Source organism: Mus caroli, unplaced genomic scaffold, assembly GCF_978045245.1.
Source record: "Mus caroli unplaced genomic scaffold, Mus_caroli_1 scaffold_31, whole genome shotgun sequence".
Lineage (NCBI taxonomy): Eukaryota > Metazoa > Chordata > Mammalia > Rodentia > Muridae > Mus > Mus caroli.
This window is the reverse complement of record NW_028227286.1, coordinates 200,001-255,000: the sequence shown is the minus strand read 5'-3', so window position 1 is coordinate 255,000 and position 55,000 is coordinate 200,001. Positions and strand designations below refer to the sequence as shown.

The 55,000-nt window shown below is 36.4% G+C and overlaps 1 protein-coding gene across 1 annotated transcript; it reads left to right on the top strand.

Moving 5' to 3' along the window:
* The first annotated feature begins 16,338 nt into the window (after nt 1-16,338).
* LOC146999979 (synaptonemal complex protein 3-like) lies at nt 16,339-38,415 on the top strand. Its single transcript, XM_085834382.1, has 5 exons — nt 16,339-16,387; nt 17,883-18,017; nt 26,870-26,939; nt 27,483-27,517; nt 38,294-38,415. The coding sequence occupies exons 2-5, from the start codon at nt 17,909-17,911 to the stop codon at nt 38,413-38,415; spliced, it is 336 nt and encodes a 111-aa protein (XP_085690508.1). The 5' UTR covers nt 16,339-16,387; nt 17,883-17,908.
* The last annotated feature ends 16,585 nt before the right edge of the window (nt 38,416-55,000 follow it).

Sequence of the window (55,000 nt, the reverse complement as noted above, 5' to 3'; positions counted from 1 at the left end):
GATTCAGTTTTGTTCTTAAGGAGAATGGAAGAGGATTTCTGCTCCATGAAAATGGTCCATACATTCACTAATTTGATGCCTACCTGTCTATTTGTGTGTGCTTTGTACTTTTGTCTGCTGTGTGTCATGCTCTGTGTTCTTGATTATTAACTCTAGGGTCCTCACAATACCTTCAAAATGAAACTCTTCTCAGTATGAAAAACTTTCATACTTGTCCTCTGTTTACAATATGAGTCTTTAAAAAATAAGTTTCTAAGTCCTTTGTACAAACAATAAGATCAACATTTCTGTGAAGACACTTTTAATTGAAAATACATCTTTTCATTCAATACATTCTGATTACAGTGCCCCCAAATCCTTCTACATCCTCTCCATTTCTTCTCTCACCCAAATTCACAGCTTTTTCTTTCTCCCTTTAGTAAAATACAAGCAGGCATCTAAATAATAATGATACTAGTAATGATAATAATAACAACAATAATGATGATTAAGATACAATAATAAAAAAAAAGAACCAGAATAGAAGAAAGCAAACAGAATAAAACTAGCCAAAGAAAAAGCACAAGAAATACACATGTAGACACAGAGATATACATGTTCACAAACACTCTGAAATCCCATAAAAAGATAAAACTGGAAACCATAATATATAAACAAGTGGCCCTTAATGTTTTCTTTAAAGAACCCTGCCAATACTTTATTACATAAAGAACTCCAAGATTGTCATTAAGTTTGATTTGCATTTGCCAGGTAATGCTGAACTAGAGGCTTAGATTTAAGCATGGTTTGCATACCCAGTGATACCCTATCACTGGATATGCAAAAAATGGGAAAAAAAATGGAAGAACATTTTTTTCCTTTCCAAGCTACAGACTGGAAATAATTTCTGAATTAAAGGTAGGGGCATTTATCCCCTTCCCTCTCATTGCTTGGACTCTTTCTGTCGGAGACCTTGCAGGCACTGTGCATGCAGATGCTGCTATAGTCTCTTTGAGTTCAATGCACCTGTGCTTAGAAGGCCTTGGGGTGAGAGTTTTAACCACATCCATCTATGAAAGTAACAGGATGATAAGAAATATCAATGGTTCATTGAAACTTTGGTTGTTTCATTTTCTATTCTCATGCTGGCTTGCAGCATGACCACCTTCATAGTCTCTGTGAGTTTTGACATGATGAATGAACAGGTAATCTTCAGAGAACATATAGAAGTAAAGCTCAAGGAATGTATGAGATGGATCACTGTGTAAGGTTACTTGCCACTCAAGGGTGAGTGCCTGAACTTCATCTCTGAAACATAGACATGGTAGAAAAAGAGGATTGGTTTTTCCATATTTTCCTGAAATCTCAACATATATGCTGTGGTGTGTGCACAGTTACATACATATGTACACACTCAAACAGGTGTACACACAATGAGAATACATTAAAATGTATAAAATAATATAAAAACAAGCAGACCTCCAACCGGAAGTTTCAGAGCGACTATAGATATAGGAATTAGAGCATGTTTCTTTCCCACAAACCTCCATGCAGACGGGAGGTTTTACACCAACTTTCCCACAAGTAAGACTTGCCTTGAAGCACTTGCTTGTGATTCCTTAAGAGTTCGTTTTTCTCGCCACATCTGCAGAAGACTCTGTATTTTCTGCGTGCCCTAGGTGCTGGAGAATCAGGAAAATGCACATGCAACATAGACTTCCCACAACTGCTGAAGGCAGGACCTCCTTTCTTTCTTTTACTGAAGAAGTATCTTTTCCATTTTCTGAATAACAGACAGTAGTAGTTTCCTTGCTAATGAACATGGCTCTGGTTTAGTTAAATAGATTTATTAGTTTCAAATCAGATAATACCATACAAGTTCATTTCCAGAAGGGTTAAGTGGAATAGAATTTGTGTTGTTTATTGCTAACTTAGATGCCAATTTATAACCACAGAGCACTTTGAGGTGAGTGGAAAATATTTTAAAATTATAAAATACATAGTATTCCATACCAAATTTTTTGTCAAATTGACTTTTTATGTAAGATCAACCAAAAAATAACAGACAACTATCAAACAGACAATATGGAAAAAAATTGAAATAAATTGCTAATTTAGAAATGGTAAAAGATAAACAAGCTTTTATGCAATCTGCTTAATAGTATAAGTAAGAGAAACATCAGTTTTCTTGACACACTCAGAATTTAAGAGGGCGAAAACATCCATGTGATAATGCACTTATATATAAACAAAATTAAGCAAGATCCTCATAATTAAATTATGGGTGAGTACACAATGCCTGACTCAAATTCTGTCATGGCTAAATTCCTGTCACTGCTGGCTTATCAGTCTCACTGTATTATTATTATTATTATTATTATTATTATTATTATTATTATTATTATTATTGTTGTTATTGTTATTGTTTGTTATTGTTATTGTTTTTGTTATTGTTGTTGTTATTGTTGTTGTTGTTGTTCTAGTTCCTCTTCTTGTTTTTCTTGCTCTTGCTCTTCTTTTCTTCTTCTTCTTCCTTCTTCTTCTTCCTCTTCTTCTTCCTCTTCTTCTTCTTCTTCTTCTTCTTCTTCTTCTTCTTCTTCTTCTTCTTCTTCTTCTTCCTCTTCTTCCTCTTCTTCCTCCTCTTCTTCTTCTTCTTCTTCTTCTTCTTCTTCTTCTTCTTCTTCTTCTTCTTCTTCTTCTTCCTCTTCTTCTTCCTCTTCTTCTTCCTTTTCTTCCTCTTCCTCTTCCTCTTCCTCTTCCTCTTCTTCTTCTTCTTCTTCTTTTCTTCTTCTTCTTCTTCTTCTTCTTCTTCTTCTTCTTCTTCTTCTTCTTCTTCTTCTTCTTCTTCTTCTTCTTCTTCTTCTTCTTCTTCTTCTTCCCCTTCCCCTTCCCCTTCCCCTTCCCCTTCCCCTTCCCCTTCCCTTCCCCTTCCCCTTCTCCTTCTCCTTCTCCTTCTTCTTCTTCATCTTCATCTTTTTCTTTTTTTATTAAATAATTTAAACTTAAAATTTATTAAATTTCAGTAGATGACATTCAAGAAATGTATAAAACTTTTCATATTCCACAGGGACAAATGTCTCTCCTCTAAAGCACCAGCTCTTTTTTTTTCCATTTTTTTCATCATTTTATTTATTACCATCCACAGAAACTGTGACTAGGTACTGTTTTTTTTACTTTATTCCTCACGATGAAGGAACAGCTGAAATTAAGAAACTGATGATCTAAAGGGCTTACCAAGATACCTCTCTGGGCAATACTGTTATGAAAAAGTTTAATTTAATTAAAGAGCACTGTTTCAACCAGGCTTGGAAGATGTAGAAACTTTAATTAGATTAAAGAGAAAAATGTAAAGGTGTCCTTGAAATATAATTATGAGTGTATGGATACCGAGGGTAAAATTTTTGTTAAGATTTGTTCACCTAGCCTGCGTTCCACTGTGTTCTATTTCCATAGCAAATGGGATGCAATTCTGCCAGGCCTTTTCTATCATCAATAGGAGAGGATGAGTAGTCTTACTGCAACTACAATTGCCAAGACTGGGTGTTACTATGGGAGATCTACTCTTTTCTGAAGAGAAAACGAGGAAGAGTGGATTGGGGTAGCAGGAGGGGAGGAGATAACAGGGAGCAGAGAAGAGAAGGAAAACTAGGTTTGGGATGTTAATTGGATAATTAATTTAAAAAATTCAGCTCCAGAACAGATTTTTTTTTCTGCTGTTAGAGAAAACTCATCTCACACAATTATTAATAAAGGAGCTTATTATTCTCTGAGTTCCTGGAGTGAATTCACAATAGTGTGTGTGTGTGTGTGTGTGTGTGTGTGTTTGTGTGTCTCTGTGTGTCTATGTTTCTGTGTGTCTGTGTGTCTGTGTGTGTGTGTCTGTGTATGTGATTTTGTGTGTGTCTGTGAGTCTGTGTGTGTGAACCTACCCTTTCACTTAAAGTATCTAGCACAATATAATTCATCTTTCATGAACTCACAAGCCTGGATTCACTTCCCTGACTCCATGGCAATCTTTTGAACAATCCTCCTGGCCAAGCAGTTACTATTTTATCATAAACCTGGGATTCGATCTACCCTATTTCTAATGGGGATCATAAGTATAAGCTACATGTGTTTCTCTACCAGACTACTTGTGGATGAGCCCTTCTAGTGTCTGATGCATAACATGTTGGAGAGGGTACATAAGCTCACATGCATTGCCCTTATCAGTAAATTAAATGCTAAAACTTTTCTATAGACAAACCTACTATTCTCCTATAGAATGAAGAAATCACAAAGTGGATATCCCATTAGTAACAGGAGTGGTATGTACCTGTTTAAAATTTTTCATTGTTTGTATTAAAGGTCAAAATTTTCAAAGTAACTTTACTGCTTTCTTGTTTTTCCACACAGATGGATAACTAGTGTTGACAGAACTGCAAGTGGACTTCAAATGCTTACATGTTTCTTACGTTTGTGTTGGCTTTCAGATCTTCTTGTGTTCCTCAAGCTTCCTTGAAAATAATCAATGTCACAGGAAAAACTCTGGTTAACAACTACAGTGGTAACACTCAAGGAAGACAATGTCTTCTCATTTTGTACATAAAGTTACCCAATTCTTTGTTTTGGTCTTCTATGGCAATCAAAATTATAGCCACTGAAACTATGCAATAAATACTAATTCTTTCTGAATTCAAGGGCCCTTCTGAGAAAGAGTGTAGAATGATACCTTACACCAGAAGATAGGGTCTTAGAAAAGCATAGATATGGACACAGATTTCAAACAAAAACATAACACCAGAGGATAGGGTCTTAGAAAAGAATAGCTATGGACACAGATGTCAAACAAAAACATAACTATGGACACAGATATCAAACAAAAACCCATTTCTTTTATTCCTAACACAAACAAAAATTGTGTAGATAACACTGAAAATGAAAGACAGTGGGAAGCAGCATAGATTTTCTATCATATCATTTTTATGATATGAAGTATTACTCTTCCAAATTTTTTAGACTTTTAACTTTCTTTACATTCTGTCCCTGCAATATGCTAATTTTCCTTAGTCTGGGAATTCTGTCTGAGTTTTCTGACTATGTATGTTCATAGTGAGAAGGGTCCATCATCTGTTAAATGTATTCTCACACAGGTTACATGTATAGGGACTGTCAGCAATGTGGGTCAGCTGGTGTTTATTGAGGTGTCATTTCTGAAGGAATAGTCTCCCACATTCAATACTGTTAAAAGGCTTCTTTCCTGTATGGAATCATTGGTGTTTTACTAAGTTTGTATTACGACTAAAGGTTTTCTGGCAGTAGGAACACTGATGTATTTTTATTTATTGGTGAGTCAGGTAATGCATTTTAAAATCTGTATTGTGTTCTTCTGCATGTGTGTATGTGTGTGTGTGTGTGTGTGTGTGTGTGTGTGTGTGTGTGTTTAATATGTGTGCACGGCCCAAGGAGAACAGAAGATCTGGAGATACAAGTGGTTTTTATGTCTTTGTTTTTCGTCTGTTTGTTTGGTTTCCTTTGTTTTTTTCTAGACGAGGCTTGTTTGTTTACCCCTGGTTGTCCCAAAACTCACTCTGTAAGCCAGGGTGGCCTCAAACTCAGAAATCTCCCTGCCTCTGCCCTCAACAATTCCTGGGATTGAAGGCATGTGTAACCACTGCCTAGCATCAGGTAGTTTTATTTTATTTATTTTTAACTATATTTGGGGCTATAAAAAGAACAGGAAATTTAACATGTACTGTTGACCATTGAGCCGTCTCTCCCATCACAATGCAAAAAATAACAAGGATGAATCAGGTAGAAAAATTATGTATAATGGATATGAGGGCTTATAAATAATTGTATAAGAGTTCTATAATCACAACAAAAAGTAAAACATCTTAGTCTAGACATATATATACAAGATGCCAAGAAACTTTCAACAAAACACACAAGAAATTCAATGAAGGAAGGCTAGAAATTTCAATAAATGATGAGGCGCCAATTGGAAACGGGGATGAATGTTCTTGGTTTTGAACTTGACTACATCTAGAATTAACTAAAACCCAACTGACTGCGCAAGACTGTAAAGGAATTTCTTCTTTATAATTTGAAATGGTAAGATCCACTTTGAATCTGTATTTTTCAAATGGGAAAAGTTACCTTCAACCTGGCACACAGCTATATAAAAGTTCTGCAGCCTATATAAAAGACATGGAAAAAGAAAATTATTTTGTTGTTGTTGTTGTTGTTTTTGGTTATTTTTTTTTCTGTTTTTTTTTTTTTTTTTTTTTTTTTTTTGCCTGTTTGCCCTCATTGGCAAGTCCATTTCTTCCCTGTTATTACAGGCCATTTTTCAGAATTACAGAAGACACTGAACATGACCTGAGACATCCAGCCTCATTGACTGAACAACTATTAGATTTTTTGAACATCATTTGGTAGAAAGCAATTGTTGATTCACATCATGTAACTTTAAAGTATATTTAAAGTATATGTAAAGTATATTATATAACAAAATATTACAAATGGTAGAAAATATTACATACCTCTAAAATGCTCAGCATCCTTAATCATCTGAGAAATGCAAATCAAAACAAGCCTGAGATTCCATATCACACCAGTCAGAATGGCTAAGATTAAAAATTTAGGTGACAGCAGATGCTGGCAAGGATGTGGAAAATCTGGAAAGAACTCATATGCAACTCAACAGAGGAATGGATGCAAACAATGTGCTACATTTACACAATGGAGTACTCAGCGATTAAAAAGAATGAATTTACGAAATTCCTAGGTAAATGGTTGGACCTGGAGGGCATCATCCTGAGTCAGGTAACCCAATCGCAAAAGAACTCACACAACATGTACTCACTGATAAGTGGATATTAGCCCAGAAACTTAGTATACCCCAGATATAAGAGACAATTTGTAAAACACATGAAACTGAAGAAGAACGAACACCAAAGTGTGGACACTTTTTCCCTTCTTAGAATTGGGAACAATCACCCATGGAAGGAGTTACAGAGACAAGGTTTGGAGCTGAGACAAAAGGATGGACCATCTAAAGAGTGCCATATCCAGAGATCCATCCCATAATTAGCCTCCAAACGATGACACGATTCCATACACTAGCAAGTGTTTGCTGAAAGGACCCTGATATAGCTGTCACTTGTAACACTAGGCCGAGGCCTAGCAAACACATAAGTGGATGCTTACAGTCAAAAATTAAATGGATCACAGGGCCCCCAGAGGAGGAGCTAGAGAAAGTATCCAAGTTGCTAAAGAGATCTGCAACCATGTAGGTGCAACAACATTATCAACTAACCAGTACCCCGGAGTTCTTACTCTAGCAGCATATGTATGAAAAGATGACCTAGAAGGCCATCACTGGAAAGAGAGGCCCATTGAACAAACAAACTTTATATGTCCTAGTACAGGGGATGCCAGGGCCAAAGAGTGGGAATGGGAGGCTAGGGGAGTGGCGCGGAGGGCATGGGGGACTTTTGAAATAGCACTGGAATTGGAATTGAGGAAAATATGTAATATAAAAAAAAAAGAAAACAAAACTGCCAGTTGAGGTTGAGCATCTATTTAATATTATCTCAAGAGAACTCTACAGAGGAAAATTAAAAATAAATAAATAAATAAATAAATAAATAAATAAATAAATAAGTAATATATAATATATACATCATAGTTTTATAAAACCATACATATATATACATACTATATATATATATATATATATATATATATATATATATATTTAATTTTTATATTTTATAATCAAACTCAGGGGTTAAATCAACCAAGTGGAAACAAGAAGAACAATTCAAAGAATCAACCAATCGAGGAGCTTGTTCTTTGAGAAAATAAACAAGATAGATAAACCCTTAGCCAGACTCACTAGGGGGCATAGGGAAATTATTCTAATTAACAAAATCAGATATGAAAAGGGAAACATAACAACAGACCCTGAAGAAACCCAAAACACCATCAGATCCTTCTACAAAAGGCTATAGTCAACAAAACTGGAGAACCTGGATGAAATGGACAAGTTTCTAGACATATACCAGGTACCAAAGTTAAGTCAAGATCAGGTTAATGATCTAAACAGTCCCATATCCCCTAAAGAAATAAGAAGCAATCATTAATAGTCTCTCAACCAAAAAAAGCCCAGGACCAGATGGGTTTAGTGCAGAGTTCTATCAAACCTTCAAAGAAGATCTAATCCCAGTTCTTCACAAACTATTCCACAAAATTGAATCAGAATGTACTCTACCCAACTCTTTCTATGAAGCCACAATTACTCTGATACCTAAACCACAAAAAGACCCAGCAAAGATAGAGAACTTCAGACCAATTTCCCTTATGAATATTGATGCAAAAATCCTCAATAAAGTTCTCGCTAACCAAATTGAAGAACACATCAAAACAATCATCCATCCTGACCAAGTAGGTTTCATCCCAGGGATGCAAGGATGGTTCAATATACGAAAATCCATCTATGTAATCCATTATATAAACAAATTCAAAGACAAAAACCACATGATCATCCCGTTAGATACTGAAAAAGCATTTGATAAAATCTAACACCCATTCATGATAAAAGTCTTGGAAAGATCAGGAATTCAAGGCCCATACCTAACCATGGTAAAAGCAATATACAGCAAACCAGTAGCCAACATCAAAGTAAATGGTGAGAACCTCGAAGAAATCCCACTAAAATCAGGGATTAGACAAGGCTGCCCACTCTCTCCCTACCTATTCAACATTGTACTTGAAGTCCTAACCAGAGCAATTAGACAACAAAAGGAGATCAAGGGGATACAAATTGGAAAAGAAGAAGTCAAAATATCGCTTTTTGCAGATGATATGATAGTATACATAAGTGACCCTAAAAATTCCACCAGAGAACTCCTAAATCTGATAAATAACTTCGGTGAAGTAGCTGGATATAAAATTAACTCAAGCAAGTCAATGGCCTTTCTGTACACAAAGGATAAACAGGCAGAGAAGGAAATTAGGGAAACAACACCTTTCTCAATAGTCACAAACAATATAAAATACCTTGGCGTGACTCTAACTAAGAAAGTGAAAGATATGTATGACAAGAACTTCAAGTCCCTGAAGAAAGAAATTAAAGAAGATCTCAGAAGATGGAAAGACCTCCCATGCACATGGATTGGCAGGATCAACATTGTAAAAATGGCTATCTTACCAAAAGCAATCTACAGATCCAATGCAATTCCCATCAAAATTCCAACTCAATTGTGCAACGAATTAGAAAGGGCAATCTGCAAATTCATCTGGAACAACAAAAAACCTAGGATAGCAAAAACTCTTCTCAAGGATAAAAGAACCTCTTGTGGAATCACCTTGCCTGACCTAAACATGTACTACAGAGCAATTGTGATAAAAAAAAAAAAAAAAACTGCATGTTACTGGTATAACGACAGACAAGTAGACCAATGGAATAGAATTGAAGACCCTGAGATCAACCCACATACCTATGGTCACTTGATCTTTGACAAGGGAGCAAAAACCATCCAGTGGAAAAAAGACATCATTTTCAAAAAATGGTACTGGCACAACTGGCGGTTATCATGTAGAAGAATGCGAATTGATCCATTCCTATCTCTTTGTACTAAGGTCAAATATAAGTGGATTAAGGAACTTCACATAAAACCAGAGACACTGAAACTTATAGAGGAGAAAGTAGGGAAAAGCCTAGAAGATATGGGTACAGGGGAAAAAATTCCTGAATAGAAGAGGAAAGGCTTGTGATGTAAGATCGAGAATTGATAAATGGGACCTCATAAAGTTGCAAAGCTTCTGCAAGGCAAAAGACACCGTCAATAAGACAAAAAGACCACCAACAGATTGGGAAAGGATCTTTACCTATCCTAAATCAGATAGGGGACTAATATCCAATATATATAAAGAACTCAAGAAGGTGGACTGCAGAAAATCAAATAACCCCGTTAAAAAATGGGGCTCAGAACTGAACAAAGAATTCTCACCTGAGGAATGACGAATGGCAGAGAAGCACCTGAAAAAATGTTCAACATCCTTAATCATCAGGGAAATGCAACTCAAAACAACTCTGAGATTCCACCTCACACCAGTCAGAATGGCTAAGATCAAAAATTCAGGTGACAGCAGATGCTGGCGAGGATGTGGAGAAAGAGGAACACTCCTTCATTGTTGGTGGGATTGCAAGCTGTTACAACTACTCTGGAAATCAGTTTGGCGGTTCCTCAGAAAATTGAACATAATACTAACAGAGGATCCAGCAATACCTCTCCTGGGCATATATCCAGAAAATGTTCCAACCGGTAAGAAGGACACATGCTCCACTATGTTCATAGAATCCTTATTTATAATAGCCAGAAGCTGGAAAGAACCCAGATGCCCCTCAACAGAAGAATGGATACAGAAAATATGGTACATTTACACAATGGAGTACTACTCAGCTATTAAAAGGAATGAATTTATGAAATTCCTAGGCAAATGGATAGATCTGGATGGCATCATCCTGAGTGAGGTAACATATTCACAAAGGAACTACACAATATGTACTCACTGATAAGTGGATATTAGCCCAAAAACGAAGGATAACCAAGATATAAGATACAATTTGTTAAACGCATGAAACTCAAGAAGAACGAAGACCAAAGTGTGGAATCTGTGCCCCTTTTTGGAATTGGGAACAAAACACCCATAGAAAGAATTACAGAGATAAAGTTTGGAGCTGTGAAGAAAGGATGGACCATCTAAAGGCTGCTATATCCAGGGATCCATCCCATAATCAACTTCCAAACGCTGACCCCATTGCATACACTAGCAAGATTTTGCTGAAAGGACCCAGATATAGCTGTCTCTTGTGAGACAATGCCGGGGCCTAGCAAACACAGAAGTGGATGCTCACAGTCAGTTATTGGATGGATCACAGGGCCCCCAATGGAGGAGCTAGAGAAAGTACCCAAGGAGGTAAAGGGAACTGCAACCCCATAGGTGGAACATTATTATGAACTAACCAGTACCCCAGAGCTCTTGACTCTAGCTGCATTTGTATCAAAAGATGGCCTAGTCGGCCATCACTGGAAAGAGAGGCCCATTGGACTTGCCAACTTTATATGCCCCAGTACAGGGGAATGCCAGGGCCAAGGGGTGGGGGTGTGTGGTTGTGGGCCTGGTGGTGGAGTGTATTGGGGACTTTTTGGATAGGATTGGAAATGTAATTGAGGAAAATAACTAATAAAAATAAATAAATAAATAAATAAATAAATAAATAAATAAATAAATAAATAAATAATATATAATATATACATATACATCATAGTTTTATAAAATCATGCATTATATATATATAAAATTTTTATTATTTTTTTTATTTACTTAATTATTTTTGCTGTACGTTTTGTTTTCCTAGAGAGCCATGACACATAATAGGTAAAAGAATCAGCCTCAATCTCATCTTCATACTGTTTGTAAATTAATTCACAAGGGCATGAATTTAAATGTAAGAACAAAATAAAAGATTTAGGAAAACTGGAAGATATCTATGACTAAGTGAATTAAGAGTTCTAGATTTCATGGAAGAAATATTCATTCTAAAAGGAATAATTGATCCTCATTAAAACTAAGAACTTTTATGCTGAGCTGGATCATGGTGGTGGTGGTGGTTGTGGTGGTGGTGGTGGTGGTGGTGGTGGTGGTGGTGGTGGTGGTGGTGGTAGTACATGTTTTAAACTCAGAACTTGAGAGGCAAAGGCAGGTGAATTTGTAGTCATGCCTGTGTACAGAGTTATCTTGAAGATGGCCAGGGTTATGCAGAGAAAATATATCTAGAAAAACAAACAACCCACCCCCAAAAAAATAACATAGAAAAGAAATATTTTTCTGTAGCAGTTCCTGATTCAACAGTGAAGAAGCAATCTAAATCAATTATAACCCAAAAGGTAATTTCTCCCAAGGTGTATTTTTCATGAGCACAGTCCAGGTTACACAATGCATACACAAAGGAAAAAAGTTAATTTTACCTACAGATGTGGTTAGCTTGTAGATGTTCAGCATTACAGCACTGTATAGTGCCTCCCTGGATGGGTTAAGTATAGCCCATTCTTCCTCAGATAAATGCATTTGTATATCTTCAAATGTTAACAAGTCCTAAAGAAGAGAAAGGACTTGAATTTCGTACTGAAGCAGAAGCAGTTCTAGTACCTGCCTGTGAATCATGTCATAGGCTGCATGCAGAAGAAATTATCAGTAAAGGATTTAGGTGGAAAAATTGAGATGACCAGAGGTAGGCAAGTGGACAAGTTAATTGGTTGCAAAATACCCAGATTCCACTCTGATCCTGCCAAGTATAGTCCCATGGAGATCAGTAAGGTCAAATGTACCCGATAACATTTAGTGTCTTAGCAGCAGGGAAAAACTAAATGAGACTGCCTGAAAAAGGAAAATGTAAAAATAAAAGAAAAAAATAACAAAACGCAATCTGACTTTCTCCAGCCCCTCTAAGGTCCAGTAGCTTTCATGGCTACTTAACACCACCAAACCACTAGGAAAAACTAGTGTTGGGCACATTGTTGTGTTGCCATAAAGCTGCCCTGATCATTTGCTTTCTTGGGTGTTATCCTTCATGAAGTGATATCTCTCTTTTCCTTCTCTGTAAAATATAAAAGACTGAACTTAAAAGCACTATCTGAAGTGATACATGAGTCCCAACCTCTCTATATAAGATCCGGTTACCATGAGTCAGCCAAAATAAACTCCGCCTGACATTCTTAGGTTGGATTATGAAAGAGGTGGTTGTTGTTGTCACTTAGTTCCCACATCACTAGCAGCACCTAGAACATCGCACTAGGGTACACAGGCCAGTGGAAGTCCTCCTCTCTCAACTCATGGATGTATTTTCATAAAAGAATACGAGTCCCAGCATCTATTCTGCCTCTAGAGAACATAAATGCTAGCCCACGATCCTATACTGATAAAAACTCTCAATCACCATAGACAGAGAAAATAATATATTCCATGACAAAACCAATTTTACACATAACGTTTTCATAATCCAGCCCTACAAAGAATAAAAGATGGAAAACACCCACTCAAGGAGTGAAACTACCCCCTAGAAGAAGCAAGAAAGTAATCTTTCAACAAATCCACACAAACGTACTTCCATCTCTAACAAGAAAATTAATATGAAGTAATCGTATACCTTAATATCTGTTAATATGAAAATTAATATTACCAACATAACCTAATTAATTGAAATTCAAAAATGTGAGTATTTAGAAATTAGCCGTGTGTCATTCTGTTGTCCCTAATTTGGAAAATGGGATTAATAGGTCCAATGTTGTACAATCCATATAGTCTTTCTGCTTTTTTGTACATAACACGGTCTTGCTGTGTGCCACATAATGGTCTTGAAATTATGTTTCTCCTATCTCAGCCTCTCTATTTGTAGGATTGTTTATTTGTTGTTTTTACACTATACTATGGTTTTCAAAACAGCTTATAAATTTCAAAACTGTTTATAAACCAAAATTAATGTAGACAATTAATTTGGGAGGTGGCTTATAAGAGAAAAACAAAGAGTGAGACTGAATGTTTTGCTTGATATTTATTATTATTGTATCAATTCTGAAGAAGAGGACTTCATAAGTTACTACTATTCTGAGATGAATGCTTTTGAAAAAAAATCACATCCAATGAAACTGAATCCTACCCTCAACTAACTTCTGTGTCACCCTCCAAGCAGAACCATTGTTCATTGAAACAGTTGATGAATGACTTAAGGGATAGACCATCTTAATACACACACCATTCCTTAAGTGAATGTACGCTGTAACATGTATTCTGAGAATGACAACAATCACTCAAGTCAAATAGCTTTGACCATAGCAGGAAATTACTATCCAAAATCATGCCTACAATTCATTCCTTGGTGCAGCAGAAATGTGAACTCTTATCTTAGCTACTATGGAGGTAAAATTCTTTGGTGATGTGAGGGAAATTCAAGTAGATCCTTATTACAATGAAATCCAGTGTTCATAAACTGTTCTTATTTTGTTTGAATCACAGTAAGCCACGATTTTTTTTTAATTTCATTATTTGTTAGATATTTTCTTCATTTACATTCCAATATTCCCCTACACCCTTCCCCGTCCTTGCTCCCCAGCCCACCTACTCCCAACTCCTGTCCCTGGCAGTACTCTGTACTGAGGCATATAACCTTCTCAAAACCAAGGGCCACTCCACCCACAGATGGCCTACCAGGCTATCCCCTGCTACATATTCAACTACAGACACAAGCTCTGGAGGTACTGGTTAGTTCATAATTTGTTCCTTATTTACGGTTTCAAATCCCCTCAGCTCCTTGGGAACTTTCTCTAGCTCCTCCATTGGAGGCCATGTGTTCCACTCAATAGGTGACTGTGAGCATCTACTTCTGTATTTGCCAGTCATTGGACTAGCTTCAGAGTCCTGTTAGCATAATCTGTATGTCAAGATTTTTAAGGTCTACTAAAAACAAAACAAAAAAACAAACAAAAAAACAAAAAAAAAATACTATTTATGTTCATTAAAAAAACTAATAGTGATATATTATTTTAAAATATCATACAGTTAATATATTTGGAGTTATTTAAAATTTATATTGAGAAAAATGTATTTTCAGTATTGCTGCAGACAAACATCTACATAAGACTATTCAATTGATTGTTGTGTTATATCAAAAAAAATTAATAGTCATTTTATTGTTACAATATTTTATAAATATTAAGGAACATGATAAAAAATGAAAGGTTTAATAGGTTTTGAGTGGGCATCAGCTAGAGGAGTTGTGGTACAAAAGAAAAATAAGAATGTAAGTCTGTTTACCTAAAATATTCTTTTAGATGTTAACAAATTCAGACAAATTGAAATTATGTATATTTTCTTATCATAATGCATTAAAACTTAAATCAAAACTATTTCTAGAACTTGTGGGATTGCTCAGCAGTTAGGAGCACTGGCTAATCTTTTACAGTTCCTGAGTTAAATTCTCAGCAAAAACATGGTGGCTTACTACCATTTATAAAGTGATCTGATGCCCCTTCTGTCATGTAGGTGACCACATAAACAGAGCACTCACACATTTTAATAATGATAGACTTAAAAACTTTAAAATGTTTCTATTATTGTTTATTATTATTATTATTATTATTATTATTATTATTATTATTATGCCTAACTTCTTCCTTCCATTTCTTTCCACCAAACCAGCCCATATATCCCTCTTTCGTCTTTTTTAAAGTTATAGCCTTTTTGAAAAACTAATATACAAGTAGGAAAACATTGAAAGTAAATGGACAGAATGCCCTAGGATGCATGAAATGCACACTAGTCTAGTTGAAAAAAAGAAAAGAAAAACTAGCTCTTAAGAGCAACTGTTGGTTCGGCAGTAGTGGTTCATGCCTGCATTTTGGAGGCAGAAGCCAAATATTTCTGAATTCAAGGCCAGCCTGTTGTAAGTTCCAGGAAAATCAGGGCTACAGAGAGAAACCCGGTTTAGAAAAATAATAATAATAATAAAAAAAACAAAAAAACAAAAACAAACAAACAAACAAAAAAGCACCTGTTCTATGCAGAGGACGGGGCACAAAACACCCACATAGTGGCTCACAGTTTGTGCACAGTCACGTTTTCAGAGAATCAGTGCTCTCTTCCAGCCTCTGTATGCAACAGAAGCATAGTGAGAAAGAGGGACTGCACAGTCAAGCACATAAGTGAAAGAGAGGGCCTGCAAGGCCTAATGTATGAGTGAGAGAGAGGGCCTGAGAGGCTAAGCACATAGGTGAGAGAGAGGGCCTGCATTGCCTAGCACACTCTTCTAATACAGCTCAATACTAGGAAGGTGGAGACAGGAGGGTACCAGAGGATGTAGGGATTCTGGATGCTCCTTTCTGAACTCTTAGGACAGCATAGAATCTTCTGGTTTGCATATGTACATGCAGAAGTCCACAACATTAAATGCTTACGCACATAAATAAATAAAATCCAAAAATGCTTACAAGAGCCTCTACAGTTGAAATTAACTAGGGTCATTTGCAGTGTTTCATATGTTACACATTTGTTCAAGTTTTTCAAGTTTGTAAGGGCTTATCAACCTATAAACAGGAAATCATTTGTCTTAAAGCCAGTAGCTTATTCCCACCTCCTGAAAACTCCCTTCAAAATGATGGTACCTGGTACTCAATGTACGCATGCGCAGGGTATATTCAGCCAATCAGCGCAGGCCTTGGGTGAGACCTTTTTTGTCCATTTGGCATCACAAAGGGTCCTTAGAGACCTCCATCCTGGCCTGGCTCCTGACAACGTTTTTTTTCCATTGAGGCTCTGATCACGGAAGGGTGCGGTTGGAAGGTGTTCATCTCTTAGATGATCTGTAAGTGATAGTTGGCTCTGATCATGGTTGTTGGACAGTTAATCGAGGTGTTACGGGGTGGGGCATCTCAGGCCCAGGTGGCCATTATGTGAGGAAAAGGCTCCTCATAGTCATTTCCTCTGGGATCTGAGGGTGAATGGAAAGTGGAGGACCGTATTCATGGAAGAGAATTGAACAGGTCAGGGGCATAGAGGATTGGGAACCCTTTGAAGAGAAAAGCTTGGGGCCTTGGGATAGGATCAGAGAGCCAGCTGCAGGACTAGGGGTCGGGGGCCAGGGAGCCATGGGTGAGAAGCCTTGGCGCTTGTCCTGTGTGCTGTTCAGGATCCATTAGAAACACACTGAGGATTCCTCCCTCCTCGTTGTCTTGTCTACGGTGTGTTCCTTTGATATACACTTTATGGACATTGCAGACAGTAGAGTTGTATAAGAAGAATGAATGAAAAGAAGAAGAGGAGATATTGCAAGAGATTCATAAGTCAACTGGGATGGATTCTGACCACGGATCCTTCCATCTCAATTGCCCATTTATTGGGATTAAAGACTTGCACTACCATGTTCAGCTTTTTCTCTCAATTTTATTTCTGTAGGATGGGATCTATCTTTGTAGTTCCGGCTGCCCTGTCTTGGGCTAGCCTCGAACTTACAATCTTCAGATGTTTGAAATCCTCGGCTTCCCCAAATCCCCATTTTCTCCAATAAAAGGCCTTTATGTGTGGGTGGTCTGGTGAGTGTTTCTTGTAGACTAAGCGTTGGGTCTTTTTGATATGAACATACAGTTACCATGTTCGTTATCTTTCTGGATAGAACTATGAGTTTACTTTACACTGAGATAAACTGATAAACAGAATTGCTTATGTTTCGTTTAAAAAGAATGTATGGGAGATACGACCAAAATTCAGATGCCTCAAAGATTACAGGCGAACAAATTTTGCTCATCGTTTTCTGGAAGGAGGGGAGGAATCACATATTGAAGTGTGGCCAGGTTATGTCTTTTTTAAACTGAGAAATGGCAGATTGTTAACTTTGGTTCTGAAGGAGGTTTTTTTTTTTTTTTTTTTTAAATAAGTTAAAGAAGTTTTTGAAACAAGTTGTGAGGGAAAGGGACATGATAAATAGGATACATGGAGAAAATGTCCCTGGGAAGTATATATATATGTGTGTGTGTGTGTGTGTGTGTGTGTGTGTGTGTGTGTGTGCGTGTGTGCGTGTGTGTATGGGTATATGTGTGTATGTATGTGTGTGTGTATGTGTATATTTGTGTATATATACACACACACATATATATGCATCACCATATTGAATATGTATACAGAACTCTCTGATAAAGACAAACGATTAAAAATACTATATGTTAAAAAACAAAAGAAATGACCTTTCATTGAGCTAAGATAATTATTTGATTTTTTGTCATTTTAATTATTTAAATGATACCTTTTATTCAGATAACTAAGTTCTTTTTTTTCCTTTTAATTTTTATTTTTTTTAAACTAAGAGGACTATTAAGTTCTTAAGAGAAGAATGGCGCTTAAGAAAATGATGGTGATACCAAAGGAAGGTTACTTATTACTTTTGGACTGTGATGATGAAGAAGATGACATAAGTGTTTCAGAGGAGTCTCTTACTAAAGGTATAGCATATCCCGTGTTGGGCATTAATTGTGTCCTGCATTTCATTACTCCTTTACCTAGTCTCCTAAAATGGAAGAAATCTTTGTTAAGAGTTTTCATAGACTTCATTTCTAATTTTACCTATATTTATCTATTTTTATACATGGGTTTTAGCAGCACATATACCTACTCTTGAAACTATAGTCACAATATGTTGAGAAACAATAACTTGCTATGATTTTGCCCCAGGAAAAAACCTGAACATAGTTCCTATAATATGTTTGCCATACATGAATTTATTTCATAATACCTGCAAATAAATTATTTCATTTCTTTTTCTATTATATACTTACTTTATTTACATTTCACATGTTATCCCCTTTTCTACTTTCCCTTCCAAAAATCCCCTGTCCTCTCCCCTCTCCCCCTGCTCCCCAACACACCCACTCCCAATTCCTAGCCCAGGCATTTCCCAATACTGGGGCATAGGACCTTTATAGGAACAAGTGGCTCTCCTCCCATTGATGACCAACTAGTCCATCCTCTGCTACATATGCAGCTGGGTCCATATGCCCCATTATTTCTTTTCTTTGATTGGTGGTTTAGTCCCAGAGAATTGTGGGGGTACTTGTTAGTTTATGTTTTTTTTCCTCCTAAATTCCTGCAAACTCCTTAAGCTCCTTGGGTACTTTCTCTAGCTCCATATTTGGGGATCCTGTGCTCAGTCCAATGGATGTCAGTGAACATCCACTTCTTTATTTGTCAGGCACTGGCAGTTCCTCTCAGGAGACAACTATATCAGTCTCCTGTCCCCAAGCTCTTGGTGCATCTTCAATAATATCTGGGTTTGGTGGCTGTTTATGGGATGGATCCCCAAGTGAGGCAGGGTATGGATTCGTTCAGTCTAAGCTCCAAACTTTGTCTCTGTAACTCCTCCCATGGGTATTTTGTTCCCCATTCTAAGAAGGAACAACATAATCACACTTTGGTCTTTTTTCTTGAGTTTCATGGGTTTTGCAAATTTTACCTTGGTCATTCTGGGATTCAGGGATAATATCCATTTATCAATGATTGCATATTATGTGTATTCTTTTGTGATTGGGTTATCTCACTTAGGAAGATATCATCCAGATCCATCCATTTGTCTAAGAATTTCATTAAATCATTGCTTTTAATAGCTGTGTAGTAATTCATTATAGAAAAAGTACCATATTTTCTATATTGATTCTTCTAAAGAGAGTCACCTGATTTCTTTTCAGATTCTTGTTATTATACATAAGGCTGCTATAAACATAGTGAAGCATGTGTCCTTATTACAAAATGGAACATCTTTTGGGTATATGCCCAGGAGGACTATTGCTGGATCTTCTAGTAGAATTATGTCCAATTTTCTGAGGAACCACCAGACTGATTTCCAAACTGGTTGTAACAGCTTGCAAATCCACCAGCAATGGAGTGTTCATATTTCAACTCATTCTCGCCAGCATCTGCTGTTATCTGAATTTTACATCTTAGCCATTCTGACAGGTGTGAGGTGGAATCTCTGGGTTATTTTGACTTAAATTTCCCTGATGATTAAGGATGTTGAATATTTTTTAGGTGCTTCTAAATCATTCGGTATTCCTTAGTTGGGAATTATTTGTTTAGCTCTGTCCCAATTTTTAAAAATAGAGAAAATTGATTTTCTGGAGTCCAGATTTTTGATCTCTTTATATGTATTAGATATTAGACCCCTATCTTATTTAGAATTGGTAAAGATTTTTTTTCCCAATCTGTTGGATGCAGTTTTGTCCTATTGATAGTGTCCTTAACCTTACAGAAGCTTAGCAATTTTATGAGGTTCCATTTTTCCATGTTTAATCTTGCAGCACAAGCCATTGCTGCTCTTTTTTTTTTTCTTTTCATCAAGAATTTTCCCACTTTTCCCATGTTCCATGTTCTTCCCCACTTTCTTCTCTATAAGTTTCAGTGTCTCTGGTTTTATGTACAGTTCCTTAATCCACTTAGACTTGAGCATTGTACAAGGGATGAGAATAGATCAATATGCCTTCTTCTACATGCTAACTGCCGATTGAGCCAGCACCACTGTTTGAAAATGCTGTCTTCATTCCACTGGATTGTTTTAGCTCCTTTGTCAAAGATCAAGTGTCCATATGTGTGTGGGTTTATTTCTCTGTCTTCAGTTCTATTTCATTTATCTACTTGTCTATCACTATACCTGTACCATGCCATTTTTATCACAATTGCTCTGTAGTACAGCTTGAGTTCACGCATGGTTATTCCACAAAAGGTTCTTTTATTGTTGGGGATAGTTTTCCTATCTTAGGGTTGTTTTTTGTCTTGTTTTGTTTTTGTTTTTGTTTGTTTGTTTTTTTTTGTTTGTTTGTGAATTTCAGGTGAATTTGCAAATTGCCCTTTCTAACTCAGTGAAGAATTAAGTTGCTATTTTGATGGGGATTTCATTGAATCTATAGATTCCTATTGGTAGGACAGCCATTTTTACTCTATTAATCCTTCCAATCCATGTGCATGGGATATCTTTCCATTTTCTGAGATCCTTTTTGATTTCTTTCTTCAGAGATTTGAAGTTTTTACCATATGTATTTTTCTCTTCATAAGTTAGATTCACACCAAGGTATTTTATATTATTTGTGACTATTGTGAAGGGTGTTTTTTTGTTTGTTTGTTTGTTTGTTTGTTGTTTAGTTTGTTTTTCATCCTGCTTTTCCTTTGTGTAGAAAAAGGCCATTGACTTTTTTGCATTAATTTTATATTCAACTACAGCACTGAAGTTGTGTATCAGGTTTAGGATTTCTCTGGCAAATTTTTGGGTCACTGATACATGCTATCATATCATCTGGTAATAGTGATATTTTGACTTCTTCCTATCCAATTTTTATTCATTTGTTCTCCTTTTGTTGTCTAATTACTCTGGATAGGTCTTCAACTACTATATTGAATAGGTAGGGAGAAAGTGGGCAGACTTGTCTAGTCCCTGATATAGTGGGATTGTTTCAAGTTTCTCACCATTTAGTTTAATGCTGGCTACTGGTTTGCTGTCCATTGTTTTTTTTTTTATGTTTAGATATGGGCCTTGCATTCCTGATCTTTCTTGGATTTTCATTATAAATGGGTATGCATTTTGTCAAATACTTTCTTAGCATCTAATGAGTTGAGCATGTTGTTTTTGTCTTTGAGTTTATTTCTATAGTGGATTAATTTGATGGATTTCCATATATTAAACCATCCCAGGGATGAAGCCTACTTGACCATGATGGATGATCGTTTTGATGTATTCTTTGATTTGGTTTGCAAGGATTTTATTGAGTATTTTTGCTTTGATATTCATACGGGAAAATGGTCTGAAGTTTCCTTTCTTCATTGGGTCTTTGTATCATTTGAATATAATTGTAATCTTGCTTCATATAATAAACTCAATAGTATTCCTTCTCTTTTGATTTTGCATAATAGTTTGAAGAATATTGGTATTAGTTCTCCATGTGTAAGACCCCCGAAACTGGACCTCCACTGAAGCCCATTCAAGTCCTGGAATGAGGTGTCCAGCACCCCAATGACTCAAGAGAAAACTATACCTGATGCAAACAGAAAGAGGTTTTATTATCAGCTAGCTGAGGACAAACTCCTTCCACCGTGCAGGGCAGGGGATTTTGACCCTGAGCTGTGACAGAAGGGGGCTTTTAACAGCTGGCTGAGGAATTGGGATGAAAGTTCAGAGGAGTTGGGAACAGATGGGAGGAGTTGGGAGAAGAGTTGGGAGGAGTTGGAAAGAGTTGGGAGGAATGTTGTTCTCTGCCCGGATGTCTTTCGTAAAGTTACAGTTATCACATCTCTGGCTGTAAGGCTCAGAAACAAAAAGGCTTTTTGCAGGCTATAATAACAAAGAGCTTCTTTCTGACTGCATTTGTAGAGATCAGGGACAACAAGCTTGGGGAATATCCAGGGGCTTTACCTTCCAGGGAGAACCACTCTAAGTTGGAGTCTCACATTCCCCACTACTTCTTCTACATAGTTCTAGTCTTAAAACTAGGAAAAATAACCGCTAGCCCAGCTGCCAAACAAAGCCAACATGAGGTCACAGCTCTAGGATTTGTAACCTTGAGAGCCTCAAAATGCACTTGAATGAGACAAAAGTTTCTCTTGCCATGGTACAAGGGAGGGAGGAGGTTCCTGTGCACTGCCTGGTGAATGTGAGCAGCACTGGGCCAGTGAGCCATGGTGGGCTGGGTGCAGGAGCCTAGCACATGCTGGAGTAGCGGTGGTGGGGCTTGCCAAAAGCAGCAGGTAGGTGTTTTTTTGTTTGTTTGTTTGTTTGTTTTTTGGTTTGTTTGTTTGTTTTTTGTTTTTTTTGTTTTTGTTTTATTTTTCAGCAATTCCAAGGCATTTTTCTGACCAGTTCTAGGGTCTTTAAGCGAGCTAGCAGGGGTTCAGAAAAAGGAACATCAGGGTCAAACATTCCCCTTGCTTCTGTTAAGGAAGGTGGTCCCCAACTGAGGAGTTGGAAGGGTGTAAGTTTAAATTTTCCTGTGGTGTTCCATACTCACAATAAGGTGAAGTGAAGGAGAGCTTCATAATCTTTTTCTGCATGTCTCTAAAGCCGATTTAGTCAAGGTTTCTTTTAATTCTCTATTCATCTGCTCTACCTGTTCTGATGTCGGGGGTCTATAGGGACAATGTAACTTCCAATCGATCCCCAATTTTCTGACTAACCCTTGGCTTACCTGGGCAAAGAAGGAGGGGCACTTGATTGATGAAAGTACCTTAGGGATGCCAAATGATGGAGATATTTCCTCTAATATCTTCTTTGCCACAACATTGTCGGTCTCCTTCTTAGTGGGGAAGGCTTCGACCAAGCCTAAAAAGGTGTCTATAAAAAGTAATAGATATTTATTACTGTACTTGGCGAAATTAACTTCAGTGAAATCTACTTCTCAGAATGTACCAGGCCGTCACCTCTTAACCCCCCTCTGGGGAGCATTATTCTGGTGCCTGACATTGGTGAGGGCACAGGCTTGGCATTCATTAACAAACTCCTAGGCAACATCTGGCAATCTAGTAACATAGTAGTTTGAGCTCTTAACAATTTCTTTAGCTTCTTAGTTTCCAAGTGGGGGAGCCTGTGTAGATTGGCTACATATTGTATCACTTCTCTGGTGGGCAGGATCCAGTGACCATCTTGGGTCTTAGCCACTCTTTGGGTAGTATATACACATATCTCAGGTATTTTTTTCTGTTCTTGATCTTCTAGCCTGTAGTCCAAGCCTGCGTCTTTGAGTTTTTAATTGTTTTTAAGTCCTTTTTTTTGTTTTTTTTTTTTGTTTGTTTGTTTGTTTTTGGTGAGTGGTGGAAAGCTAGGACTCAGGAGTCCAGCTTGTTCTTCTGAACCCAAGGCTTCAACCAGGATGGGGTCAGGGGAGGCTTCCTGCACAGAAATTTCCGAGATGTCAATGTAGGGTGCTTGTTCTGGTTGAGACCCTAGTCTCTTCTGTGCAACAACATCTTTAACTGCAGAAATCACAATCAGTTCAATAGTGCCCTCTGTTGGCCAACTAACACCAAAAGCCGGCCATTTCGTTGAGAAGAAAGTTCTCCAAAATCTCTTTCTGACATCTACAAACAGAATGTGAATCCTAGTAGTAATTTCAGTTCAATTCTCAAGAGTCAGTCCAAGAGGAGTGCTAATAGTCTGTCCCATCATCAGAGTCACATACAGGGAGACAAACACTATATATATATATATATATATATAAACAGAAACAGACAGCTTCCACATGCTCACTTGGCACCCAGTAACAGAAACAGACAGCCAAGTGAGCACACTCTCATTTGGCACCTCGAATGGAGATCTCCATGCATCCCTGGAGCTCCCTCAGACCTTCTGGGACGTCTCCCAGTGCAGCAAGCTGTTACGACTAACATGTCTGTCAGTATCCCTGCCCTCCATCCAGAACAGGGAGGTCGTTGCTCTCAGGAGTGCAGACAACTGCAAACCATAATGCTGAATTCAAACACAGCCGACAGACAAAGACATAGCAAAGACAGGATCCTACCTCCAAGTGGGGTCTCTGAGAACTGGGGTAGGCCTCCTGGTGTATGAGAACGCACATGTAAGACTCCCGAAGTTGGGCTTCCACTCATGTGCCGGAATGAGCTGGACTGCAAACTCGAGAGATAATCACACCTGATGCAAACGACAAGACCTTTTATTATCAGCTAGCTGAGGATGAAGTCCTTCTACCGTACAGGGTGGGGATTTCAAATCTGAGTGGTGACAGTGGGGGACTTTTAACAGCTAGCTAAGAAATTGGGAAGAGTTGGGAGGATAGCTAGGAGGAGGTGGGTAGAGTTGGGATGAGTTGGGAGGAGTTGGGAGGAACTGGGTGCAGTTGGGAGGAGATGGGAAGAGTTGGGAGGAATGTTCTTCTCTGCCCAGATGTCTTTGTTAAAATTACAATTATCACATCTCTGGCTGTAAGGCCCAGAAACAAAAACGGCTTTTTGCAGGCTATAGTGAACAAAGAGCTTCTTTCTAGCTGTATGTTTAGAGATTAGGGAAAACAAGCTTGGGGAATGTCCAGGGGCTTTACCTTCCAGGGAGAAACGCTCTAAGTCGGGGTCTCATGAAGATCTGATAGAAATCTGATGGGTTCATCAGATCCTGGGCTTTTTTTGGTTGGGAGACTATTAATGACTGCTTCTATTTCTTTAGGTGTTATGGGAGTAATTACAGGATTTATCTGATACTGATTTCAATTTCGTACCTATTATCTGTCTAGATAAGTGTGCATTTTTTCCTTATTTCCTTATTTTCATTTTTTTTAATATATGCTTGTTTAATAAGATCTGATCTGGATTTCCTAAGTTTCTGTTGTTAGGGCTCCCTTTTCAATTCTGGTTTTGTAAATTTGGTTACTGTCCCTTTGCACTGTAGTTAGTCTGGCTAATATTTTATCTATCTTCTTGATTTTCTCAAAGAATCAGCTCCTAATTTGTTTGATTTTGTGTGTGTGTGTGTGTGTGTGTGTGTGTGTGTGTGTGTGTGTGTGTGTGTGTAGAATTCCTTTGTTTCCATTTGGTTGATTTCAACCCTGAGATTGATTATTTCCTGCCTTCTACTCCTCTTGAGTGAATTTACTTCCTTTTGTTTCAGAATGTTTAGGTGTGTTGTCAACCTACTCCTGTATCCTCTGTCCAATTTTAATTTGGAGGCATTCATAGCTATGAGTTTCCTTCTTAGAACTGCTTTCATTGTGTCCCATAATTTTTGGTATGTTGCAGATTCATTTTCATTAAACTCTAAAAAGTCTTAAATTTATTTCTATTTCCTCTTTGCCCAAGTTATCACTCACTATATTGTTGTTCACCTACTATGTTTATGTGTGTTTTCAATTATTTATAACATTATTGAAAATCAACCTTAGTCCTTGGTGATCAGGTAGGATGCATGGGATTATTACAACATTTTTATATCTGTTAAGGCATGTTTTGGGACTGATTATATGGAGAAGGCATCATGAGGTGCTGAGAAGAATGGGCATCATTTTGTTTTAGGGTAAAATGTTCTATAGATATCAACTAATCTATTTGTTTCATAACTTCTCTTAGGTTCGCTGAGTCCCTTTTTAATTTTTGATTCCAGTATCTGTCTATTAATGAGGGAGGGGAGTTCCGCTATTATTGTCTTGGGTACAATGTGTGATTTGAGCTCTACTAAAGTTTCTTATAGAAATGTGAATGCCATTGCATTTGGTGTATAAATGTTCAGAATTGGGAATTTATCTTGGTAAATTTTAATTTTGATGAATATGAAGTGTCCCTCCTTGTCTTTTTTGATAACTTTGGGTTGAAAGTCAAATTTATTTGATATTAGAATTGCTACTCAAGCTTGTTTCTTTGGACCATTAGCTTGGAAAATTGTTTTCCAGCCTTTTACTCTGAAGTAATATCTGTCTTTTTCCCTGAGGTTTGTTTCTGGTATGATGGGTCTTGCTTACACATCCAGTCTGTTAGTCTATGTCTTTTTATTGGTGAATTGACCCTCTCATATTAAGAGATACTAAGGAAAAGTCTTTGCTGCTTCCTGATATTTTGGTGGAATTTTTTCATGTAGCTATCTTCTTTTATGTTTGCTTCAAGTTAAATATCTTGCTTTTTCGAGAGTGTAATTTCCCTCCTTATATTGGAGTTTTCCCTTTATTATCCCTTGGAGGATTGGGTTTGTTCAAAAATATTGTGTAAATATTGTTTTTTCATGGAATACCTTCTTTTCTCAACCTAAGATATTTTTTACTGTGTATTATAGCCTTGGCTGGCATTTCTGTATGATATATGCCCAGGATCTTATGGCTTTCATAGTCTCTGAGGTTAAGTTAGGTATAGTTCTGATAAGTCTTCCTTTATAAGTTTCTTGAATTTTCCCATATTGCTTTTAATATTCTTTCTTTCTGTTCTTTTTCCTTTTTTTTTTTTTTTTTTTTTTGCATTTGATATTTGGATTATTATATGATGGCAGGAATTTCTCTTCTGGTCTAAACTATTTGGAGTTTTGTATGCTTCTTGTATATTCACGGGAAACACTTTTTTTAGGTTAGGGAAATTTTCTTCTATAATTTTGATGAATATACTCACTGTCCCTATAGTTTGGAAAAATTACTTTTGATCGATACCTATTATCCTTAAGTTTCGTCATCTCTTTGTGTCCTGGATTTCATCGATGTAATTATTTCCTTTCTAAAATCTCTTTCAAAAACTCACATGGGCAGTTTCTTGAGAGAAATTCAAATCGTTAGTACTTTATTAACTATTACTTATATAGCATCTATTCAAATGTTTCTATTTTCTCTTGTCAATACAGTAAAGAAGAGCCCAACATTTGACAAAGATGAGAATATATCGACTCACGTAAAAAAGGATGGAGATATGGGGTAAATTTTTCAATAGAGTATTTCAATAGAGTTCAATAGAGTACTTCATAAGTAGTGTTTGTGATCCCTTCACTGGAGAAGTAGATTCAGGAAGATGAACAATTCAAAGTCAGACACTGCTATATGTTGTGTTCAAGCCCAGATTGAGGTTCTTGAGACATTGTGATCACAAACACATAGCAACTCATACAATAGGACCACCTGCATGAGATCTTCCCAGATATACACAAAAAGAAAAGGAAAAACATCAAAAGAATAAGAGGGGGGCCATCGGGGAAGAAGAAGGGTCTCAGCAAGAGTCGGAGAGGTATGAATAAACTACTGTGGGGTGTAAATGTATGAATTGTAAAAAGTAAATCATACAAGTTCACTTTGGTAGTCCACCATGTATTTTATATGTATATGTCATTTGTTCCGAACCAAACATATATTTATTATAAATAATTAAAAGGAAGGTTCTGTTTAAAGTTTTCTGTGGGGAAGAAAAATGTCCTACCAGTTCACGATATTTCTTACATTAATTTTATATTCCTTTCTTAACAGAGGTGAACTAGACAGTATGTTGGATAAATCTGGAGGTATGTGTTTTTGGAGGTTTTTGCCTGGTTTTTGAAGAGGTCAGAAGAGGGAATCAGATCTCTATAACCCCTATACCATAGGGGATAATTTTAGATTTCACAGTAATTGTAGTTCTCTTTAAAACCCATATGAGATGACTTCTCAACCAACATTCAGAATGAATGATTAGCTGAAGATGTCGCTCAGTGGTAAAATACCATGTAAAAGTTATGAGTTTCATCTTCAGTGGGCAAAACAAAAAAAAAAAGAAAAAAACAAAAACAAAACAAAACCCAACCAACCCACCAAATTAACAAAAAAACTACCAAACAAACAAAACTGTGCAATAAGCCTCTCAAATGAAATGTTAGTTTGTGCAGTTTTCCAAATCAACTTCAGATTGTAAAGTGAGCAAGAAACCTAATTTGTTGTTGTAAGGAAACGACCAAAACCAGCATTAAACATTTTAGGAGCCTAAACTTAGGCATGATTAGAGAGAGAGAGGAAAAAAAAAAGAAGAGAGTGGCTACAAGCTGTTTTAGTAAAGTGCTTGCCTTGAAAGTATATGGAGTTAAGGTGGGGACATAGAATCCACTTAAAAAAATGCAGGCTGCAAACCAGTGTTGAGTAGGTGGAGACACATTGCTGGCTAGCAAGGCTAGTGGCATTTGTGAGCTGCAGATTCTGAGAGACTATGTCTCAAGTTTTAAGTTTGGTCAGCTAGTGATGTCACATGCCTTAATTCCAGCAATTGGAAGGCAGAGGCAGGGAGATTTCTGAGTTTGACGCCAGCTTGGTATAAAGGATGAATTCCAGGACAACCAAGGCTATACAGAGAAACCCTGTCTTGAATAAAAAAATAAAATAAAAGTAAGTTGGAATATGATTAGAATGCAGTAGATGTCTATTTGTGGCTTTCTTTTGTACACTCATACTGAAATATATATACATCATTTTTTTGCCGAAACTCTTTTTAAGATTTACACAATCCAGTAAAATTATGGTGTTTTTTTTTCTCTATCTTGAAATAGATAATATTAAGAAAGTGTCATAATTTTTTGATCTCTCCTGTATAGTAAAAATGAACATCTATCGAGAGACATGATCCAGCACACCTTAAAACATGCAAAGGACAGGGATGGAAAGATGGCTTAGAAATTAAGCGCACTTGTTGTTCTTGGACAGAACCAAGTTTTAGTTCCTAGAACCCACATAATGGCTCACAACCATTTTTAATTCTATATCCAGGGGTTTTGGAATTCTCTTCTAGTTTCTATGAACAACATACATGCAGGTTGTATAAATACAAACACGCAAAAACACATTACATAAAAAATAAAACAATTTAAATTACAATCAAGAGGACCTTCATCTGAAAAAAAAAGTAGGAGAGATTTTTGAGGGGTTCATTTATTTTAACTTTCAAGTTAGTATTGCAAACTTGGAAAATGGAAAGCCTCTGGGTATTAGTAGCAGCTAAAATACTACCTCCCTTTTGCTGCTTGGATGACAGATGAGTGATAGAGCCTAACTCGCCCTTAGTAGACATGTGAAAACATGGCCAATCAGCAAGGGGCTTTGCTGAGATTGCTTTCCTGCTATCCAAACCCTGTTACCCAGTATGCTTTGTAGTGGTCATGAAGCCCAGTTCTTGAGGAAGAAATGTGCTTGAGGAAGCATGGTAGGGAGAAGACGCAGTGGAGGTAGTCAATTGTCTGTTGAAACATGGTTAATCCTGTTTGAGCTGGAGGTCTGTGTTGGGATGAAGGTGGAAGGATGGACATGTTACTTCAGGAGTAAGGAGAGGAGGTGACTCTCGCTGGAATCAGGAAGTTACTGCTTCCAAGTTCAAAATTGACTTTCCCATCCGCATCTGCTGAGAAAAACAGAGAACGTCACTAAGGGCAGGAGTTTGCACAGAATAGCTCCTAGCAGAAAGCAGGAATGCCAGGGTATTGCAGACCATGAAAGTCTTCTTGGGGCTTGGAGAAGTAAGGTGTGAGTAAACTGGATGTCAGTTAGTGGCATCAACAGACTAAAACCTTCTTTTTGCTGGTGCTGCCCAACAGGAATTCATTATAAATAAACTAAAGACCAGTCTTCATTTTCTTCTACCTGTTGTTAAAATGCCAGATTGCTGAAATTTTTATATATAGTCTCCAAACTGCCTCAAAATACAGAGGCTGCTCTCAGCCTCAGAAGTACTGGGACTTCAGACATAATTTAGGCCAGGCAGTCTTTCTTTATATGTTGTTTTGGTTTAGGGAAGTAAGCTGTAACTCTATATCTCAGGATTGTCTGAATCCTCAATTGCAGCTTGGACTGGCCTTGAACCTAAAGTCCTCATCCTTACAAATGTACCTGGACCTGAGGAAACATGTATATTTTATTTTTTTATATTTAATTTTTTTATCCTTTTTTTTTCATTGTTGAAGTTTGAAACCAGTACTTCTTGCTGTAGCAGTAAAATATTTGTCTAACCAGGAAGAACGTTATATTTTAGATCTGCTTTAGGTTTGTATTGTGATGAAAAAGATTGAGTAGCTTAGTTGTGATAAAAGCAACCATGATTTCATTTGGAGACTGAGATGCAGAGACATTTACTCTAATTTATCAAAAACTTAGCAGGAATGGTACCAAAATTTATATCATCCTGAGATTACATATAAACCTACTTGAAGTCACAGTTAAAGCCATCATTGTGTGTGTGTGTGTTTATTTACATTTCAAATATTAGCCTTTTCCTGATTTCACCCCAGAAAGTTTCTATTCCATTCTATTCCTGTGCTTCTATGAGCATGTTCTCCCAACCACTCCCACATTTCTACTGTGGCAGTTGCCTGCACTGGGGCATACAGCCTTCTCAGGATCACAGGACCAAGGACCTCTTCTCTCACCGATGTCTGACAATACCATTCTCTAATATATATGTAGCTGGAATCATGGGTCCCCCTCTTTGATTGGTGGCTTAGTCCCTGGGTGCTCTGGGGGGTTACTTATTTCATATTGATGTTCTTCCTGTAAGGTGGCAAACCCCTTCAGCTCCTTCAGTCCTTCCTCATTCCCTCCACTGGAGACCCCATGATCAGGCTGTGACCATCACCCTCTGTTCTTGTCAAGCTCTGGCACTGCCTCTTAGAAGACAGTCATATTCAGCTCCTGTCAGCAAGCACATGGTATCGACAAGAGTGAATGTGTCTGCTGTCTGTGTATGGGATGGATCCATATGTTGGGCAGACCCTGGATGGTTTGTTTGGTTCATATTGATATTCTTCCTATAAGGTTGCAAACCCCTTCAGCTCCTTCAGTCCTTCCTCTAACTCCTCCACTGGGAACCCCATGATCAGTCTGATTGCTGGCTGTGAGATTCAGTCTCTGTTCCTACCAAGCTCTGGCAGAGCCTCTCAGGAGACAGCCTTATTAGGCTACTGTCAGCAAGTACTTGTTGGTATCTACAATGGTGAATGGGTCTGGTGTCTGTACTGGGTCTGTATATGAGATGGTTCCACAGGTTGTGCAGATTCTGTGTGGTCATTCCTTCAGTCTGTGCCCTGAACTTTGTCTCAATATTTCCTCCCAGTAGTATTTTATTCCCCATTCTAAGGCCCGAAACACCCTCACTTTTGTCTTCCTTCTACTTGAGCTTCATGTGGACTGTGAATTACATTTTGGGTATTCTGAGCTTTTAGGCTAATACCCAATTATCAGTGAGTGCATACCATGTTTTTTACTTTGGGGTTTTGTTACCTCATATAAGATGATATAATTTAGATCCACCCATTTTCCTGTGAATTTCATAAAGCCATTGTCTCTGTACCATTACCATACACTTTTTTTTTTAATCACTATTTTTGTATAATACAGATTGAGGTCACGGATGATTCCCCCTGAAGTTCTTTTATTTTTGAGAATTGTTTTTCGATATTCTGGGGATTTGATATTCCAAATGATTTTGCATATTGCTGTTTCTATCGCTATGAAGAATTGAATTTGAATTTTGATGGAGAGTGCATGGAATCTGTAGATTGCTTTTGGCAAGAAATCCACTTTTACTAAATTAATCGGGTCACCAATCTATGATGCATGGGAGATCTTTCCATCTTCTGAGATTTGTAATTTCTTTCTTCAGAAAATTGAAGTTCTTGTCATGGAGATCTTTCACTTGCTTGGTTTGAGTCACACCAAGGTATTATAATTTGTGACTTTTGAAGGGTGTTGTTTCCATAATTTCTTTTCAGCCTGTTTATCCTTTGAGTAGAGGAAAGCTACTGATTTGTTTCAGTTAATTGTATATCTAGCCACTTTGATGAAGTTGTTTTTAAGTTTTACAGTTTCTCTGGTGGAATTTTTGGGGTCACTTAAATATACTATTTTATCATCTGCTAATAGTGATATTTTGACTTCTTCCTTTCCAATTTTTTATTCCTTTGACCTCTCTTGTTGTCTATTTGCTCTGGGTAGAATTTCTAGTACTATAGTGAACAAGTAGGGAGAGACTGAGAATCCTTGTCTAGTCCTGTCTTGTCTTATTTTAGTGGGATTGCATCAAGTTTCTCTCCATTTAATTTTATCCCAGAAGTTAGAGTCACGCCAAGGTATTTTTTATTATTTGTGACTATTGAGAAGGGTGTTGTTACCTAATTCCTTTCTCAGCCTGTTTATTCTTTGTGTAGAGAAAGGCCATTGACTTGTTTGAGTTAATTTTATATCCAGCTACTTCACCGAAGCTGTTTATCATGTTTAGGAGTTGTCTGGTATAATTTTTAGGGTCACTTATATATACCATCATATCCTCTTCAAAAATAGATATTTTGACTTCTTCCTTGCCAATTTGTGTCCCCTTGATTTCCTTTTGTTGTCGAACTGCTCTGGCTAAGATGTCAAGTACAATATTGAATAGGAGGGAAGAAAGTGGGCAGCCTTGTCTAGTCTCTGATTTTAGTGGGTTTGCTTCCAGCTTTTCACCATTTATTTTGACGTTGGCTACTGGTTTTCTGTAGATTGCTTTTATCATGTTTCGGTTTGGGCCTTGAATTCCTAATCTTTCCAAGACTATTAACATGAATCGGTGTTGGATTTTTTTCAATGCTTTCTCCGCATCTAAGCAGATGATCATGTGGTTTTTGTTTTGAGTTTGATTATATAATGGATTACATTGATGGATTCACATATATTAAACCATCCCTGCATCCCTGAAATTAAACCTACTTGGTCATGATGGATGATTATTTTTAATGTGTTCTTGGAATCAGTTAGCAAGAATTTTATTGAATATTTTTGCATCGATATTCATAAGAGAAATTGGTCTTAAGTAATCCATCTTTGTTAGATCTTTCTGTGGTTTAGGTATCAAAGTAATTGTGGCTTCACAGATTGAGTTGGGTAGAGTACATTCTGCTTCTATTTTGTGGAATTGTTAGTGAAGAACTGGAATTAGATCGTCTTTAAAGGTCTGATAGAACTCTCCACAAAACCCATCTGGTCCTGGGCTATTTTTGGTTGGGAGGCTAATAATGACTGCTTCTATTCCTTTAGGGGATATGGGATTGTTTAGATCATTAACTTGGTTCTGGTTTAACTTTGGTACCTGCTATCTGTCTTGAAATTTGTCCATTTTGTCCATGTTTTCCAGAGTATAACCTTTTGTAGAAGGATCTGATGGAGTTTTGGATTTCTTAAGGATCTGTTGTTATGTCTCCCTTTTCATTTCTGATTTTGTTAATTAGGATGCTGTCCATGTCCCCTCTAGTGAGTCTGGCTAAGTGTTTATCTATCTTGTTGATTTTCTCAAAGAACCAGATCCTCGTTTGATTGATTCTTTGAATATTTCTTGTTTTCACTTGGTTGATTTCACCCCTGAGTTCAATTATTTCCTGCGTTCTACTCCTCTTGGGTGACTTTGCTTCCTTTTGTCCAGGAAATTTTAGGTGTGTTGTAAACTACTAGTGTGTGCCCTCTCTAGTTTCTTTTTGAGGCACTCAGAGCTATGAGTTTCCTCTTTGATATGCTTTCATTGTGTCCCAGAAGTTTGGGTATGTTGTGGCTTCATTTTCATTAAACTCTAAAAAGTCTTGTATTTCTTTCTCTATTCCTTCCTTGACCAAGGTATCATTGAGAAGAATGTTGTTCAGTTTCCACATGAATGTTGGCTTTCCATTATTAATGTTGTTATTTAAGATCATCCATAGTCCATGATGGTCTGATAGAATGCAATGGAGCAATTGCAATATTTTTGTATCTGTTGAATACTGTTTTGTGACAAATCATATGGTCAGATTTGGAGAAGATACCATGAGGTGCTGAGAAGAAGGTATATCCTTCTGTTTTAGGATACAATCTTCTGTAGATATCTGTTAAGTTTATTTGTTTCATAGCTTCTGTAAGTTTCATTGTGTCCCTGTTTAGTTTCTGTTTCCACAATCTGTCTATTGATTAAAGTGTGTTGAAGTCTCACACTATGCAATGTGTGCTTTGAGCTTTACTAAAGTTTATTTAATGAATTTAACTGCCCTTGTATTTGAGCATAGATATTCAGAATTGAGGGTTCCTCTAGGAGAATTTTACCTTTGATGAGTATGAGGTGTCCCACCTTGTCATTTATGATAACTTTGGGTTGGAAGTTGATTTTATTCAATATTAGAATGGTTACTCCGACTTGTTTCTTCAGACCATTTGCTTGGAAAATTGTTTTCCAGACTTTCACTCTGAGGTAGTGCTTGTCTTTTTCCCTGAGATGGGTTTCCTCTAAACAGCAAAATATTGTGTCCTGTGCTTATAGCCATTCTGTTATTCTATGTCTCTTTATTGGGAAATTGGGTCCAGTGATATTAAGAGACATTAAGGAAAAGTAATTGTTGCTTCCTATTATTTTTGTTGTTAGAGTTGGCATTCTGTTCTTGTGTCTACCTTCTTTTTGGTTAGTTGAAGAATTACTTTTGTTGCTTTTTCTAGGGTGTGGTTTCTGTTCTTGTATTGTTTTGTTTTGTTTTGTTTTGTTTGTTTGTTAGTTTTGTTTTTTCCTGTTATTATCCTTTGAAAGGCTGGACTGGTGGAAAGATAATGTGTGAATTTAGTTTTGTCATGGAATACTTTGGTTTCTCCATCGATGGTAATTGAGTGTTTGGCTGGTTATAGTATCCTAGGCTGGCATTTGTGTTCTCTTAGTGTCTGTATAACATCTGTCCAGGATCGTCTGGCTTTCATAGTCTCTGGTGAAAAGTCTGGTGTTTTTCTGATAGGCCTGCCTTTATATGTTACTTGACCTTTTTCCCTTACTGCTTTTAATATTCTCTCTTTATTTTTTGTTTTGATTATTATGTGTCAAGAGGAATTTCTTTTCTGGTCCAGTCTATTTGTAGTTCTGTAGGCATCTTGTATGTTCATGTGCATGTCTTTCTTTAGGTTTGGTAAGTTTTCTTCTATAATTTTGTTGAAGATATTTACTGGCCCTTTAAGTTGAAAATCTTCATTCTCATCTACTCCTATTATCCATAGTTTTTGTCTTCTCATTGTGTCCTGGATTTCCGGGATGTTTTGAGTTAGGATCTTTTTGCATTTTGTATTTTCTTTGATTGTTGTGCCAATGTTCACTATGGAATCTTCTGCACCTGAGATTCTCTCTTCCATCTCTTGTATTACGTTGCTGATGCTCGAGTATATGGTTCCAGATTTCTTTCCTAGGGTTTCTATCTTCAGCGTTGCCTTTATTTTGGGTTTTTTTTTTTTAATTGTGTCTACTTCTCTTTTAAGGTCTTGGAAGATGTTATTTATTCCATCACCTGTTTGGTCGTGTTTTCCTGCAATTTTTTAAGGGATTTTTTTTTTTTTTTGGTCTTCAACCTGTTTAGCAGTGTTCTTCTATATATCTTTAAGTGAGTTATTAAAGTCCTTCTTGATGTCCTCTACCATCATCATGAGATATGCTTTTAAATCCCGGTCTATCTTTTTGGGTTTGTTGGGGTGCCCAGGATTGGGTGGGGTGGGAGTACTGCGTGCTGATGATGGTGAGTGGTCTTGGTTTCTGTTAAAAAATTCTTATGTTTGCCTTTTTCCATCTGGTAATCTCTGGAGTGAGTTGTTATAGCTGTCTCTGGTTAGAGCTTGTTCCTCAGGTTATTATGTTAGCCTCTATCAGAAAACCTGGGTGTCTAGCTCTCTCCTGAGTTTTAGTCGTCAAAGTACTCTCTGCAGCCAAGCTCTCCTCTTGCAGGGAAGGTGCCCAGATATGTGGTGTTCAAATCTGCCTCCTAGCAGAAGTTGTGTTCCACTCACCAGAGGCCCTAAGATCCCATGGAAATTTCTCTGGGGACCTTGGGGGTGTCCGTAGATTACGAGCCCATGTTGCCCCAGTGCTAGTGCCAACTGGAAGGGATTTGTGACTCTGGTCAGGCCGGGTTTTCTGCTTCCCTCCTTAATGCTGTCTCAGGTCCTTCGAGATTGGATTGGAGCAGAAGTTGTGTTCAATTCACCAGAGGTTCTAAGATTCTGTGGAGAGTCCTGTGGGGACCTTGGTGGTGTCTGCAGATTCCATGCCTAAGTGCCCAGGTGCTGGCCTCAAGTTGCCTCTTGAATCCTGAAATCCTGGTGTGAAAAATCTCCTGAGATCCTGCTGTGTCAGAGCTCCTGGGAGTTAAGCTTTCTCTGTGTGTTGCAAGGTTTGGTGGGGTGCCAGATCCCGAGGTTTTCTCTGGACAGAGATGCAAGCCACAAGGAACCTGTGCCTCTGCTTGGGAGGTTGTTTTTGTTGCCCTGGATCTTGTGGTGGTCCTAGTTACACAGGGTGCTGCAAAAGATGCTGAGTCCTCAGCTGTGATCTTCTGTCAGAACTCCAGTGTTCCTGGGTGTGTTTTCACATCTCTTGAGAGTCAAGCTTCCTTTGTGATCATGTGATCTTGGGCACTTCAGAGTACCTTGGAGTGGGACTCCCTCTGGATGTCTTAAGAGTGGTTTCTGAGCCAGGACCTCAGGTATGCCCTATGTACAGGTTCAGTCAGGAAGAAATCCAGGCCACTGGCCAGGCAGGATTTCCTCTGTCCCTAGATCTTTTGGGACTCAGTTACTCCTGATGTGGGGGCCTTTCCTATGATCCTGCTAGTGGTAGAGGAAGTTGAGTTTCCTCTGGCTCTTGTGGGATTAGGTGCAGAGTCAGATCCCAAGGTCTACTCATGACACAGACTCTTGCAAATATTTTTGATTTAGCATCGTGGAATATTTTTTTCCTGTGATACAGAAAATGAAAATGGTGCTTTGGTGTGACATTAATGAAACTTAATTTTTATGTTTTGTATGTTTTTGTCTGTGGTACATATATACACATGTGGAGGGCAGAGGAGGATGTTGGGTGGTGCTCTATTACTTTTCATCTTATTTCCTTAACACAGGTCTTTCACCAAACATGCAGGTAGACAAGCATCCAGCAAGACCTAGCAATTCTCACTCTGTCAACCACAGTGCTGTTCTTGTAGAAACAACCATCCATGGTTGGTTTTGTAGATGGGTACTAGATTCTAATTTGTGAACTTCCTCTTTTCACAGTAGGCCCTCAAGTATTGAGGCATCTTCATAACTTCTTTGAAGGGATTTTAAGAGGAAAAAATTGATGTAAACACTTTTACAGTTCCATGTACTTAAACCTAAGTGATATGTATACAAAATTCTGTACATGAAACATATTTTCATTGACCCAGTTTTAATTTATATTTAGTCAGTTCCTTTTCTAGGACGCCTCTGTGCTTCTTTCTTTATATGGCACAGTGGAAAACTGAATTCTTTAAAGTAACCCTTATTACTTTTTTTTACAGTTTATTTTATAGGTATGGTTGTTTTGCTTTCAAGTGTGTATGTGTACAACATGTGTGTCTGGTACCTGTTGAGTCTTGATGAAACCATTGAATCCCCTGCATCTGAAGTTATATGCTGTGAGCCACCTTGTGGGTGCAGGGAATCCAATCTCAGATCTCTGGAAGGGATCCAGTGTTCTTAACTGCTGAATTATCTTTCCAATACTCTCATTGGTTTTTATGGTGCATGCAGAATTTAGAACATGGCATCACATCCTCTGGAACTGGTTGGAGATATTTGTGCACATCATGTAGGTGCTAGGATTCAAACTCAGGTTTGATTGTGACAGGGTCTCATTTTGTAGCTCAGGCTGTCCTGGAACTCACTATGTCGACCAGGTTAACCTGGAACTCACAAAGATCTGCCAGCTTTTGCCTCCAGAGTACTAGGATTAAAATGGAATCAATATGCCTGGCTGCCATCTTATTTAAAATTGAATATTTTAAATAATGTGTCTAACAGTTCCACAGTCAAGTTTGTTCTTTCAGTTGCATCATCTTTTGTAGATTTAGAAAAGAATTAGCCTGTATTAAAAGTGTTTCCCTATGAAGAATTAAAGTCCACATTTGATCCTTTGTTTCGTGCATTTGTTCTTTGGAAACTGTTCTTGAAGCTTAAAATTATTTTACTTACAGAAATTAAAATTCAGATAAAATTAGATATTTTTTGTCTAAAATACATGGAGTGTTTTGTTGTTGTTGTTGTTGTTGTTGTTGTTGTTTTTTCTTTCTGTGTTGTGGAACATTTCTGTAGACTTTACTGGTTGAACATCCTTCATCTGAACATACAAAACCCTAAAGTATTCTAAAGTATGAAGCATGTTGGTGATATATTTCATTTAATTTTAAGTTTTCTTGGCATTATTGAATTGATTTTATCTATTATCTATATCTATTTTTATGAATACTAGGAATCACCTAAAGTTTCTTCAAAATGACCCTTAATTTTTAATATAGGTGACATTTATAAGAAGCTTCACATAAAGAAAAAATGGATGAAAATGTATATGAAAGATTCTTTCAATGGCAGCAATCAGAAATTAGAAAGGCTTTGCAAAAAGAAAAATCGAAAGAGGTAGAGTTGTTAGATTTGTAGGACCACATGTGTATCATTTGAAAAATTATATATGGCTGAAGTTTAAAAAATTATATCACATCTGATCCTTTAGTAAAAATATGTGGCTTTGATTTTGTCTAAACAGTTAACCCTATAACTTAATGCCTTCAAGGAAACTAAATCAAATTCTTAGAAATCTGTGAAAATTTTATTTTCTTCTTTAAGTAACTGTTAATGAGATTTTAAATTTAATTTACATTCATTGTGGAAATACAGAAGTCCTGCACATTGTCTTAGAAATGTAATTTATGGATTATTATGCTTAACAATATGGAAAAACAACAACTACAGTTACATATGTGGGCATTTTTTATATTTTAATTGACTTATGTTTTACACTAAGTCTTAACTGAGGCAATATATGAAAAATAAATTAGACCTTATATTTGGTAGGAAATAATGAAAAAACACTGTGAAATATAATTATTTCTCATATATACATATTATTTATATTTATATTCATTTTTATTTATCATTATATTCATAGTTATATTTATAGTTATATTCGTATTCATATTCATATTTTTAAATTTATATTTATTTTTATTTATATATATTTATATTTATATATACACACACAAACTAATTGAATTTTGAAAAGCTAAAATATAAAAGAATACTTCTCTCATAATATGTTATGGGAAAAAATCTATAATGATTTCCCATTAGATAATTTTATACTGCTATTTTTCTCTTTATAATATGAAATGATCAATTTAATTTGTTTTGAGTGTTCTTTTTCATATTGGTATGAAATTTGACTGCTTTCATTACTGTGCTTTACAGGAAGAACATCAATAAAAAATTATGTGATCAGTATATAACTACATTTCAGAAGTCTGATATGGATGTATAGAAATTCAATGAAGAAAAAGAAAATCAACGGTTGGTACCATAACTAACTTTATATTTAACCTAGTATAACTAAGTATCAAGTAGGAATGGAGAAACAAGCCTTGATTTGGGCACATGAAACTAAATTAAGTTTCACTATCTATCTATCCTTGGCTCTGTTGTAGTCCTACTGAGATGTAAACCACTGATCACATACTATATCAATGAAAAACACTAGGCGTTTTATGGTAGACCAGATCATAAATTTTCAAGAGGCAGACATTTGCAGAAAGATGAAGAGAGGATTACCAGTGTCAAAAAAATGAAGCACAATACACCAGAGCTGAAAGGAGAGAGAAAGCTTATTTACTGTTGTCATCTGGAATCTGTTGTTAATATTAGAAAACCAACTCAAATTGGCAAATACGTTCTTACAATCTTAAACTTAGTACAAATTTAGTAACAACAGTGGATGGAAACAACCTTTCTCAACAGTACTGGCAGAATATTCCTTTGGAAGAATATCACCAAAACATTTTATATCATCTCTCCATTACTGTACCAATCACTGCAGTCATCATATGGTTTCCAAGTAAGATCTGAGACAACGATGATCTTATTAACTAATTTTATTTTTTACTTGATTGGTTAATAGTTTGGAAAGTATTCAATTGGAAAAGAACAGTAAAACAATTCTTGCCTCCGAAGGAATTGATGAAGGTACCATTATGAGTCAGTCCAGGAAAGTGATGGGAACTAAAGACAAAATAAATAAATAAATAAATAAATAAATAAATAAATAAATAAATAAATAAATAAATAAATAAATGAATGAATGAATGAATGAATAAGTAAGTAAGTAAGTAAATAAATAAATAAATAATTACTCCAATTGAAGGCAATTTTTAAACATTGAACTCGGGATGAAATTTCAAGGATGAGTGATCATCCATGTAAATGAGGAGTCTAAAGACAGCCCCTCAGAGTACATCAATATTTGTAACTCTGCATGAGGCAGCTGGTGAGTGGGAGCCATTAATGGAAGAGAACAATTGGTAGAAAGAAAACTACCGTGAGTGAAGGAAAATTTTGAGGAAGAAAAGATCACTAACTGTGTCATATTCTGCAAATGGGCCAAATAAGATTGATTTTCAGGCCTGGAAGATGGTTTAGTTGGTAATCTTTCTCCTGTGTAGGCATGGAGACCCGAGCTTATATTCCCTGATCAGCATGCATGCACACACCACCACCACCAACAACAACACCACCACCACCACCACCACCACCACCACCACCACCACCATCACCAAAAACAACAACCAACTAGCAAAACTTAAAAAAGCCACCACCAACACAACAACAACAAAATAAAAGTTGGTGTGTTGGTGAGCATTTTACAAAGACCATACTCAGATTTAATTCAGAGATAAGAAGAATCCTAGATCTTCGTAGCAACCAGGTGTAGTGTAATGGATGAATTCTAGGTTCAGTGAGATTCTGTCTCCAAAAGAGTAGCGTGCAATCAAAGAAGACACCCAATATTAACCCTTTGTCTACATATGTATGCAGGTGCATTTTTTTTAAAGATAAACTTAACAAATTAGAGGTCAATTTACTTAATAAAGATGATTTGAGTGGAAATGTGAGGTACAAAACTGATCACAGTGAATAAAGGACAAAATAGGTATGTAGTATCCCAAGGAGAAAAGGTGTAAAGGGCTTGTCTTAATATTTTTTTTTTAAATGAAAATTACCATGGTTGTGTGCCAACATAAAGAATACAAAGAGAACTTTATGATACTACTTCCCTGTGTTACTTGAGATTGGAACCTAGAGAAAACCAATCAGGAACTAAAATTTGTCCTCAGACATATTTTTATACTTTATTTTGAGGCAGTGTATCTTTATTGATCATGAGTATTCATGACCTTGTGATCATTCTAAATCAAACTTTATAAAATTTAGTTCTATAGGTATTACATTGACGGCCAGCTAGAGTCATAAATGTAAAATCAAAATTACAATTGCTGTAACTTTTGACAATAGTTGAGACAAAGGAAAACCTTGGACTTAGTAAAAAACAAGTATATGTCATCCTTAAGAATGGAAGAGAAGGTAGAAGACATGGCACATACACATGTGTGTGTGGGGGGGGAGGTAGATAGGGAGATGATGTAGTGAACTACCTCCTAGGATTGCATGTGCTATTTAGCAAAATGATGACATTATATGGTAAAAGCATTAACGCTAGCTATAGTTAAGCTTCCCAGACTAGGATATTTCCAAGTCCATGTTTGCATGGTGCATGCCTATAAATATAAGTATTTGGGAGGCTAAGGTCATTCTGTGCATTATGGAAAATTCTTTTTCATTAAAAAAAAGTTTTCTTACCCCACAATTGGTAGCATAATTTTATTTCATGTTATTTTAAAAATATAAGTATATTTAGACATAATCGCTGTCAAAAATTTAAGTCAGTTGGAAGATTATTCCTTTTATGTTTCATATGGAATTATTTTTGCTCATGTAAATATTTTAGTATTGGAGATACATAACTGCTTGATTGTTAGCCTAGCATTCATGCTACATGGCAGTAACACCAAAAATAAACAGAATTGTTATAGTAATGTTTTCCTTTTACCTTTGTAGAACAATTATCAAAAAGAACAACAAGCATTGAAAGTAACCCTAATCCTAATCCTAACCCTAAAACTAACCTAATCCCAACCCTACCTAACCCTTACCCTATAAATCATTTTCACAGAATCTTTCATATTTGTATTCTTGGGAGTTTATTTAATGAAGTTCTTTTCTGTTTTAGGGTTTGATGAACTTGGGGACCAACAACTAAGATATGCTTTTTGATACAGATGGTGAACGGAGAAAAAATGTCTGTGTTTAAGAGACATCATGGAGAATACTCTGAAGTACTTTTCTAATTTCCAATCTTCAGACTAATGAAGCATGCACATTTTTCACTTGCTTGTACATTTGTAACCAAATTAAAAAAAATGCTAACTTTTTTGTCTCCTATATAACAGAGTTTGAAAGGTTCTTTAATCCTTGTTATTCTGATGCTTCTCTGAAGGAAGTTAAATATCAATGATGTGATTACAAAGTTAACTAGGAGGTATACCTTTAGAGTCAAAATACAACTCCTTTATTTTTTAACATCTCTAATCATTTTCTTGTTTAATAATAAGAGCATATTTATATTAACTTCCAAATAAAATCTAAAAGAATATGTGAATGGAAAATAGCCCGTTGGACCAAACTTTCCCACACTATTGTAGTGAGTTATTTATAATTTATTCTTTAATCTTTCTTCTAAGTCCAGACTTTATCGCCCCCCTTGTCCACCCTCTGACTGTTACAAATCCCATACCCCCTTCCCATATGCCCCCATACCCCTATGCCCCCAAGCCCCCACTCCCCATCTCCAAGAGTATGTCCCCACCATCCTGCCTCTACCCCACCAGACCTCCCTGCTCCCTGGGGCCTCAAGTCCCTTGAGGATTGGATGTACCTTATCTTACTGAGTCCAGACCCGGCAGTCCTATGCTGTATATTTATTGGGGGCTTCATATCAGCTGATGTATGATGCCTAGGTGCTGGCTCAGTGTCTGAGTGATCCTGGGAAATCTGAGACTGTTGGTCCTACTACTGGGTAGCCCTCTTCCTCAGATTCTTCCAGCTTTTTTTCCCAATTCATCCACAGGGGTTCCAAGCTTCTGTCCATAGGTTGCATATAAATTTCAGCATCTGACTCTTTCGCCTGTTGATTTGGTCTTTCAGAGGGCAGTCATGATAAGCTCATTTTTTTGAGCATATGATAGCATCAGTAATAGTGTCAGGCCTTGATGCCTCTCCTTGAGCTGGATTTCAATTTGGTCCATTCACTGGATCTCCTTTTCTTTAGGCTTTTCTCCATTTTTTTTCCCTACAGTTCTTTCAGACAGAAACAATTCTGTTTTAGAGCTTTTAACTTTGGGATGATCCCATCTTTCAACATGATGTCCTGTACCTCCACTGGAGGAGGACTCTACAAGTTCCCTCTCCCCCTTGTAGGGCATTTCCTCTTAGGTCCCTCCTCCAGGTCCTTAGGGTCTCTCACCTCCCAGGTCTCTGATATATTCTAGAGGGTTTTTTCACCTCCTATCTGACAAAGTTGCCTGTTTCCATTCTTTTTGCTTGTCCTCAGTACTTCAGTACTGTTCAACACCCCAATACCTGATCATGTTCCTTTCTTCACCTTCTTGTCCCCTTTCACACCCAGGCTCCTCCCTCTCCATCACTGTCATGTTTTTTTTTTAAACTTCTTAACATTTCTTATTGTTTTTATTCATACAGATAATTGAAATTTGTTTTTGATTCATTATCTTATTAGTTTTCAAAGATACAAGATACAAATATAGAAGGTAAATTGGATTGATTTATTTCATTTTTGAGATAGGCACTTAGTATGTTGTGTATTGTCCAGGGTGGTCTAGAATATTTAGGGTCAACGTGATCTCAGCATTGCATGTAGGTGTTATTACAGGTATGTGACAACATACCTGGCTTATATTGTTCTTAAGAAATTAGTCCCACCAAAAAAAAAAAAAAAAACCAAAAACAAAAAAACAACAAAAACAACAACAAAACAAACTTATAAAATCTATAAAATTAACACCACCAGCTCTGAGAGATGAAAATATTTTCTGTTTACTTAAAAAATTCATTGAAAGAAGTTATATTTCTTTCTTGAAACAAACTAAACTACTAACTGTGGGGCAGAATAAAAGAACTGATTAACCCCCTCTCTCTGTTCCACGCCCAGCCTCTCTATGCCCATTTTTCTTGTTTCTGTAGCTCTCTGGCTCTCTCTTTGTTCCCAGCTTCCCCTCTATCTTTTCTCTGCTCCACTTTTTTCTGACTTAATGATTTTGCTTCTGTCTGTATGCCTATTTATCTCTCCCAGTCCTCACTCCTCTACTGTCTCCCAATAAATCCCTTCATACTAGGTCTGTTGCATGGTGTAATTTCTCAAGGGCAACACTTGCATAAGCCCACCAAAGGTATTCCTTTGCCATGTTATAGTTCATAACACTAACACATTAAATGCAACTGACAAAATCTATAAATTTTTGTTTGAGACATGGATTTTTGTATTCTCATAAAAGCATCAAAACATCATTTCATTTGGTTTGGCCTTCAGATAAATTACACCTAAACTTACCTAATCATTAAGGATACTTCACATGGGTCTTCAAACAAATGATCAAGGATGTCTTCTATTTCGATGTTCAGCAAACATATAGAAATTTGGTTTTAGAATTCATTTTTTTTTGGATTAGTATTTTATTTATTCAGACACATTCAACATACATATTATCCAACATACTGTTCTGATAATTGAAAATATATCATAATTAAAACACAATTATGCACACACTGTGTCAGTGGCCTATTCAATGTATTTAGATCCATTCTTAAGCTGTTAATCTTCATTCCCCATAATGTCAAATATACATTTATAGATAGAAAGAATTGAAATATTTGTTTTATAAATTATTCAATGTTTAAACATTTTTACAAATCAATTATACTGTTTTTCTAAACTTTCTTAAAGGAATTAATCATTCCAGATAAGCTGGAAAGATAAGAGTAACTTCCTCTACTGCTGTCCATCTTATTTTGAGATTGTTGTTATCATTGAACCTGGAGCTGATCATTTCAGCTACACAGGTATGTCAGCAAGCCATGGCATCTATCTCTCTCTACTCCTCCAGGGCTCGGTTACAGACAAGTGCTGGCATATTAGAATTTACTGTTAGTGCAAGTAAATTACCCAGTTAGCCAAATACCTAGCCCCTATCCAACTATTTTTTAATTAGCATTAACATTTTTTAAATTAAAATAACTCCCTACTTGTGCGTTCAAATATGCACTTGTTTTTCTCCTTTAAACAATGTATGTCTATCAGTGCCTTAGACTCTAATAAACCCACAACCTTGCTCCATTGGCTAGAACATTGTTCATTTAATCCAATGACAATAAAAGCAGATGCAGCAGGAGCAGCAGCTGCCCCAGGTCCTCTGAGGAGCTATTTCATTAATACTCTCTCAAGAATCACAAGAATTTCAAACATAAACCATGTGCAGTAGGGGACACACATGAGATTAAAACAAAACAAAGGAAAACAAAAAAAAAAAAACATACTCATATAACATTACTGGGTTTTTATAGAAAGCAAAATTCTCACACATATTTTTCCTATAAGGAGGATGGAGGATCCTACAACTCAGAAGCAAACAAAACTTCCAAGATTTGGGAAGCTCAGAAAGTTTTAAGGATTGCTGAGGCCTCTCAAAAGGTAGAAAAGAAAAACACAATTACTGGGTTCAATAGATTTTTTTTTTTTTTTACCTTCTATGGAAAGAATACATAGCCACTACTTGCTAGGAATGACCTGCACTTGCTTTATGGGCCCAGCTTGCTTATTCTGTTATCTACTGTATTTGCCTGACTCAGTTAGGCCAAGGAGTTATTGGAACCCAGCTTTATTTACCACATACACTTTTCAAGTATAACAAAATTGCCTACTCCAATTACCAATATAGGAGACTCTATGTTTTGATACACAGTTTCCCCAACAGTGGAATTACAAGAAGTCCAGAGCTGTCTCTTAGTACAGGGACAAATGATCCAAAAGGCACTATTCTCTAACCTAGGACAACCAGTGTCAATATTTTTATGTGTCTCTGCAAACATTGATTATGGCTGATCAACTTCATTGACCCTTTGGCAGGACTTGGAGTGGAAATACAGGCTAAGTGATAAGTACAGATGTGAACATCCTTCAACTCTGGCCAGATGTACCCCTAAAGCCTATTCTTACTGTTCCTACGAGGAGCACATCTTATGAACCACCTGGGAGGAAAAGTGCAAAAAGGGTGCTCCTTCAAAAGGAGCCTGCTGCATCAGACTGTCAAGTAGGGACATGATAACATTCTAATTTCAATATCACTAACTTAAGAAACCCCTGCCAGAAAACTGGGTGGCAGATTGGAAAGGGCATGAACACAGGGACTGTGTTATATTTCAAGAGAGTTTCTATCATGCATTAAGCCACATCCAGAACTTCCATTTTTTTTTTTGAGGAAATAAAATTAGCCCACTTCTCATTGCTCCCATTTCAAGAAATCTGTTTTTGGTCCTGGTGCCGCAGACCCTCTGGGTCCCTTTGTCTGTGTGGAACGGGTCACTGGTCACAGAAAATGACAGACAGACAAACACATGACATTTTGTAGCATCTGAATGTAATTTGTCAAGTTGAGGATCAAACATTTTATACAGAAAAAAGAGGGAAATTATGTGACACATCGGCAAGGCACAAATGAGATTACTGGATGCTTAATGGCTCTTACACAAATCAGAGGACTGGAAACAGAAAGACTGGCAGGAACTGGGCAATATAACAACTGAGCCAACTCATCCCTATCTAAGTTCAGCTACAGCCTTAGAAGCCAGGTGTTAGGTCTTTACAGTCCTAGGGCAATTGCTTTCACACCCAGTCATATTTCTAATTGGGGGCTCTAGGTAACCATCTCATGAATAATGCATTACCCAAAATCCACAGCCCAATCTTCTTCCTAAACCATTGTAAATTCCTGTATATGGGAGCGACATGGCTTTTATTCTAAGTGATAGTGTAATACCAGAGGCAATTCTGAATGTCACTGAATAGGCAACATTGCATTCCAAGCCCTTGGTCAGCTCAAGGACTTTCTAGTATGTTGGAACACTGGTGAAGTCTTAGCTATATCAGAATTCAATCTTTAAAGGCACTTATAATAAGATAAATCTAAAAGAGAGCATGTGGATCCATACACCAGACTAACACGTGAATAGTTTATGAATATATGGGTGATGAGAATGCCAAAGCTCCAGGAGGTGATTTTCTTTTGAAATTCTTGGCCTCATGAGTTCTCCCAAGTCTCTCGGCCTGCCAAGCTGACTTCACTGGAGTATGCATTCGTGACATCCTGGTTGACATTAGAGCCCAGAAGCTAAGGGTCTATTTTTGCCATGCATGTGAAGAAACTAATATAGAAGGTCAATGGCCTGGAGAGACAAAAAAGAACTGGATTCAGGTAATCCTTTGAATAAGACAAGGCTCCCTAGTCCTGCTACAAAAGTTTGACTCCCTAAAACTTCAATTATTGGGGCTAGGAGTTGTAATAGCACATGCCTTTAACCTAGCATGCCAGAGTCAGAATCCTCTGTGAGTTTGAGGCTAGGCTCGTCTACACAGTCTGTTCCAGGTTACTCTGAGCTACATACATAATAAGACCCTATCCAAAACTAAAACCAAACTTGAAATAATACTTCAGTTCTGGGGAAAACTGACCTACCTAGTGGAAGTGTGATTTAAACTTCTGCTTGATGCCCCAAATGCCTGAGCCAAAGATTCTATAATGCAGTCACTTAGGAAATCCAATGATGTGGATCCCCAATCAACTTTGAACAAAACATCTATCCCGTGTCTAGTTTCTCTCATCTCTGACAGGACTGAAAAAATGTCAATGCAGATATCAGGTACCATGCCCTTTGTGGGCTATTCTGGATAGCCCTGTGGGGGACACAGCCTAGATTTTACTTTCTCTCACCTAATCAGGATTGTGTGTGTTGGGAACAGGGTGTACAATTTTCTTCATATTCCAACTTTCCAGAGCAGACAGTTGAGAAATCTAAAGTACTAGCCAGGCGGTGGTGGCACACACCTTTAATCCCAACACTTGGGAGGCAGAGGAAGGCAGATTTTTTAGTTCAAGGCCAGACTGCTCTACAAAATGAGTTCCAGGACAGCAGGGGCTATACAGAAAGAAAAAAAAAAAAAAGAAAGAGAGAAAGAAAAAAAGAAATCTAAAGTACTGGGAGTTTCAATGTAAATGGTTTATGCTTCAAATTGGAAACTAGAAATAAAATGAATGGCCATCTGAGTGTAAAATCCATTATCATGATCCACCTGCTACCATACTCCCATGTATATGTGAAACCATGTTAGCAGTGTAAGACACAGTTGAAATAATTATTATAATAATATTACATTGTGACATAAAATTGCTAACTATACAGTACAGGAAATATTAAAATTATAACTATTATAACTCCAAATGTTCTTAATATACGGTTGGATAATGGTGTCCTCAGAGGATTGAAAACTTCCATCCTGCAGGAAGCTCCTTAAGCAGCGAGATAAACAACTCAAAACAGCTTCAGGAAGCTCTTTAAGCAGGAAGTCAAACACCTCCAAAGAGCTTCAAGGAGTCCCCCAAACTGACAAAAGTCACTAGGCTCCTCTGTGCAAAAGAAAGGAATAAAAGCTGAGAGTACCTCTCAGATGCAGAAAGATGAGCTACAAAAGAGGAGTTGTGAGATCCTGACTTATAGCATTTCCCCCTTTAAAGTAATGCCCCTGGAAGATCCCCAACCTGTTTTTTTTTTTTTCCCTGAGCTCTAAAAATACATCCAGAAAGAAGCTTTTTGTTATATATAGCCAGCTAAAAGCCTTTTTGATTCTGTGCCTTACAGCCAGAGATGCAATAATTGTAGGAAGACCTAAAAGGATATGGAGATAGAGATGAGCTGCAGCTCACTCCACCAAACCCCAGCCCCAACCTCACCAGAAAAGAGCTATAGCCAACTCTCCTCCCAACTCCTCCCAAACCTCAGCTATCTGTTAAAATCCCCTACAGTTACTGCTTAGGGTCAAACTCCCCTTCCCTGCACAGTGGAAGGAGTTAGTCCTCAGATAGCTGATAATAAAACCTCTGTATTTGGCATCAGGTTTGGTTTTCTCTCGAGTGTTTGGAGTGCTGGCCAGCTGATACTAGACTTGATCAGATGCCCAACTTTGGGGGTTTTACATGTGGGGGCTCATTTGCCCGTATTTGTACACTCCGCAGTTTTAAGAGACCCCTGCTTAGAGGTAGGATCCTTACTTTGTCTATGTCTTCGTCTATGTCTTTGTCTATGTCTTTGTCTGCCAGCTGTGTTTGAATTCAGTATTCTCAGTTATAACTAGTCTGTGCTCAGGAGAGCAACGAACTCCTTGTCTAGGATTTAGGGGAGGGCTACTTACAGATGTGTCAGGAGTAACCAACTGCCACCCTTGGAGATATCCCAGGAGATCTGAGGGAGCTCCAGGGATGTCTGGATATCTCCCATCCTGGTGCCAATTCAGACTGTGCTCACTCAACCATCTGTTTCTGTTACTGGGTGCCAAGTGAGAGTGTGCTTACTCAGCCATCTGATTGGTTCTGGGTCTCAGTTATCATAATTTATTGTGTGTATTGTTAGACTATTTTGAGGCAGGGGCCACCACTGCCTGGCAGCTCTAAAATTCTTAAACTACAAAAGTAAAACCATAAAATTAAATAGAAAAAAATGTCAAACACACACACACACACACACACACACATACACACACATAGACACACACACTCACACACATACTCACAAAAAAAAAAAAAAAAGATATAAAGGCTAAAAAAATACCCCCAAACCCTAAAAAGCCCTAATATTCTTAAAAAAAAAGAAAAGAAAAAAGAAAAAAAAAAAGAAGAAAACAGAAAAACACTAAAAATACATTTAATACCGAAAACCAAAAAATCCTCTAGAACACTCTTCTTAAAACCCTACAAAACCCTTAAGGAAAACACTATAATTCTAAAAACTTAAAAATATACAAGATCCCAAAACTGACCCAAAAACTGTTTGTTTGTTTTTGTTTGTTTGTTTTTCTGTTTGCTTGTTTTTGGTTTTTTGAGTTTTTGGGGATTGGGTTTCTGGTTTCTCTGTCTGACATGGAGCACACTGTGTAGAAAATGCTAGCCTCAAACTCAGAAATCACTACCTCTGACTCCCATTTAGTGTGATTAAAGACAGGGCCACTACTTCCTTGTATTCTTAAAGTACTTCAACTTCAAAAACTAAACCTAAAAATTTAAAAAAGAAAAGAAAAAGAAAAAATGTACTCTAAAACACACACACAGACATACAGATACAAACACACACACACACACACACACACACACACACACACACACACACACACAAATAAACCTAAAAAAAAAAGGAAAGATAAAACTGTAAAAAAATCTTTAAAAACCCCCAAACACTAAAACACCCTAGAATCATAAATAAATAAATAAATAAATAAATAAATAAATAAATAAATAAACTAACTAACTAACTAACTAACTAACTAACTAACTAAAAATACACTAAAATCTCGAAAACAAAAACAAAAAACCCAACAACAATAAACAATAAACAAACAAACAAACAAAAACTCTAAAACCGCTTCAACAAATCCTACAAAAACTGTATGAAAAAAATAATATTGTAAAAACTAACAAACGAACAAACAAAACAAAAACAAAAACAAAAAAACACACTTAGACCAAAATGTCCAAAATGTCCAAAAAGTTATTTGTTTGTTTGTTTGTTTGTTTGTTTATTTATTTATTTATTTATTTATTTGTTTATTTGTTTATTTGTTTGTTTGTTTTTTCTTTCTTTCTATCTCTCTCTATCTTTCTTTCTTCTTTTCTTCCTTTCTTCCTTTCTTGCTTTCTTACTTTCTTCCTTTCTTAATTTCTTCCTTTCTTCCTAACTTTTTTCTTTCCTTCTTCTTCCTTCCTTCCTTCCTTCCCCCCCCCCTCTCTTTTTCTTTCTTTTTGAATTTTGGAGAATGACTTTCTCTGTCTTTCCTTGCCATCCTGGGGGTCACTCCATGCAAAAAACTAGCCTCCATCTTAAAAATCCCTTAGTTGTTCATCCCTAAGGCTAGGTTTTTATAGACAATGGCCCTCATTGCCTGGCAACGTTAAAACCATGAAAAACCAAAGTTAAATCCCACAAATTTTAAATAAATATTCAAGAACATACACACACACACATACAATTCCAATGTGAATTAAAATAAAAAAATAATAATAAATAAAAAATAAATTGCTGAAGGAAAATAATACCCCCAAATCTTAAAACACACTAAAATTGTTTAAAAAACTAAAAAAAAACAACCAAACAAACAAAAATACACTGGACATCTGAAAACAAAAAACCCTCAAAAGCACTCTTCTAAAAATCCGGGAAATCAAATGAAGTTAAAGAACTTAAAGAACTATCCTTTCTTTACCTTTCTTTCTTTCTTTCTTTCTTTCTTTCTTTCTTTCTTTCTTTCTTTCTTTCTTTCTTTCTTTCTTTCTATCTATCTATCTTTCCTTTTCTTCCTTCCTTCCTTCCTTCCTTCCTTCCATCCTTCCTTCCTTCCCTCTTTTTTCCTTTTCCTTCTCTCTTTCTCACTCTCTCTCTCTATGTATGTATCTAACTATTTATCTTTTCTCTCTGTCTCTGTCCTACCTCTACTCCTCAAAGGAGCATCTCCCTCTTCTTCTTCTTTTTTTTTTTTTTTTGGTTTTTCAAGACAGGGTTTCTCTGTATAGCCCTGGCTGTCCTGGAACTCACTTTGTAGACCAGGCTGGCCTCGAACTCAGAAATCCGCCTGCCTCTGCCTCCCAAGTGCTGGGATTAAAGGCGTGTGCCACCACCGCCTGGCCCATCTCCCTCTTAAAATCACCAGAATTAACCCAAACACACTGAAACCCAGTCTCCAAAATCTGAAAAAAAATAAGAAAAAATAAATAAATAAATAAATAAATAATAAAGAAAGAAAGAAATAAAGAAAGAAAGAAAGAAAGAAAGAAAGAAAGAAAGAAGGAAGGAAGGAAGGAGGGAAGGAAGGATGGAAAGAAAGAAAGAAAGAAAGAAAGAAAGAAAGAAAGAAAGAAAGAAAGAAGGAAAGAAGGAAAGAAACAAAGAAAGTAACAAAAAAGAAAGAAAGGAGAAAATTACTTAATGGATATTTTGGCATTTCTGAGTTTTTTTTTTTTGTATTTTTGTTTTCTGTTTTATTTTTTTATTGGTTTGTTTTGTTTTGTTTTATCTTGTTTGTTTTTTTTTTTTTTTGGTTTGTTTGTTTGTTTGGATTTAGAGTTTTCATTTAGTGTTTTCCTTTTTTTTTTATTTTTGAAAAAAAATATAAAGTTTTTATATTGGGGGATACACATAGAAATCCAGTCCTGAAAAGCTCAAAAAATAGATAGATAGATAGATAGAACGATAGATAGAACGATAGATAGATAGATAGATAGATAGATAGATAGATAGATAGATAGATAGACAGACAGAGAGATAAACAAAAAATAGAAGAAAGAAAGAAAGCAAGAAAAAAAGAAAGAAAGAAAGAAAGAAAGAAAGAAAGAAAGAAAGAAAGAAAGAAAGAAAGAAAGAAAGAAAGAAAACAGAAAAATAATTAATGGACATTTTTGACTTTTTGTTTTTTTTTTTTGTTGTTTGTTTTTTTTTTTTAGAATTTTAGTGTTTTTGTAAAGGGTTTTGTAGGTTTTTTTTATGAGTATCTTAGAGGATTTTTTTTGTTTGTTTTTTTCGAATTTTAGTGTATTTTTAATGTTTTTTATGATTTATTTGTTAGTTTTTTAGGATGTTTTAGGGTTTTGGGTTTTTTTTTTTCAATTTTGGTTAGTGTTCTATCTTTTATTTTTAGGGATTTTTGTTTTGTTTTTATAGTTTTTGATTATTATTATTTTTTTTATTTTTAAGCTTTTATTGTTGGATTTAAGTGTTTTAGGTTTGCCAGGCAGTGGTGGCCCATGCCTTAAATCACAGAACTTGAGAGGAAGAAGTACTGGATTTCTTAGGTCAAGGCCAGCATGGTTTACAGTGGCAGTTCCAGTAGAGCTAGGGATCCACAGAGAAACCTAGTCTCCAAAATTTCAAAAAAATAAATAAATAAATAAAATAAAAACAAAGTAGGAAAGAAACAAAGGAAGGAAGGAAGGAAGGAAGGAAGGAAGGAAGGAAGGAAGGAAGGAAGGAAGGAAGGAAGGAGGAAGGAAGGAAGGAAGGAATGAAGGAAGGAAGGAAGGAAGGAACCAAATTTCTTTATGCATATTTTGGGCTTCCTGTATAATTTTTTTTAAAGAAATTTAGGGTTCTTTAAAGCAGTTTCAGGATTTTATGAAGATTGTTTTAGAGGTTATTTTGGTTTTCTATGTTTTAGTGTATTTTTAGTGCTTTTTAAAAAAGATTTTAGAGTGTTTTTGTTTGTTTGTTTGTTTTTGGCTTTAGGGTTTTCTTTAGTATTAGTATTTTTTTGAGTTTTTGTGTGTATGTGTGTTGGAGTGTGTTAAGGTCGAAGGCAGCATGGTCTGCAGAGTGAGTTCCAGGACAGCCAGAAGTACACAGAGAAACTCAGTCTCCAAAAACTTGAAAAAAAAGAAGAAAAAAAAAAGAAAGAAAATAATAAGAACGAAGGAAAGAAGAAAGAAAGAATGAAAGAGAGAATGGAAGACAGAAAGTAGGAAAGAAAGAAAGAAAGAAAGAAAGAAAGAAAGAAAGAAAGAAAGAAAGAAAGAAAGAAAACAGATTTAGTGAAATTTATGGCTCTGTATATTTTTGTAGAAATTTAGGGTCTTTTAAAAGGTTAATAGGGTGTTTGGAAGACTATTGTAGAATGTTATTCTTATTTTTTATTGTTGCTTATTTTTTGTCTCCTAGGTTGTCGTGTGTTTTGGTTGTTTGTTTTTTGGCTGAAGGGTTTTCGTTTAGAGTTTTCCATCAATTATTTATTTATTTATTTATTTATTTATTTATTTATTTATTTATTTATTTATTTATTTTTATTATTATTATTATTATTAATTGTATTTTTGAAGAAAAAATTAACTTTTTATTTTGGAGGTAAAGTGTTTTAGCTTTGCCAGTCAAGTGTGGTTCATGCCTTTATTCCCATCCCTTGGGAGCAGAGGCAGGTGGATTTGTAAGGTCTAGGCAAGCCTGGTCTATAGAGTGAGTTCCAGTATATCCAGGGCTATACAGAGAAACACAGTTTTGAAAAACAAAAGAAATCAAACCAAAAAGTAGCTTAAGGGTCATTTTGGGGTTGATATATATCTATATAATTTCATAGTTTTTTTTTTTTTGTAAGGGGTTTGTAGGGTTTTTAGAAGAAGTTTTATATTTATTTGGTTTTAGACTTCTAGTGTAGGTTAAGTGTTTTGTTGTTGTTTGTTTTTTTTTTTTTTTTGGTTTTTAAGGATTATAGTGAGTTTTAGAGTTTTGGTGTTTAATTTAGGCTTAATTATATTTTATTTTTTTTGCATTTTACTTTATTTTTTAGGTTTTTGTTTTCTTGGTTTTTGTTTGTTTGTTTGTTTGTTTGTTTGTTTGTTTTAATTTTAAGGATTTATATTTGGTATTTAATTGTTTTACGGTTGCTAGGAAATTGTGGACCGAGCCTTCAATCTCAGCAATTGGGAGTCAGAGGTAGTAGATTTGTGAGTTTGAGGCCAGCCTGATCTAAAGAGGGAGCTCCAGGACAGGTAGGGATACACAGAGAAACCAAGTCATGAAAAACTCAAAAAACAAATGAAATAAAATAAAATGAAATAAAATGAGAAAAGAAAGAAAGAAAGAAAAAAGAAAGAAAGAAACATAGATGATAGATAGATAGATAGATAGATAGATAGATAGATAGATAGATAGATAGATAGATAGATAGATAGATAGATAGAAAGAAAAGGAAGGAAAGAAGGAAGGAAAGAAATAAGGTAGGAAGAAAGGAAGGAAGGAAGTAATAAATT

Bases quoted from the DNA above. Each gene is read 5' to 3' on its own strand.
- LOC146999979 (XM_085834382.1), top strand. From the start codon at position 17,909: ATGGCGCTTAAGAAAATGATGGTGATACCAAAGGAAGGTTACTTATTA. The intron at 26,940-27,482 runs GTAAATTTTTCA...CTTTCTTAACAG, and splicing joins AAAAAGGATGGAGATATGGG to AGGTGAACTAGACAGTATGT. The intron at 27,518-38,293 runs GTATGTGTTTTT...TTTTTAATATAG, and splicing joins TATGTTGGATAAATCTGGAG to GTGACATTTATAAGAAGCTT.